The 58,856-nt window shown below is 43.7% G+C and overlaps 2 protein-coding genes and 1 long non-coding RNA gene across 5 annotated transcripts in view; 2 read left to right on the top strand and 1 right to left on the bottom strand.

Moving 5' to 3' along the window:
* Positions 1–12,245: 12,245 nt before the first annotated feature.
* LOC130597283 (uncharacterized) lies at positions 12,246–13,402 on the bottom strand. Its single transcript, XR_008971711.1, has 2 exons — positions 12,957–13,402; positions 12,246–12,853 (listed from the first exon to the last, which is right to left on the bottom strand). It is a non-coding gene; the product is annotated as an uncharacterized LOC130597283 (long non-coding RNA).
* A 1,373-nt stretch (positions 13,403–14,775) lies between these two features.
* Positions 14,776–51,235, top strand: ME2 (malic enzyme 2). 3 transcript variants are annotated; one of them, XM_057405659.1, is made up of 16 exons: positions 14,776–15,003; positions 21,711–21,837; positions 31,275–31,408; positions 32,743–32,892; positions 35,907–35,982; positions 36,707–36,868; positions 37,390–37,493; positions 37,836–37,945; positions 38,051–38,148; positions 39,182–39,295; positions 39,389–39,503; positions 40,666–40,808; positions 45,287–45,389; positions 46,040–46,110; positions 46,898–46,996; positions 49,996–51,235. In XM_057405659.1, the coding sequence occupies exons 2-16, from the start codon at positions 21,730–21,732 to the stop codon at positions 50,068–50,070; spliced, it is 1,662 nt and encodes a 553-aa protein (XP_057261642.1). In that variant the 5' UTR covers positions 14,776–15,003; positions 21,711–21,729; the 3' UTR covers positions 50,071–51,235. The 3 variants fall into 3 exon arrangements, with proteins under 3 accessions (XP_057261642.1, XP_057261641.1, XP_057261643.1); XM_057405658.1 differs by lacking the exon at positions 49,996–51,235 and adding an exon at positions 47,346–48,183; XM_057405660.1 differs by lacking the exons at positions 45,287–45,389; positions 46,040–46,110; positions 49,996–51,235 and adding an exon at positions 47,346–48,183.
* A 4,861-nt stretch (positions 51,236–56,096) lies between these two features.
* ELAC1 (elaC ribonuclease Z 1) overlaps positions 56,097–58,856 on the top strand; it is a 4,560-nt gene continuing 1,800 nt past the window's right edge. Inside the window, exons 1-2 of the mRNA XM_057405666.1 lie at positions 56,097–56,298; positions 57,639–58,106. Of these exons, the coding sequence (XP_057261649.1) occupies positions 56,142–56,298; positions 57,639–58,106 (625 nt within the window). The 5' untranslated portion in view covers positions 56,097–56,141. The remainder of the gene's footprint in view (positions 56,299–57,638; positions 58,107–58,856) is intronic.

Genomic DNA, 58,856 nt, shown 5'->3' with positions numbered 1-58,856 from the left:
CTTCTGTTTTCATCCACACTTCTGAGCACCTTAATAATTAATCAGCTAACAAGAGTTTGTATATGGAAGAAAAGTTCTATACTTATATTAAATCAAATTCAGCAGTTTTTTAAACAGAAAATCTGTAAATAGTGTCATAAAAGCCAGTCTCTGCTTTCCTTGCCATCATGTCACTGTGCTCTCCAGCACAGCAGCACTACTTTCATTTGTAAAAGAGAAACTCCTATATGTAGTAACTCTAAGGTCCATATTTAACTATTGTTCCTATGCGAATTAATTCGCTTCTAACAAGCAGTCTACTAAATGTTCTGAGATCTGAAGAAAACTCCTGTGAGACTCAGATCATAATTAACAGCAGCATTTACTATATTAACCCTGCTTTCTGTTCTTGGTGGGATCAGGGACAAGTTTAGCTGTAGGAAAGCTTGTGCTAAGCATTGACAAGCCCACGAACATTTTCTTATTGAGCATATCTCTCTTTAGCTAATGCAAATGCAGTTATCACAGCTGATCAGCAGCACAGGTGTGACGGCTGCTGGCTGCATGGATGGGACGGGGTGGAAGTGCTAGGGCAGGGGTGGAAAGCAAATTGGGCTCTGGTTTTTGCTTCTAGTGTTTGGATGTCCCCCACTGTGGTTTAGAAAGGGGAATCAGAAGACAAACAGATGTTGGTTTCCAGGGTGTTGCAGATAATTGATATACCTCAGCTTAAGCTCAGCAGTTTTACTGGTGGTGGGAGAAATTCAGATGCTGAAGAGCAGCCACCCCTGCAGTGGAGTGGATTCAGATCCAGCTCCAGTAGTCCACGACTGACTGCCCATGGTCAGTCCTGCTCAGTTTCACCATGTACACAACAGCATCCAGGAAAGGCTGGGAATGGGATTAACGGAGCTCGAGTGAGTGTACGCCATGAGAGGAGGTGTCCCATTGCTTTGTGCCACCCAACAGGAAAGGAGCAGATAACACCCAGCTTCTGATGGGAGATGCACAAACACTGCAGCCGGGGCATCAACTGAAAATTAGGTGTTTGGGAGCTGATGGAGTTTAGAAATGAAGGGTAAGATTAGCAAGGCCAGAGCTGCCTTCTAAAACTCTTCTGACAGATTCAGTGACTGTTTGCTACCATTGTGTTAAATATGGATACATGCTGACATGTAAAAATGTCCTCTGAAACCAGAAGCCATTTTCCATGGGTTGTTACACTTAGGCTGAACATCTTCACCAGAGGCCTGTGGGACTGTTTGTTACAGCCATGGAATTATCAGTTTTGCTTTTGCATATTGTCTTCTAAAAGTAGCGAGAGCTCTTAAATCCACAGTCAGTGTAATACTAACTTCACAAGAAGCATATAGATTGTACTGCTGCTCAATTTTTCATCTTGGTTTGTGAACTGTAATTTAATGTTGTTCCAAAACCTCAGCATCACGTGCTGCGATAAAGGGGATAATGAGAAGCGTGGCTTTAATTTGTTACCTGAGTGTGCTCAGCCAATCACAAGCCAGATTTGTTTCTCATCAACAATAAAACGTAAGGCCTGAGACTTCCTTGCTTCGTAGCATGTAATTATTTTGCTTATTACGAGATTTGAAATTTTTTTCCTGTACTCAACATCTAGGATCTTCTGCAATGCCCCATCCCTGGCAGTGTTCAAGGCCAGGCTGGATGGGGCTTGGTGCAACCTGCTCTAGCGGAAAGTGTCCCTGCCCATGGCAGGGGGGTTGAACTGGATGAGCTTTAAGGTCCCTTCCAACACAAATCATGGAAGAAGACCTTTAAGAATGATCACAGACACCTCCATTTATGCATGCATCAGATGAATATTTGCATTCTGGGGTTGTTTGTGTTGGGCTACTTTTCACTGGGCTTTGCTTTGATTGGTGCAGGCCAGCTGAGTGCTCACAGTCACAGGAAGGGAATTTAGACTTTGTCACCAACCCGATGACTTCTGCAAACTGTTTCTTCTTGCAGTTTGAAGAATCACTTCAGTGCAAGGTTAACCATCAGGTGTTTCAATAAATTTGCATGTTACTTATTTGCAAATGAGAAAAAAGGAGCACTACTGTCATTAACAGTTGGGCCTACCGAGGCCAAGTGGCACTGGGATGGGTGACCACCCAGGATTTAGAGATGTGGTGAGGTGAGAATGCTGAGCAGAGGCAGAAGGGATGGAAGGTGCTCATTGGGATCACCAGGGCTCAGGAGTGAGCAAGGTGATCCTGTTCAGTGGCATGAAGACACACCACAGTTGCCAGCACAAGGGACTTCAGATGTCAGATTCCAGAAGCAGAGGGACTGCAAATGTCTCTAAGCTGAGGAGGACCTCAAGTTTAGAGGTGTGTTTAAGCCAGCAATCAGGTATATCCACTACAGACACCCACCTGCCACAAGCTGGGGACCAGGAGGCCATCAGGGAGAGGAGGGTGCAGCTGCTCTTAAAAACACCTTTAAATGTCAACATGATGCCTGCCTGTCAACAGTTCAGCTGCTCCCTGGTGATTGTTTCTCCCCAGTTACAAATACATGACTATTTTTACTGTGATTTATTTTTAATTGTGTTGGGCTCAGCAGCTGTTACCCTATCACAGAGCTGCATAAACCAGATCTTCAGAGCTTTACCAGTAAAGTCATGAAAAATCAACTTCAGATTACATCTACATATGGTTCTAGGGACATCCTGGGAAGTGTTTCATAAGCAAATCACACTTGAATTCCAGCGTAAAACCACACCATAGTGTCACAAGCAGAGCTATAGGAGACTGGACTTCTAATGACCATTTCTGTTCCTTTTAATCCAACAAACATGTATTTGAGCAGTTTCCTGCCACTATCTCACATTTGGGAGGTCTTGAGGTGACAACACTGTATAGTGTGGCATGCAGGTCTGAAACGTACTTTTTCATCTATTGATTGTAAGAGGAAATGAAGAGGACAAATGTACCATATGGTGTTTGATCCTGAATAGTTGCCTTTGACATTTTCAAAGGCAGGGTTTGATCGTGAAGTAGTAAAATATTCAGATGAATGTAGTCCTTTCAAAGTTCATCACCACTTTCCTAGACCATGCTCACCATGGTGTTTTGCACTGCCATCTGGCCGCTGCTGGAGCTGGTTTGTAACAATCACATTGCTAAATTCAAAGAGCAGGATTTTATATATGCATATAAAAAAGGAGAATCTGTCTTACAAAGATTTAACGAATGAAGACCCTAGGCCAACTGTAGGAGAGGATTTGTTTCGAGACCATCTTAAGAACCTGAATATGCACAAGTCCACAGGACCTGATGAAATCCATCTGCAGGTCCTGAAGGAGCTCACAGATAAAGTTGCTAAGCCATTGTCCATCATATCTGAAAAATCATGGCAGTTGGGTGAAGTTCGGGACAACTGGAAAAAGGGAAATATAACCCCCATATTCAAGAAGGGGAAAATGGATGACAAAGGGAATTACAGACCAGTCTGTCTCACCTCTGTGCCTGGCAAATTACAGTAAAGAACTTCTTCCTTATATCGAATCTAAACTTCCCCTGTTTAAGTTTGAACCCATTAGCCCTTCTCCTGTCACTACAGTCCCTAATGAAGAGTTCATCCCCAGCATCCCTACAGGCCCCTTTCAGATACTGGAAGGCTGCTATGAGGTCTCCACACAGCCTTCACATCTCCAGGCTGAACAGCCCCAACTTTCCCAGCCTGTCTTCATACAGGAGGTGCTCCAGTCCCTGATCATCCTTGTGACCTCCTCTGGACTTGTTCCAACAGTTCCATGTCCTTTTTATGTTGAGGACACCAGAACTGCACACAATGCTCCAGGTGAGGTTTCAGGAGAGCAGAGTAGAGGGGCAGGATCACTTCCTTCAACCTGCTGGTCACGCTCCTTTTGATGCAGCCCAGGGTACTGTTGGCTTTCGGGGCTGCAAGCGTACACGGAAGCCGGATCATGTTAAGTTCCTCCAGGTATTGGAGGCCTGTTTGCATGTGGACACAGAACCTGTTTGCATCTGAGGTGCCAGGCAAAGGTCCCCTTCAGGAGGATTTCCCCAGGCCGGGGCTGTCGCTCTGGAGAGCAGCTCCTTCCCAGACACTGGGAAGAACTGCATTTCCTAGTTACAAATCTGTTTTGACCTCAGAGTTGTGCAGCTCTTGGAGATGTGTGCTGCCTTAGGCGAGGACGCACTGCCCTCTGCAGAGAAGCTCATCAAAGTGCGGTTCCCGGGCTTTATAACTCACTGCCTGGATTCAATCCTCACATCAACCCCACGCTGAAGACGCCACCTAGAGCAAGAGCCCTGACGTGACCTTACATACAGAATCATACAACGGTTTGGTCTGGAAAGGACCTGAAGATCAGCCAGTTCCAACCCCCTGCCATGGGCAGGACACCTCACACTAGACCATGTCGCCCAAGGCTCTGTCCAACCTGCCCTTGAACACTGCCAGGGATGGAGCATTCAGCACTTCTCTGGGCAACCTGTGCCAGTGCATCAACACCCTCATATTAAAGAATTTCTTCCTTATATCTAGCCTGAACTTCCCCTGTCTCAGTTTGAACCCATCACCCCTGAAGAGTCCCTCTCCAGTACCCTCCTAGCCCCCTTCAGACACTGGAAGCTGCTATGAGGTATCCGCAAAGCTTCTCTTCTCCAGGCTGAACAGCCCCAGTGTTCTGTCTTCATACAGGAGGTGCTCCAGCCCCTGATCATCCTCGTGGCCTCCTCTGGACTTGCTCCAACAGCTCCATGTTCTTCTTATGTTGGGGACACCAGAACTGTACACAGTGGGATTTCATGAGAGCAGAGTAGAATCATAGAATCATAGAATAGTTAGGATTGGAAAGGACCTTAAGATATCCAGTTCCAACCCTGCTGCCATGGGCAGGGACACCACACACTAAACGAGGCCACCCAAGGCTCTGTCCAGCCTGCCCCTGAACACCACCAGGGATGGAGCATTCACAACTTCCTTATGCAACCTATTCCAGTGCCTCACCACCCTTACAGTAAAGAATTTCTTCCTTATATCCAATCTAAACTTCCCCTGTTTCAGTTTGAACCCGTTACCCCTTGTCCTATCACTACAGTCCCTAATGAAGAGTCCCTCCCCAGCATCCTTATAGGCCCTCTTCAGATACTGGAAGGCTGCTCTGAGGTCTCCATGCAGCTTCTCTTCTCCAGGCTGAACAGCCCCAACTTTCTCAGACTATTTTCATACAGGGGGTGCTCCAGTCACCAATCATGATCATGGCCCTCCTTTGGAGTTGTTCCAACAGTTCCATGTCCTTTTTATGTTGTAAAGGGGCAGGATCACCTCCTTTGACCTGCTGATCACATTCCTTTTCATGCAGCCCAGGATACAGCTGGCTTTCCAGGCTGCTGACTTCCACTTTCAGTGCCCATGATGTGCAGAAGAGCTGCAGGTCAAGGGTGGACCAGCAGTTGGTGATTTGACATCAAGCTTTTCCCCCTATGGGGAGAAATTACGGGATCACACATACTTGGTGTATGTGTGAGCAGTGAGGAGCGGCTGTACGTCTGGGCTTGCAGCGTGGTGAGTGCTCCCTGCGCCTGTGAATGAAGCCAGGAGGTGTTTTGTCTTGCTGAATCGCATCGGGTAGATTTTCTCCAGCAAAATATTTGAGCACATCGTCATCAAGCAGGTCAGCAGAGACATTAAGTCAACAGGGATTACTCTTGTATTCTGCTGCGTACACACATGTGGTTAAGCACTTTGTTCTCGTGGGTTGGCCTTTAAGTAATAAGAGATTAGAACAGAAGATGAAATCATTCTGTTTCTGGTGACCCAAGTCCACCCTGTGTACGCACTGCAGCCAACTGGATTGTATCAATGTGCCTAATAAATATAAATTCTTCAGTTTTGTCAATATATTCACCGCACCCTCTGACAAAGGAGGCAGAAGAGAGGAATGTCTTCCCATGTGTGACTGCACTGATAGGTGTACCTAACAAATTAGGTGGCTTTTAAACCCAAGAGGTTTATGATTTTTAGCAATATTTTTAAAAAATGCTGTTGGAGACAGCTTTTTCTCTCCTAGAGAGAAGCATATGATCTACTGGGGAAGCTCAAAGAAAGAAGTCATAGGATCATAGAATCATAGAGTAGTTAGGGTTGGAAAGGACCTTAAGATCATCTAGTTCCAATCCCCTGCCAAGTCCACATCTTTCTGAAGAGTAACCTGGTGTTGTCACCAGATTTCCCATTAACTCTGCATCCTCTAGATGTTTATGACAGGGATAATGTACAGCCCACATTCACAAGAGCTTCTCTACAGTTAAAAGAGTACAATGTCTTGCTGTTCACGCTTTTGTACGCACTGGAAAGTAAAGAATCCAAACAGTAATACTTACAGCTGCTGCCTGGGTGAGGATTCTCTGACGGCTGCAATTTGCAGGCTGCAGGAGCCGTGTGGAACAGCAGAGACTGAGTAATGAACTGACTCTCCTGGGCCCAGTCATGCATCAAATACACACTGACTTCAGTCCTGCTTCCAGGCCTGGCCCCTGGGGATGCCCGGACCATGCCATGAGGGCTGTTATCTGGAGGCTTTTGCATCTGACAGCACCTAACAGCTTCTGCTGGCAGGCTCCTGATTAGGGACTGACAGCATCTCTCATCTTCAGCCAACTCCTGGCGTGGTGGAGGAGCTGCTTTGGGGTGCATTAAGTGTGAGCAGGGGTGCAAAGGGACCCCAAACCCTCCTCAGGATAAAAGGGATCCCTCGAGCCTGCAGGTCAGGCAGCCTTGGCTGAGGTCCTGCAAAGAAAATGGAGCAAATCATCCTGGAAGGCATTTGTGAGTTCGTGAAGTGAATAAAGGTGGTTGGGAACAACTGACATAGATTGACAGAAGGTAAATGTTCCTAACAGCTTTCTGTGATGGCTTTCTTCTTTCAGCACACTGCCTTTAAAATCTCTGGCCTGCAGGATCAGAGTAGAGGTAAGATATGTAGCTTCTGCAGCTCTGTGGTATGCCAGCTTTTATCTTCAACTGCAGTGGCTTCATTCAGACTCAGTCCACCCAATCCTTGAATTGAGGAAAATAAGCCTGAACTAGAAAAGAACACCAAATTTTATCGCTAAATAGGTTTCAATTTTTAAAAGAGTCAAGTTCCCTTGCTTTCATAAAAGAGAAATATTTTGTTCCTGGAAGTTGTCAAGAATGAGAAACTTCCATTCACAGCAGTGCTGGTGAAATCTTGATGGAGTTATACTCTCCATAATTTAAACTACAGAAGATCCTCAGAATAAGAGCCAAAGCTTGCTTTATAACAGAGGTTTTATAGCTGGCTCATAACTCCCCATCTGGATATCTCATAACTAAGATGTCTGACACTGTTCCAAATAGAGATGATTGCATATTCTGGCAAGTGATATGATGCACCGTTGATGTAAAGGATTTATGGTTTTAATTGTGTGTATGAGATGTAGAAACTCATGTAATTGCTTCTCCTTGATCTGGTTTTTAATATAGAATGGTTTGGCTTGAAAGGAACATTAAAGCTCATCCAGTTCCAACCCCTGCCATGTACAGGAACACCTTCCGCTAGAGCAGCTTGCTCCAAGCCCCTGTGTCCGACCTGGCCTTGAACACTGCCAGGGATGGGGCAGCCACAGCTTCTCTGGGCACCCTGTGCCAGTGCCTCAGCACCCTCACAGGGAAGAGCTTCTGCCTAAGAGCTCATCTCAGTCTCCCCTCGGGCAGGTTAAAGCCATTCCCCTTGGCCTGTCCCTACAGGCCCTTGTCCCAAGCCCCTCTCCAGCTTTCCTGCAGCCCCTTTAGGCACTGGAGCTGCTCTCAGGTCTCCCCTTCAGGAGCCTTCTCTTGTCCAGGCTGCCCCAGCCCAGCTCTCTCAGCCTGGCTCCAGAGCAGAGCTGCTCCAGCCCTCGCAGCATCTCCATGGCCTCCTCTGGCCTCGCTCCAACAGCTCCACGTCCCTCTTGTGCTGCTGCCCCAGAGCTGGATCAGGACTGCAGGGGGGGGGGGGGGTCCTCCCCATAGTGCAGCAGAGGGGCAGGATCCCCTCCCTGAGCTGCTGCTCACGCTCTGGGTGTGCAGCCCAGCACACAGAGGGGTTCTGGGCTCAAGCGCTCACTGAAGCTGGGTCATGGCGAGCCTCTCCTCACCCAACACCCCAAGTCCTTCTCCTCAGGCTGCTTCATCCAGTCTCCCCAAGTCTGTGTTTGTGCTGGGGATTGACCTGAACCAGGGGCAGGACCTTGCACTTGACTTGGTTTAACTCCATGAGGTTCACATGGTCCCACCTCTCTGGCCTGTCTGGGTCCCTCTGGATCCCATCCATTGACTCTCCAGTGTGTCAACCACACCACACAGCTTGGTGTCATTGGTGAACTTGCTGTGGGTGCTCTATCCCACTGTCCATGTCACTTACAAAGATGTTGAACAGGACTGGTAAGAGTACTGACCTCTGATGGATACCACTCGCTACCAGTTTCCTTTCGGACACTGAGCTGCTGACCACAACTCTTTTGAGTGTGACCACCCAGCTAATTCCTCATACAGAGAGTTGTCCATCTGTCAAGTCCATGCCTCTCCAGCTTAGAGACAAGGATGTCATGCAGGACAGTGTCAAATGCCTTGCACAAGTCTGGGTAGATGATTCTATGATTCAGTGTTTTTAATATCAGCCTTCTCCTGCAGGAGGAGGTAAATTTTATGGTTCAGCTAGCAATATGTAGCCAGTGAGGGTATGTGTCAGATGACTTTAAATGCATAGGAGTCCAAGCAGGACACAGATGTGACGTTTTGGGTCGGCAGCTGTAACACCGATTTAGCAAAGTCACAGCAGAATGGGTGGCTTTCTCTTCAGCAACGTTCAGAAGGCAAATGGAAGCTCTGGAAGCAAAAGCTGTTTCTCTTCAGTGCCAGGATGATGCTCTGCTTACCAGCTCATAGTCACTTTTTTGGTAGGAAACAAAGTTGATTTGCGCTGGTTAGGACAATATCCTTTGCTACCCTATGTAGAAGTCAAGGTGGAGATGGTGATATCATGTAACAACAGAGAAAATTGACTTTTTGGCCTCTCAAGCCACTGCAATTTGGAGACCTAGTGAAGGCTAATGGATCGTTTTTGGCAGGTTTCTCTATTATTTTTGTCTTGTCACTGCCATACTGGGGGAAAAAGTACACTGTTCTCATTAAAGAGAGTTTCAAGCCTGAAACACTAGTGTAGTTGCCTGGGAGCCCAGGCTGAGAGCATGGTGTCCATCATTTTAAAGCGGAAGCAAGGATCATCGAGTGTGTGTATGCTGATGGGCACTTGGCCTTTAACTTTCAAACCTCACCAATGGCTCTGATCAGTCCCTGCAAGGTACAAGCCTCATTCTGCCACACGTATACACAGCATATCAGATAAGAGAGAGACAGAAAAGTGCTGTATGCTGATTTCAAGATGGTAAACCCAGATGCAGTGTCACCAAACACTTACTGATGGGGTTAGACTTTCTTCCAAGGTGTCTGAGTGATGCCTCTTGCCAACTTAATTGAAGTCTGTGAGGACTTTAGGACATCTAAACTCACAATAAGTTTAGTGTTCAGGTTTTTGTGCTTTTTATACCCTTTTTTGTCAAACAAAGCCGTAAGCACCTCAACTTGCTATATACTGAGTGATCAGAAGAGGGCAGTCCTTCCCCTCAGTACTTGTTCTCCTTTAGGCTTGGATTAAGAGTCTCAAACCCACAAACTTGACGTTGCAGATACGGGCTGATATAGTTACACTGGTGGAAATGGACTGGTACAGAATATCTGTGAGGACTACTCTAGTTCTCATCTGCCTCCTGAATAGTCGCACAAAAGGAGACAGGACAATAAACCATTCCAGCCTCATGATGAAAATTAACTGGCTACTTCTGTGGTTAAAAGAGGAACATTAAAGACACAAGGTTTCTCTCCTGAGACTAAATTGCCAGCCGCAGTTTGGGCCCCGTGTCTTTCTGTCCTTCCATCAACACAGCTAAAGAGCTAAGCCTCTTGAGAAGTTCCAGGGTTTAAAGGGTGGCTACAAAGACTCCCTTTTTACAAGGAGTCCCATGGAAAACACAAGGGGTCACGGGCAGAAGTCACTCCTGGGGAGATTCCAACTGGACATAAGAGGAAAATTTTTACACTAAGAACAATCAGATTATTTTTATGGGGAGAATAATCTCCCCAGGGAAGTGGTGGGTTCCCCAGTGTTGGACACTGTTAAGACTGGGCTGGACAGGGTGCTGGGACATCTAGTCTAGGTCATGCTTTGCCTAGAAAGGTTGGACCAGATGATCCTTGAGGTCCCTTCCAACCTGGATTCTGTGATTCTACAAACTATAAGAAACAGGATGTTAAGGAAGATGGTTCAGAAGGTCAGAGGTAGGATGCTGTAGATAATCTCTGGAATAAGGCTCCTAGTTACGAGGATGGTGTAGGAAAGGTCACTTTGTGTCTGTACCAGAGCTGAGAGCTGTGAGCACAGCACATGCAAACCTATCTGGGTTTAACACAACTAATATAACTAGCAGCAGTGGAGAAGAGGAAGAAATTTACCAATTCTCAGCAGAAAAGAAAACTTATTAGGGGAGTAAGGCACCAAAAAGCCTACGGCTTTCAATTGTGAAGGCTGCTTCTTGTGATACCTGCACTCTCTGCCCTCAGTGTTAAAACAGCCTTTCCTTTACAATGCACTTACTTCTGGCCCTGCCACAGTTGGCAGACTAGCTCCAGTACAGTTAAATCTGTGCAAACTGAAACTGTATCTTCTACTCACCCTGTGGCTGTATTAATGGAGCAAAAATGAGGAGGGAGGAAATGGTCATTGGTCAGTAGAAGTAAAGTAGTGTGACACAGTGTGGAAGATAGACTGAGGAAACTGAAAAATGAAGGAAGCAGAGGAAGAGCCAGAAAAGCAAGATAAAGTACCACCTGGTTGTGTCACCATGTCCCTGGCTGTTCAAGGGGCTCAGCAGAGTAGAAGCAACTGACGAGCTGAGGTGAAATGGTTCGCCAGCCTAAAAATATCAAAAGCAGGGAAAGTAAAACTTAAATTAAAAAGCAGCAAATGCCAGACTATTGTTAACCTACAAGAGTTACTAAGGTATTAATCAGAACTAGTTTGGGAAGGGACTTGTATCCACGTAGGCCAAAGCTCCCTAACTGGGAAGACTTACAGACACATATGGACATATGCTTAAAGAACATCACCCCCAATAGGCACAGATTTAACAGTGCTACAAAATGTCCCCAGGAGCTGGAGCTCTGTCACCTACACTGTTCAATTGTTAGGACAACCCCAGCCATAGCTCTGGATCAGGCCAGCTAGCATTTTCCTAAACAACTGCTGGAGACAGTGTGGGAACTAGCATGCTATGCCCAAAGTGCAGTCTGCACATAAACATTGATTTAGACTGTAAAACACTTTTATAGCATGGATGTGGGATGTTCCCATGCGAGCTGGTCTCAGAGCCAGAGAATATTCTGGACATATTTGATCGTAAAAATGCTACATGAGTGATTTTAAGCAGAACAACTTTAAAAGATAGAACAAAATTACTAGGCAGAAGTAGAATCAAATAATGGAAACAGCATAAAGATAGTTAGCAGTGTTGTTGCTCTAAAGATATAAGAGAGACAAGGTGTGTGGGGAGAACAGTATCTTCTAGTGGGATCAGTTTAATAAAAGATACTATTTTTCTTCACAAGCCTTGCCTTGAGGTAACAATCATCTTTACTGCCTAGTTCCGGCTATAGTCTCACAATGTAAATGAGAAGTCAGTGGAGTCATCTCTCCATATGAGGACTAGTTTAACCATGAAGTTAACAACTGGCACTTTTTAACAGAAATATAGTGGAAAGTGAAGTGTCCAGTTTTTATCTTCCTGAGAGATGGCTTGTCTGCTAGTCTGCACTGTAAAAAAGTCCAAGATTGGAGGTAGATAAAAAGCAACATGACTGCTTAAATATTTGTTTGTTCAGTAGCTATATATATTTAACTACATTATAAATGTATTTATAGACATGAGAGTGTAGGTGTTGAGGCAGTGCTGTAGAGGAAAAGAGCCTTGGATCTCGAGAACAGAGAAGTCTGGGGTTTGATTTTTTTGGGGGGGGTTAGTTTACATTAAGAATCAGTGATATAAAAATACGAAAATACTGAGTCCAGCTCTGGTGACTTTGCTTTAAATAAGATATTTTAAAAATAGGGAACGTTACAGAAAACAGAGACAAAATCATCTCAAGGATAGGAATCAAAAGTCTTCTGTTTAATTTGTCAGACTGGGTTACAATCAATACGGTTTATCACAAGGAAAATGAAACAGGAAGTATCTGACTGTCATTTAGCACAGGGAGACAGAACAGCAGCAAATGATCAAAAGTCCAGGAAAGCTCAGAGCAAATAGAGTATGGTTTTAGGCGAGTGGAAGTGATTTAAGAAAACCACCTTGACATACAACCTTGAAACTGATGTTTGAGAGATGCATTTTACTTTGGCACTGAACAAAAACCCCAGTAAAATGCAGTGGCCTGTGGGAAATCTACTGTTATAATCAAAGAGGCTCCTGTTGTATTAAAAGTTCCTGAATGAATTTGTGACCCATATAAGTGAGCTGTGACACTGCTCAAGGCTGCTCCCATGCAGCCCAGATCAACAGCAGAGCCATCACAGTTGGCTTTATGGAGCTGAGGAATGCTAAAGGCTCCCAGTTGTTCTCTTGGCGACAGTAAAGCAACAACATCATGAGCGCCAAAAGAAACTCCTCTGTGCTGAGCACCAAATATGGTGATAAAAGTCCCCAGGAGGAAGAAGAAATGACAACTTCTCTGCTTTTGTACCACAGGCAGTTGCTGGAAGTAACTAGAAACATAACATGCACTCAGTGGTTATGGAGTAGCATGAGATGAACAATGGACAAAATGTAAGGAACCCCCTTCCTTAGGACAAGCCAAGTCTGCATTACCTGATAGTAGGCTGAGCATTTCTATGACACATGGCTCCATGGCACAAGACCAGGGTTATGTTAAGATATGAAGGATGGACCATACTTCCTCTTCACAACAACCTGTAGCTTGGAAAAGGCTTGATGGCTTGGAGTCTGGCTTCAAGAATGAGTGTGATGGACATCAGAGAGCTGGTGGGAGAAAACACCAGTGCAGAAGTAGTGGGTGTGCTGTCTAGAAACCAAAGTTCTCCCTCTCATTAAAGGCTGCTGCTGTGAGTTCCAGACCTTGCAGCCCTTCCTAATCCCATTCCCTGGGGTGGAGGTTTTTCTCTTCTGGGATTATTACAACACAGCTTTCAACAGATTCTTTCACAAAGAAGTGTTCTGCAATAAACTGCAACAAGTCATTAACTGTTGCAGTTAATGATATAGATATATTGGGTAAGATCCTTGATCTGTCTGAAATGACACGGGTTTACATGTCTTTAACCATTGCAGTTAATGATATAGATATATAGGGCAAAACCTTTGATCTGTCTGAAATGACATGTGTTTACAGCAACACCAATTCATCCTATTTGGAGATGAGCTCTGGCATTTTTAAATGCCTTTGATTTGGGCTATTTTTAACCATGCATGGTTAAAAAAAGTCATGACCTTGTGTGTTATTTTATCCATCTCCTTTGTTTATAGGTGCAGCACCACATTATTCAGAGATGTTTCAAAGCCGTCAGCCATGCTGACAGGGAGAAAGCAGAACAATGAGCTCTTCATGACAGGCCTCAAAATCACAATTAGTCAAGGAGGTTTTGATTAAGTGGATTTATATAGGTATTGTTAGTTCCCATAGCAACACTGCTTCTTTTAACTGCACAGTCCTCGTTCCTACATTTCACAATTTAAATCATGTTAAGGGACAGCAGAGAATTAAGACCCTCAATATTTGCAATACTGGAAAACATAGAATCAATGAATCCCAGACTGGTTTGTGATGGAAGGGAGCTTAAAGCTCATACAGTCCCAACCCCTGCCACGGGCAGGGACACCTTGCCCTAGAGCAGCTTGCTCCAAGCCCCTGTGTCCAACCTGGCCTTGAACACTGCCAGGGATGGGGCAGCCACACCTGCTCTGGGCACCCTGTGCCAGCGCCTCAGCACCCTCACAGCGAAGAGCTTCTGCCTAAGAGCTCATCTCCGTCTCCCCTCTGGCAGGTTAAAGCCATTCCCCTTGGCCTGTCCCTACATCCCTTGTCCCAAGCCCCTCTCCAGCTTTCCTCCAGCCCCTTCAGGCACTGGAGCTGCTCTCAGGTCTCCCCTTCAGGAGCCTTCTCTTCTCCAGGCTGCCCCAGCCCAGCTCTCTCAGCCTGGCTCCAGAGCAGAGCTGCTCCAGCCCTCGCAGCATCTCCATGGCCTCCTCTGGCCTCGCTCCAACAGCTCCACGTCCCTCTTGTGCTGCTGCCCCGGAGCTGGATCAGGACTGCAGGGGGGGTCTCCCCATAGCGCAGCAGAGGAGCAGGATCCCCTCCCTGAGCTGCTGCTCACGCTCTGGGGGTGCAGCCCAGCACACGGGGGGGTCTGGACTCACTGCACACGGGTCATGGGGAGCTCCCTGCCCGCCCCGCAGCCGCGGTCCCGCCGTACCAGGGTCCCGTCCGCCATGAGACCCACGACCCTCACCGTCCCCTCAGGGCACGGCCCTCACACAGCCCCGCCCCTCCACGCTGATTCGCTGTCGCTCCCGCCTCATTAACATATCAGAGGCGGTGCCCGTTCGCGGTTTCCCTTGTGTCAGGGCGGCAGCGGCAGTTGATTGGCTGAGCCCGGCCACGGGCGGGCGAGCCGGCTTCCCTCTCATTGGCTACACGATGCTGTCGGTCACGGGTGACGCCCCGCCCTCCGGGGTGTCCCTCGCCGGCGCCTCCTCGCCCGCCTCATTCAGTGGTGGGCTCCACGGTGGACGGAGCTCTGGCGGTGGGAGTTGCTGTGGCACAATAGACACAGGTCCTCGGCCAGCATCGCTCGGCAGGCAGCAGCCGCAGCAGCAGGAGGAGGTAGATCCCGTTCTGGTAACAATCTTACGATTGCAATGGCGTACGAAAGGCCTCTCTTTACAACCCGTGTCTCGGGGGTGTTTTCTACAGAGCCTCGACCCTCGCTGCCTGTCCTCCTCCCTCTGAAACCTCTCCTCTGGCCCTGTACCCTGCGTGCTGCCAGGGTGAGGAGAGGCCGTCCGCTTCGCGCCCCGCCGAGCAGCAGCCGGAGGTGTGCGGTGGGCAGGGCCGGGGCGGCACCGGGGCCGGCAGGGCCCGGGCGTGTGGCCAGCCCCGTCCCACCCTGAGGGGACACGAAGCCCGTCGGGACGCAGGGAGCTCCGCGCCCCTCCGTTCGGTCCCCTGCGGTCGCTCTAAGTCGCACCAGACCCCCTCTGTGTTCGCTGTGAGGCCCCGAGGCTCGGCCTGCTGTGGGGACCCCCCCACCCCGGGGCCCGCTCCGCCCGCCGCGGCCCGCTGCCCTGGTCCCGGCCGGCTCCGGCGGCAGCTGGAAACCGAAAGAAGCCAAAGCGGGTGTTTTGCTGCGGGGGAAACAGGAGGTTGCGTGGCCTCGGCCGTGCAGCGGAGTGTGTTTGCCAGCTGTCAGAGCGGTGACAAACGCAGCTGCCGCCCTTCAAGAACAGCCCCCATCGCTGGAGGCTGCTCCTCGGATCAGGGTTGGGGGATGCTCCGCAGACCCCTTCATCCAGGGTGAAGCTGCTTTTCCAGCTATTTAGTGTTGGCCAATGGTTCCCATGCCGGCAGCGAAGTTTTACGGCACGTCCCTAAATACTAGAGAATAAATGTTGGGCAGTAGCGGAGCTGCTGTTGGAAGAGGAAATGCTTGTCAGGCTGCTGGTATTTTTAGAGCAGACCTCGGGGTTTGCCTCTTGGGTCACAAGAAGCAGCAGTGGCTGTTTGAAGTGCCACCGCCACAGGTCCCATGTCTTGGCCTCAGCCACAGCAGCTTCTCACGGTGCTGGTGTCTCAGCACCTTGGTGTGTTATGTCATGGCACATATCTCCCAACTGATTGAAGAAACCCTAAAATTTCGTTGACAAACAGCTGATTAAAACGGATGATCTTACAGCCAAGAAAGCTGTTGATTTGGTACCTTCGTGGTTTTAATTCCAAAATGTTAATAGTGAACCGCAGAGAGAAATTTTCTGTGTAAGAGTATATGCACATGGCTAATTTTGCTAGGCAGAGTAAGCAACCCATGTGTGTGTGCAGCCAGCAAGTGTTGAACGTGATGCTGGCCCTATAAGGTCTGTAGAAATTTGGTCCGAGCAAGTCTTTTTAAGCAACATTGTGTGTTACGGTCCCAGGACACAACTTCTGATCGTCCTGTGTGGCAACGTTTTGAGTCAGCAGTGTGAGTGCAGGCAAGATCTGAAGCTTTTCCTTCTGCAGGCTGTGGAAGAAGCTGTCAAAACGCGTGGTAGTGTGTGCTGTGCGTGAGTGAGTACTAACTGAATCTTCATCTTCACTACTGGTGGCAGCACCTTTATTGCAACAGAAGGGCTTCGCGGTTACCTGGGCTGGTAACTCTTTGTGTATGGGTCATTTTCAGATTCTTCTGTGATTTAAACAGGACTTTTTTTCTTTACAGTCCTTAATTATAGTGCACACCAAGGTTTGTAAGTGGTTGGCAGGTTCATACTTAACCTGATGGGCACTGAATTAGCCAGCAGCTCAGTTTCTCTGTGCTTATTGCTGAGCTGTTCTGCAAGGAAGTATTCCCTGTTGTAATTGTGCAGCAGTTTTTCAGAACATTCTTGTTTCTTTCTCAACTTGTCTCCAGAAAAACACATATTTTTGATCTGAGTTGAGCTCTAATAGAGAGATATATTGGTTCTCCAGAATAAAGCAACAACGCCTTTCTGTTTATTTCTGCAGTCTTTCAGAGGATTCTGCAGGATAAAGCCTTTGCCCTACAGGGATGCACCTGCGTTTACAACAGGTAGCCACCCCAGTTAGACAAATGGGATAAAATCAAGAATGTGAAGTCATCTGCTTGTCAGAGAAGGCTGAAAATACTGCTGCTGCAGTTTCCACAGCACATGATAATGGACTTTCTGTGCTTAAGTAAAATGTTTAGGTCAGATCCATTAATGTATAAAAAAACAATAGCTCTCTGATGTTGTATGGTAAGAGCTTTTATGAACCAAGACTCCAATAAAAAGCAACTCAGCCCTAGATAAAGTAATTCAGAGAGCACAGGCTGTTTTTGCAAAGGTGTTCTGAAATGATTCTCGTTTGAATTCACCTAAGTGTGCTTCATTTGCTGAATATTTCAAGCCTCAAGTTGTGAACTTATTTGCTCTATTTACATGCTTCACATCTAACTTTTCTCCTTATTGAAATGATTACCTCAGAATAAGAAGGAAGAAAAGTTTCAATATGTTAAAGATCTACTTCCAAAAGGACCCACTTATTGCTGCCAAACCTTTCATTAGTAACATCTTTCCATATGATTATTCATTTTAATCTGCAGATCTCACGGTATATTAGAAATGTTTGCTGGAAGGAACACAAAACATTATTACCACCATTTTCTGCTAACTTTCCCCTGTGGTGTCTGACAAGCTCAGGGAAACAGAGGTGCAGAGTTCCTGTGAGGAACTGCATGGCCCAGCCTCATCTCTCTGCTCCTTCCTCCTCACATGTACATGCTTCTGCTGTGAAACAGTGTCACCTTCCCCTTGATCCACAAAGAAGGGTGCAGGAAAAGCTGCTTTAAGTAAAAGTCTCATTGGGAAGCACGTTTATTGTTGATGCTTGTGTAATGTAATAATTTTAGACTGCTTTATCATTACTGAAGTGATGAAGCCAGGTAGTGTGTGCCTGGTTTGTGTCATGCTTGGGTAGGCAAGTCTTTTCTGTTTGTTAAAAAGAGTAACAGTGAGAGAACACTGCAGTCGTGCATCCACAGCAGACCCACTGCATAGACTGCTGCGGGTGTGTAAGAGAAAATGTTTGTTGGCCCTAGAGCAGTGGTGCTTAAAAACAAAAACTGACTTGAGGCCAGAAAGATTGGAAACACTTTGGGGTCTGTAGGGTCTTGAACTAACAATTCCAACAAGTATTACCAAGAACAAGTTTCTGTTAACACACAAGTCTTGGTAACTTTTGTACATGGAGGAAAGGTCAGAACTGTTCATTTATGCAAGATTTCAGGAATACTTGAAACCTATTTATGTTTAGCCATCCTTCAGACTGAAGGATGACTGCAGACTCATTAGGCACAAGTTGTTGTCTACTCATCTGCATTAAGGTATAATCCACGTAACAGGCAGCCTGCGCAGTAACTGAAGCAAACCTTGCTTTAATTGATGCTGAGCTTCCTGACTCTCTGAGCAACATAATTGCACCTTTTAAAAGTATTACGAACCTTTCCCTTAAAAGTAGCTTTTGCAATTTTACAAATCCATAATTGCAGCAGCAAAACATTTGCTCCTAGATAAGGACACTTGTGCAGTATTGGTAATTAGTTTGACCTGGCCAGATGCCTCCTGATAAGGCACAGCAGAGAGCTGTCATCTGTTATACTTAAGAATTTAATTCTCTTAAATTGTAGCACAGCATGTACATAGTAATAAGTCAGAAATTACCAATTGAATTGGATTAGGTTTAGTGGTACACTATGGTCTCATCTAGTCCATACCACTGAGAGAAGAAAACAAGTCCTTGTTCTGCTTATGCTGACACATGATTTAGCTGGCTTTTATTCCCCTTTCAATTCCTCTGCTTTCTTTGCAGACATTGCACAACCTCTGTCCTCTGTGGATGGTTTTCACGTCATTGCAACCCCCTCACTTTCTTTCAGTTGACATCCTTCCCCTTTTCAATCAGGCTCTGCTATCAGAATCAATATTCCTTTTTCGTATGGATAAAGTAGCATCATCTCAAGCCTTGCCACTCTTCTACAAAACCATCATAAACAGTTTAAAAACAAAGAAGCATGACCCAACTTTTTCATCTTCTTGAAACCAGGTATTAGTTTGGGGACTGTTCTTCCAGACCTGTCCTTGCAGCTTGCTGCCTGCCAAAAGTGCTTCCCAGAAACAGGGCTGGCAATATAAGCCACTGGACATGAGGCTTTGTGTCCCTTCTTTCTTTCCCATGAGGTCAGGAGAGAAGTGGTGCTGCCCAGGGCAGCTTGTTTGTTGTCAGTCAGACCATGCTGCATTTAAAGGATTTTTATTGTCTGATGGCATCTTTCGTGTGAGAAGCTCTGTCCCAAGCTTCTAGTGTGAGCTGGTTTTTATGGCTACCTCAGTGCTCCATCTGGCTTAAACTGTCTGTGAGCAGAGCCAGCCTGGGAGCTCTGTTTTAAGGAGCGGTAAACCATTGGCAGCATGTATGGATGTAGACTTGATTTTTAATCTTAAGGGTTACTGTACATGTGTTTTTGAGGAGGAATTAGGGCTTGTGAAGAAGGAGGACGTGGGCATAGGGGTGGCTTGTTCTTGCCAGGCTGGTGGCCAGCAGAGCTGGGAGGAGGTGGTGAGTCATGGAGGGCCGTGGCCACACTGGCAAAGCACAGAGCTCTTGGCACCTCTACAGAGGAATGTGGACCAGGGATGGGGGAAGATGCTTGTGTTGTGGTTTCAGAGTAAGTCATGTTAAGGTGAGTTTTGGAGGCAGGTTCTTGCTTAAACATGTTTAAAAGTCTGCAGCAAAAGGAGTTAGAGGAGAAGGGCAAGATGGGAGGTGAAACAAATAAACAATTAAAAGAGCAAGAGAAGGAGAGCTCAGGAGTGAGTAACCAGTCAGGTTTTATGCTGGATATAAATTAACTGGGATTTTATCTCTTGGATCTAAACTGAGTTGAAAATGAATCCTGATTCTCCCACTTGCTTTATGTATCTAAGATACCTCCACCAAGGGAATAATTTTAGGTACACCTCAGAGGAGAGGAGTAAGTCTTCTCTCTCACAGAAGAGAAGCAAGTAACATCTCTAAGATTTGAATCACACGCCTGAAAAGTCTTTTTTTCTCTCTCTTGTTGATTAGAGAGCTAATTGATCAAGTTGGGAGACATCTGGGCCACAATCTTGCTTGTTTCTTAAATGCTTATTAGTTGCAATGAAGTGATTTAGATTTAATTAGAGTAAGATAAGGTGGGGTGTTTGGCTTACTTTTCAATTTCTTGTTTAAGATGTTTGCTCATGATAGACTGAAGTCACCCAAACACCACATGGATGGGATGTGGGCTGAGGTTTGCTGTGACTCTCACCAGAGATCGTTTTTAGCCTCGTGTGTGAGGAGATGGGTGCGCAAGTGTATAATGACAGCAATGAGCAATTGGGATTAAAACGAGTTAGGACTGAATTTGCCATTCCTAAAGGCTGGTTGTTTTGCAGGATGAAATCAATTTTGCTGATCTGTTGCTGGTTTCTAGGTGCCCTGAGTTCTGGCACATAAACTGTGTTTAGCCCACCACTAGCTGGTTTAGGGAGGAATCAATGTTAAAAGCAACATGTGTTTGTAGTGCTGGAAGGCTCCCATTCTTCCTCTCTCCAAGTAAATTTATGTTCTTTTCTATGAAACAGCTGAACATGTGGGTTTTGAGTGGAACTTTTTTCCAACAGCAAGGCATAAACAAGCAAACAGGATGAGAGAAAGGGATCCTTCTGAATGTCAGTGCTGCTTTACCATGGGTAGGAGAGAAACTCGGGAGTAACTACTGATGAAAAATATTATGTTTTCATGTTCTTTTACTGCTTGGAAAGATTTTGAAGAAAATCCTCAGACTGTAACTTGTAAGATCAGCCTGTTGTCTTAAAAGCTGATTATGTGTAAATTTAATTATAGAGAGGTCTTCTGAAGTATTCAGGCTATATTTAAGATAATGAAGTTTTGTTCCTTAATCTAATTTTGGCTTCCATCTGGAAGAAATTAAAAATCCAAATCACGCATCATTTCAGTCCTTAAAAATGTCTCATAACCTGATTTACTGTCCTAGCCTGTGCCTTGGACATAAACAAGTAGCTGGGTCAGGGGATGGTGGAGCATGGGATGCAGGGGTCCCATGCCATGCTGATCTGGATTTCTGCCTTGCTGTCTATAAGCCTGATGCTTAAGGGATATTTATTTTATTAGACAAACGTATCCTTTATTGAAAAGGATATAGTCCTTCTTAAAATAGCTTTTTGTTTTAGGTTTGGAATTTGAAAAAAATCTAAGCACGGAGTCCAGAGTTCTGTGAATTTCTGACCATTTTAATTCTACATTTAATCTAGTTTTCATATGCTAACAGACATAGTTTCTTTCTTTTCTGCTATCCAGGCGACAAGACTTCATGGTTGGAGAAACTCAGTTTAAGTTTTCCTGCTCTACTAGCCCAAGTCATTCTGTCCTCCCTGGTATTTGTACTGGTGCCAGTTTCATGGGTCACCACAGAAGGTTAATATTTGCTAATGGCAATTTGCTCTGGGTTTATGGTGCTATAAGACAATACTTACTGAATGCTGCCTGATTGCAGCCCACAGCATAATGCTAGCTCAATCAGTGTCCCTGTGTATTCTCTCCACTCACTCATGTGCTCTCGTTGCTGTAAAGACTCCCTTTCTTTCTTTTCCTTGCTGCTGGAAGGCCATTTTGTGTTATTATCACAATGTTAAGAGCAAAGACTTTTATCTAGCATGTTCCTATTCCTTTTACAACAGATGGCCTACAAATATGAACATTAGTTCTGCTGCCTCTGCATCTGAATGGTTTTCTTTCCCTTTTTCCAGGTGCAGTATAAGAGGAAAGATGTTTTCCCGACTGAGAGCTGCTACCACTCCCTGTGTGATGGCACGTCGCAGCGTGCACACGAAAGAGAAGGGCAAGCCACTGATGTTAAACCCAAGAACAAACAAGGTTGGTACTGTATGGTTATCAAATACCTTATCTTCATTCGGTAATTGTCCAGTGGAGCTTGGTCCAGGGTTAAACCACCTCCTGCAGGTGTACTGGGACGCAGCCAAAAAAGGGTACAGAAGAAAGAGGAGTCAGCGATCATTTCAGGTTTACTACCTGGATGCCTACAGTACAAGGACTTCCAATAACACCTTCTGCTTCTGTCAGCCTGTGCCTCCCCTTGTTTGCTATGGTTTACGCAATCAGTACTGCTCCTTCCTTGTGCCAAATGAAGAGTTGCTGATTCTTGCTGATTACTGGCTTAGGTTTTGGGACTGGTTGAATTCAAGTAAAGCTTTAGCAGTTAAAAAGTCTTATTTCATAGTCTGCAAAAGTTAATTCTGAATTCAGTCTTGCTTGTGATAGAAAGTGTTACCCTCTTTGTCCTAGTCCTGGCTTTTTCCTGCAACACTGTGATTGGGACTGAGCCATATGAATAAGAAACATCCCTATGCAGAGAGTTGGACTGAAAGCATCTAAAAATAAACCTTGAATAGAGCTGGGAGGTAGAGACGTTAATTCCCTGCATGGGGAGGAGCTTCTCCTAAGAAAGTAACATTTTTTTTTTTCACCCTTCACAAAAAAATTCATATTTCCACAAACCCATTCCTAATCTCTTTGTTTTATTTCCTGTAGTAGCAGTAGCCTTCAGGAATCTTCAGGAATGTGCAAACTAAAACTAGTAAGAAATGAGATGAGAGCTTTTGGTAGCTCATCCAAGATGTTGAAAATAGCCAACAAAGGTGACAAAGCTAGCCTCCCCTGGCAAGGTATTCCCTGAGCAATGGAGCTATGGAAGCTGTACTTCCATAGTTCTGTCTTGTGTTAGTAATGTCTGCCTTTTTGCTCCTTCTCCATTCTCTGATTTTTATTCCCCTCCGCTTTCCTTTAACACTTTATATTTCCTCTTCACTGTTAACTTTCTTGCCTTCCTTTTCTGCCCATGGCCCTGACTCCTCCTATCCCCTTGTGTTCTTAGCTCCATCCCATGCCCTGTTTGCCTGCATGCAAAGAAGATGCGCTGCTATAAGCTGGCCAGCTGGCAAGCCAACCACATAACCCCAAGCCTTTCTGTCAGCAGAAGGGCTAGGCTGGCTCTTTCCCCTGCATGGCAAATGTTTTTTGTCCCTCTCATGTCCCTGCCTCTCTTTTTGTCAGAATTAGATGTTGGCCAGTGGGCTCAAAATACCCATGGAGGATATTAAGCTAGAAACTGAAGGCTGTATCTCCTTGTGTTCTGCCTTTAACAACAGGGAGAATTGCTCCAGTGTGCCTTTTGGCAAGCATGATTCCGTGTCCTCAAGAGAAAAGAAGAGGACAAGATGTAGACCGGCAGTCATGTTTCTTTCTGTTTCTTGTGTGACATGCTTAGATACTGCATGAATGCCGGTTATAGAGAGCGTGAGCTGTAGAGGTTAGAGACTGGCTGACTGCAAAAGTGAAATTGGGATTGCTGTGTCAGGGAAGGAGAAAAGAGCAGATTGGTGTGATTTGTCAAGATCAGATTATCTCAAGTCTTTTCTGAACTATAAACACTTTGACATGCCAGTGGAAATCGTTTCATGCCCTGTAAGCTTTTCCAAGGCTGATTATGCAACAGTATTCAGAAACAAGAACAATAGGTTATTTCTTACTGTTTTTATGGTGGTGATATTACTTTAATTTTTATTACTTTTTTTTTGAGCCTGGAATTCTCTGGTGGACTGAGGACATTGCAGTATTTATGGTTTGGGTTTTTTTGAGGAGGAACAGGGAAGATCAGAGAGCTGCTGACTAACAGCAGTTTAGTTTTCTTGACTTCTGAATATCTCCAAGAAATGTTACTTGTGAGAGGTGAAAAACTTGTCATATTTGTTTGGCTCTGTTGTGTCAGTCTGACTTTAAGGCTGACACCTGTTTGAATGGATCTGTTAGCTAGTTAAGTGATCCTGCTTGAGACAAGATGCAGTATCTATATAGAGACCTGTTTTGGAAATTCAGCATAGAAATAAATGATTGACTAAATATGCAAAGTACTTTACCCCTTGTGCTTTTCTTGTCCCCAGTGCCTCATGTGCATATATGTGTATCATACATATACAGGCACAGATAAAGGGCTTTATCTCTTGCTGGCAGCTTTTTGAGATTATCATTTTTAGCTGTTGATGTTTAGCTTTTACAGTCCCCATCAGCTGTGCAGAACATTTTGTCTTCTGTTATTATGTGGGCCCTAAAATAAGAACTGCAAGATGGCAGCATCAGTAACAGAAAACCACCCTTCCCCTTGTGCAAATTGATCTGCTCTTGGGCTGTGCTATAGGAGTGTCTTTTTTTTCTCTCATCATTTGTGTTTTTAATTCTTCTCTTTTCCATCCTTACCTGTCTTTTGCTTGTGCATACTACAGCTGCATGAGCTGGTTTGGTGTTTTATGGTTCCATGATGCTTGATTTCAGCTCTGTGGCAGGGATTCAAGTTACAGTTAATTGGCTTCAGGACCTTTTATTCTGCTGAAGATCCCCTGCTGTGACAAGCCTGTTGGATGCTTAGAACACTGTTAGGACAATCTCGTTTGTTTAGTACTGGCAATTAAATTAGTACTTATATTGTGGTAATGCTTCAGATTCTCATTCAAGGGTCAGGATTTATTCTTCCAGCACAAAACATGATGCATGACTACATCATCCCTGACCTTGGCAATGTCCATTCTGCCATATAGAGTGCCATCATTATGTCTTTGTCTTCACTAGAAATACATAAGCTGTAATACCATCTGTATGTTTGCTTTCTGTGTGCTTGCAGCAAATTCGTGGCACTTAATAATTTGTGACACTTTCTGTGTTGGTGACTTTTCTACCTCGTGGCATCAGTTCTTATTCTCTAAGTGTGTGACTGTTTTGTACGGTTGATTCCATTACCCTTTTCTGTCACTCTGTTTCTCAATACTGTGTGGTTATGTCATTCTTTAATATCTTTCTCCTGTACTGACAATGCCTCTCAAGCAGCCAACATCTTTAGGACGTTGCATTAAACACGCATGTATGCATACATATTTTATGTATGCATGCATATGCTTGGGCACGTATGCATGGGATTACATGGTAAGTCTTTTTAAAAAGAAACCATATAAGGAAGAAATTCTTTACTGTGAGGGTGGTGAGGCACTGGAATGGGTTGCCCAAGGAAGTTGTGAATGCTCCATCCCTGGCAGTGTTCAAGGCCAGGTTGGACAGAGCCTTGGGTGGCATGGTTTAGTGTGAAGTGCTCCTGCCCATGGCAGGGGGTTGGAACTGGGTGATCTTAAGGTCCTTCCCAACCAAAACCATTCTATGATTCTATATCACAAGTGGCAGTTTAACCCCAGACCGATTCATGAGGAACTGTCCCAGTGTCTGTCTTCCATATGGGTGCTCATCTTCTCATATGTTGTGTTTAGCTAGACTACTAATCACAGTTTCATCTGTGTTCATCCCCCACATTTTCAGCCCAATTTATTTTCCTGTATGCCTTAATGAATACTTCCAGAAACTCTTGACAGATTCCTTTTGTATAAAGAATCAGTTTCCTTAAGAAAATGTATGTAACCTCACTGACTTTAGGTAAATATTCAAACTGTGTTTCCAATTTGGAATAAAAAACAAAATAAAGAAACCCAACCCAAAGTTAAAGCTACTTGGACAAAACAAATAAGATAGGACAAGAGAATGTGCAGAAATATAATATGAACTTGAAGATCTAAAAGCAGATTGTCCTTTCCACTGCCCTTTCTCACCATGCTGTTTTTTGACACATTTGATTTCTTTTATTTTAATACTTTTCAGACTGTGTCGGTTGGGTCGAGCAGCCAGGGTGTGGAATACACAATGCCCATCTGCCTTCCTGGAGAAAGCAAGATAGGCAGGATGTGGAGAAGTACTTCAGATGATAATTGTCATGTCGCTAGGAAATGCAGTGCTTGAAATAATACCGTTTCTGATCGGTTGCAAAGAAATATTCTAGAAGGCAGGAAATGGATAGAAACTGCTTTTATCAGCTTCCTTGAGATCTGCATGCTTTTAGAGGGAATTAAATGTGGAAAGATGGACCTGTTTAACCAGCTTTTATCATCTGTCTGAAAAGGTGCTATAGGTGCCAAAGGTGGTAGGTTGTATTGCACCTCGTTTTACTTAGATCAGCTGTTCTGCTCAGGACTTGTGAGCTGGTGGATGGAGGAAGGAAGGAAACTGTTTTTGCTTTTATTTTTTTTTGGCTTTGGGTTTTTTTAGTTGTAGGATTAATGCCATTAAAGGGGAACAAAAGCAATGTCATCTGCTCAGTTAGAAAAACAGCAGCTTAATGAAATGTCTCTGAGGTGCTCAGGGATGCTATGTGATGAACCATTTCAGTCATCATGCACATGATTTGCAAGGTACAGCTTTACCATAACTGTCGGTGCTTGGAAGCAAACCCTGGGGAGGCTGTATGACTTTCTTCCCAGTGTGAAGGCTGTTTCTGATTTTTCCCCATTTTCTGCAGGGGGAATGCTTTTAGTTGAAGCCACGTCAGTAGTAAATGAGAGCTACTGCAGGCAGCAGCCAAAGTGGCTTACATTTGGTTCCACACATACAGAGGCAGTACAAGAAGTGGTGGCATCTTTGCCTGCAGTGAGACGATGGGTTTTAAAGGCTGCATAACCTGGGGAATGTCTGGGTCATTTCATGGATCAGAAGGGAGTTAGATTGCTGTGTTCTATCAGCTGCTCCCTCCAGTATGTGTGTTACAAGTTTCTGGAAGAATAAAGGTACAAAATTGAGTTTAAAAGATGAAGAAGGAGAAATCAAAGGAGATTTGCATGCTGTCACTGTTCTCATAAACACAGAGAAACTTTGAATCTGTGGTTGAGATAGCAAATACACCTTTGATTTATATGCATGAACTTCATTAATTTGCAGTGGAGACATGTTGTGCAGTCGTGAACTTTGATTTATAAAAAGGAAGCAGAGTTAAGAGAAGCAGCCCACAATCCAGTGTAAAACCTGCTTTATTTTAAAAATGTTTATGATGCTACTTCAAAGACCATGATATACTGCTGAATATAACAATGATTAGAAGTTACATGAAAACCATTTGATTATATCTCCCCTGTGAAGTAGGCTAATTCATTTCCCAAACAGAGTGTTTGGATATATTCTGATTTACATTTTTATGAGGGGTTTGGAATGAGGTTTTTGTTATAAACGGTACTGGTTTGCAAGATGCTTGGGGACATTTATGGTATCAGTTAAAAGTATCCCCTCCTTTATATATATATGTATGTGTGTGTGTATATACGGCTGCAAGACTTTGCAGGTGAGGAAAAAATTATCGCCACTAGTACTTCCCTGCCTAGAAATCTCTCAGTATTACTTACTCAGTGGTGCTATAAAAATCGTGCTTGCAGGATTCAGGTCTCCTGTTCACCTTCATGCAAAGCAACTAGAATTTTTATATGCTGGTATTTATAGCACCACTCACTTTGTGTAGTACAGCCCAGCTGTTATGGCCAAAGTGAGGTCCTACTGCCAGACACACAAAAATGGATTAAAAGCACAGTAGTGGTGATCCTGTGTGAGCTTGTCTTCACTAAATAACTGTCAACACTTCATTTTTTTTTTTTCCTCATGGCAGTACATCAGTTTTCTTGCAATTAATTTGTCCACGTGCATTAATTTATTCATTTGTGGTCTTTGAAGTGTGCTGGGTTTTCTCTGAGATGCGTTCCTTGCTTTGTCTGTCCTGCCTTGGAAAGGACACCTGATTTTTCTGAGCTATAAAGAGGATTAAGGGGCCTAATCAAAGTGAAAGTCAGTGCATAACGCTCAGAGAATGGACACTGTGGGTCAAAGGAAACAAAAAAGTGATCCCTGTGACTTAAACCCACGTCATTACAGCATTTCAGCATTTAATCCCACTGGAAACCAGTGAGGATTTGGCTCTTAAATAGGTGCTGGGATCCTTTGAGAACATCAGTCCCACTGCTGTGAATTGCTGAGTGCCTCCAGATTCACTGGGAACTGATTGCTGGTGCTGTCAAACTGTACTGACCTTCGCAAAATGAAGAAATGTGTAATTCTGCAGCTCCTGGGCATGCTAGTTTAAGGAAGATCCTGCAAGGTGCTGTATAGGGAATAAGCCACAATCCCAAATCCAAAACAAGAGGTGGCTGGTGTTTACAGATGAAGACAGTGAATGGGAATAGAGCAAGTGTTGGAAGGGCTGTGGGTTTTTATAGTGCTGCTCTGGACAAAACTTGCACTGTTTTATTTGGAAAGAAGATTAGATTTCTGTGTGGAGGCTGATGGCATTTAGATTCCTGAGTTAGGCCTGGGCAGAAATTACAAGCATCTTTTAATGTGGTACGATCTAATTGTCCTGTAAATAAAGCTGGAAATACTTAGTACCACTTAAAAATTCACTGTGTTTAATGTTATTTTAACACCAGATAACACTGATAATCCAGGTTGCCTGTAGGCTGGGAACAATGTGAATAAACCACATAAAGATGGGTTCTGCTTAGTGCTGACCTCAGGGCTCATTTGATATTAAGGACCTAGACAGTTTAAGGTCAGTGTGCAGGGAAATTAAGGAAAAGCCATATCCCAGAGTCATGCTAATACGGGGAATTAGAAATTAGGTAGGCTTTATTTCTAAGGGACTTGAGAGTTGCTGATGGGGAGGACGTAGGTTTTGCTAGTGACATATTTCAGCTAGTTTAGAGTAAAATGTCAGTGTGGCCAGTACAGTAGCACTGAAGGGATTCTGGCCTTCGACATGCTAGTGCCATTAGTGGCTTTACTGGCCAGTGTTTATCTATTTTCTGAAAAGAGACTTAACTTGTTTTCTTTTTCCCCTTCTTAATATTGTAAGGCTTTTGGAATCGTTTTTGGTTTTGTAGTGGCTAAAGTAACAGTACTACAGATGTTTACCAGCTGTTCTCAGCTTTGTATTCTACATGACTTGCACTGCAAGTGCAAGTGTTCAGACGCTGGTTTTTTTGTCATCCTGAACTTCTCAAGGTGACAAATTAGGGGGTAGTTAAGGAAAAGGGGAGGATAGCTGGGACACTTTGGCATGGTTCGCTTCCATGCAACTTTGGAAGATGCATTTTTGTTCCCAGATAATGTTTCAGTATTTAATGTTTCCATATGCAGAAGAGAAACCAAGTAAATCCTTTGCAAAATAGGATATAAAATACAGCATTCAGTGTGCTCTTGTGTTTTTTTTCCTCATGCCAGTGCTGCTTGCATTGTTGTGTTCTCGGTGGAAATTCTGGATTATTCGATTCAGTTTCCAGAAAAAGAGTATCAGGTGGCTAAAGTGACTGTTATACCCAGCAAAAGACCAGCAGCAAGGGTAAAAAGTTCAGGAGCAAGCTTCATCTGAAATTTATTTACAGACAATGCTGGAAGAATGCTTGAGAATAACAATTACATGAGGACAGAAACCAGTGGTTTGCAGATGACTTGCAGAGAGTAGAAAAAGGATAAACTGAGTCCAGTATTTAATGTCAAATCTATTGTATGGAATAATTATTCAGTTGTGTATGTATATGTATTTTATATATACATTATATAAATTATTTTATCAGAAATACAAAGCATTGATCTACTTTAGGATTAAATATTTTTTACTAAGAAAGTATTTGTGATTGTTTTTTTGCAAAACACTTTGTTCTATTTTTTTTTCTTGCTAACTCTTCAACTATTATATTACTTTTGAACATAGTATAGAATTAGTACAGGAAAGCAGGTGGAGTGCTTGAATCACTTAATTCACGCTTGAATCAAAAACAATGGATATTAAATGTTATTTAAATAAAGAGAAAAATATGTAAAACCATTAAATATTTAATAATGTTTTTTCCTAAGGAGTAGTTATATTGGCTATAATCCATTCCAGTGTGCTGAATTACACCAAGTGTAGATGCTAATTTAGGGATTTTTTGTTAATGGGCACTTTCTACAAACACCTGTGAAAGTCTATTCAAACATAAACAGAGGTGCAAGTATATATATTTTCTAATCTGAATTTCTCTTTTATTCTAAAGTGAGAAAATACTGAATTCTTTCTGTGATTTTTTTTCTCCGATTTCAGGAAAAATTTGAGGTGTAATTGCAAGGCATAAAACAAACTTTAGAGAGCTTTTAGAAACCTTCCTTTTCAACTTGGCAGTGAGCATCTGCTTCCAATGTGGGGAAATGTGAGAGAATGTGCTGTTGGTTTTTAATCTGTCTGCTGTAGTAAACAAAGGAAGTGTGGTTTGGGAGCAGAAGTGCTGTGTCTTGTTCCCATCTCTCTGAAAACAGTGCAGCTACCAGACCCCTCCCTTTCAGATTCTGCTTTTGCTCGCAGATGGGTGCACAGCCGTGGCACAGCAAAAGGCTTTCGTGCTTTTTCAGCTCCCCAGTTCGCAAATATTTATTTAGTCATTTGCTGCACTGACCCAGTTGGATGAACTGAAATGAGGAAAGTTTACAGTTTGGAAGTGGCAAATTTAGAGCAGGGTCAGTTGTTGTGCAAAACGGAGTCAGCATTTTGAGACAGGTTGGCTGTGAATCCGGACTGGGATTAGTTAATGCCTTCCAAAGTTACACCCAGGAGTTAACTGCCCGTGAAGTGCCTACCAGTCTCTACTGGCAGGTAGCTCACAGGATTCTATTTTGTGTACTGAGTGAAAAGCCAGTTTTATTGAATGTTATTGTTAAATCATTTTAATTAGTCTTTAAATAACAATAAATTAAAGTCTTCATCCACCTTGAAACAGTGAAGAATGGAAATGGTGTGTTATTTGAGCAGTTTAACTCTTCTGAAATTTAATCTGTTAACAGATGAGGCTTTTTGGTAGTAGAAAACTACATCTGGAAACCAATAAATTAGTTCTAGCCCTAAGTAAAGAAGTCAGGTTTAATTGTGATCTCAATAGAAGCATTGGGGCAATTCAGTAACTCTGGGGTCTGGCTGGATTACTGAAGCAAATGGAGCAATGCATTTGAACCTCTGTGGACTAAATGTCACTGTAGTTGCAGGGACCAGGCTGGGTCTGACACATGTTCTTGATCAACCTTATGTTCCAATGAAAAGATTAAAGAAGCAGCTGTTATTTCATTTGTAAACCTTGGTCTGTCTGCAGTAGGATCTTTTAGTTGTTCTCCAGTTTCACAGAGGAAAATGCAGTCTGGCAAAGGGCATGAGGCCTCAGAGATGTGCAAAAGCTGTGGGCAGAAGGGATACACACATAGGATGAGGAGAACCCAAGCAAATACATCCAACCCATGCCTGCTGTGGCTCCTGCCATGACAAAAGAATGCAGTGGATAGTCAGAAATGGCAGATTATAAGTAGAAATGCTACTAGAAATGCTACTAGAAGAACCACTAATTACTTCTCACCTCCCTTGTTTTCAGGGTATGGCCTTCACATTACACGAACGACAAATGCTTGGGCTGCAAGGTCTTCTACCTCCTAAAATAGAGACACAAGACATTCAAGCCTTACGCTTCCATAAGAATTTGGCAAAAATGACTGATCCCTTGGAAAAGTAAGCACTCTCTGGCCTTGTTTTGTCATTAAATTGATGGAAATTGCTGTAAAATATTGCATGGGGATAACTAAACAAGGTTTCAGCGCCTCTTCTGGGTCTTTCAGTTGGTGGGGGTTATTTTCACTTTTGCACAGAAAACTGCTTTCATTGATCATGCATTCATCATGCGGCTAAATGAGGTTGAGAACTTCTTTCTTGTATTCCATAGTCATAAGATAATGAAGAATAATATGTGCACAAATTAGCCAGTAACAAAGCTGCAAACCTTGCTGTAATACGTACTGTGTTTCTGTAACATCTAAGGTTTGGGTGGCAGGTTGTTAGAGCACAGAACTGTTGAGGGGGAGAGGAGGGCACAGCTAGTACATGCTAGAAAAATATGTGAGAAAGAAGGTAAACCAAGGGTTCGATAATTAGGAATGAAAACCAGTGTTTATCTAGTTACTGCTAGAAAAGAGTTACAGGGTCAGAATTTTGAAACTCAAAATGTATAGTTTTTTTATATCATTTTTCTATTTAGCACACTAGTTTGGTGAAGAAATGTGGCTGTTTTTTTTTTTAATAACACAGTTTTAGCATCCTGTTACTGTTTTTATATATGTTTGTGTATACCTGCATGTAAAAATAAGCAGTCTCCTAACAGTGTGAGGGGAACTGGCATGGTTCGAGGCTTACTGAACCACAACAAAACTGTTTCTCATGAAAACCAAAGATGATTGTCAAATACGTCCATGTCGCTTGCTGTTCTGAAACATATTATGTCATCTGTATTGGCAAAGTGGCTGTAGCCTAAGATGAATCACTGGTTCATTATCTTTATGTAGCTGGGTCAGCAAGACCGAATGTGAATCAGTATGTGGTAGGTGAATTTGCAAAAATGTAGGTTTAGTTGGCACACCTGGGTAAGTCCTTCAGAATGAACTTTTGTTAGGAGTTAATCTGTATTACAACTGTGTTAATATCAAGATTAACAAGACCTTACTGTCAGGACCTTACTTTTTTGGATGAGAAATTCTGTCACTGGTATTTTTTAACAGTTACGAGATTCCCAGCTGCATCCTGTAATGAATCCATGGGTTGTCTTTTATCACAGTGCATGTTTACATGTATGGTATGTCATATCCAGTGGTCTTATTTCAGCTTTTCAGTTCTGCTGCTCTCTCTTTTCTAGCTTGTGTTTAGTACTCAAAGTCTTGAGTGGAAGCAGTGATTTTATGCAGAAAGAACACAGAGCAAACCTGTTTTTTGCTTTGACATTTTTCACATTGTTTTAAGTAAGCTTAAGTGTGAAACAATAAGTGACTTTTATTTTCCTATTTGCTTAATTTCAGGTATATCTATATAATGGGAATCCAAGAGAGAAATGAAAAATTATTCTATAGGGTATTACAAGATGATATCGAGCGGTTAATGCCAATTGTATACACTCCAACAGTGGGCCTCGCCTGCTCCCAGTATGGCCACATCTTCAGGAGACCAAAGTAAGAACAACATATATATACTGCTGCTACTTTCAGTGCCAGTTTTTCTTAGTAGTTGCCTGAGGTGTGAAAATGTTTTATTTCATTTTCATTGGAATTCAGGTATGCAGGACTTGTGCCAATTCAGGCAGTAAATGTTTGCTATAGTGTCTCAAGACCTGGGTTATACCAGAAAAAGTACATTTGAAAATGGAACTGGTAATGTGTCACATAAATATGACAACTGCAGGGCTTCAACTCCCTTCCAGCTTTTTCTAGATGCCTGCCATGGATGCAGTCATGCACTTCGCTCATTAAGAGAGAAACAACAATATACTTTATTGATATGACAAAGTTCAATGGTAAATGCAAACAGTGGTTTAACAAGATTCAATGCAGAAAAGATTATTTACTGTATAGAGGACGTGGTCAGAGAGAACTGTCAGGGAGGTCCTTCTGTTGAGTCATAAGATTCAGACAGGACCCCCTTACTTTCTAAACTCCTCAGAGAGGAGTCTAGGTACAGCTGGTCATCAGTTTATGTCCACAGGATTGTATGTGTGCAATCAATCCTTTATATCCCTTATTTAAAAAATAAGTTTTTTATGTTTAGCATGCTGTTAATCACTTACTGAGGATCTGTTGTGGTAAGGAATCTCTCAGCCTCGGGGAGTAACATTGAGAGGTATTCCTGTTCAAGGGAAAATCCTGGAGTACAGCCTGCTGCTGTGCAGGAGAGCTCCACAGGCCCCGGCTGCTCACTGCTTATAGAGTGAGACGACTGACTGGTAGTCATAGCTGTGTACTAGCAAGAGGTCTGGATCCGTGTTCCTGACACTACTTGACCACCAAAGACCAGAGTAAGCTGGATGCCGCAGCCATCACAACCCCTGCTGGTGGCTATGGTTTAAGCAGGAGGGAGCATGCTGCCAACAGCGTGGGCTGTATTTGCTTGCCATGACTGTATGATGTGTATGCACTGGAGAAGGGTCGTTGCAACAGTTGGTGATATCTGGTGGCACTACTACAGAAGCAACTGTGACAATACCAAGCTTTTGGCATTTCAAAAATGGTAGCTTGCCAATTAATTGGATTAAATGGGGGAGCACGTGGCAATGCCATACAGCTCCTAATTCCAAGGAGAGTGCTGTGGCTTTCTTCAGCTCTCAAAATCTCATCTGAGTCTGAGGAGCTGTACCAGAACGGAGCATTTGAAGGGAAATGCAGACTTAAAGGGATTTCTGGAGGTCATCCACTCTCACCCTCTGTTCAGAAAGGGTAACTTCAAGTAGATTAATTGGAGATATTCCCCTGTGCACCCCTGCACGGGGGCAGAAATACAAGAGCACGCACACCCATACAGCAGTTTTGCTGGAGGAATCTCAGGCTAATTGCAGCTCAAAGCTGTCACTAAAATCTTCAGAGGGCTGGACAGGCCAAGGGGAATGGCTTTAACCTGCCCGAGGGGAGACTGAGATGAGCTCTGAGGCAGAAGCTCTTCCCTGTGAGGGTGCTGAGGCGCTGGCACAGGGTGCCCAGAGAAGCTGTGGCTGCCCCATCCCTGGCAGTGCTCAAGGCCAGGTTGGACACAGGGGCTTGGAGCAAGCTGCTCTAGTGGAAGGGGTCCCTGCCTGTTGGAGGGGCTGGAATTGGATGAGCTTTAAGCTCCCTTCCAACCCAAACCAGGCTGGAATTCTGTGTTTCTACTGGTGGCAAAGTGTCTCAGTGCTGGAGACCTCTCATGATGTTCTTGCAGAGCAGCACAGATTTCTTGGGTGCAGGAGCAGAGGCCAGCAAGCAGTTGGAAGGATGCTGCCAAAGCAGAAAGTGAGACTTGGCTTGTGGTAGCTCAATAGGCTGTTGAATGCAGATAGTCCCCGTATTAAAGCTGTGCTGCTAGGAGTCAGCTTTCAGTTACTCTGGCACAGTACATACGCTTGGCTGGCATCAGGTTGGGTTCAGCAGTGACTTCAAAACAACTATTCAGGCTATTCAGCTCTGTGTTAAGGCAATCAGTTCAGACTGCAGTCGTATCAGCTCATTTCCATGGCACTCTCACTGCAATTCCAGGTATATTTCTGGAGTCCTCTAGAAAGCTTGCCGGCTTTAGTGCTGGATTTAGGGCTAATCCTTCACTGCCATGAGGACTCGGCTATGTAGTGCAGCTGCTGTGGTAAAAACAGTAAGAAACTCATGGGTTTGCTCCTGATCTGGGGCAGGGGATATGAAAGATGCGCCTTTAGTTCTTACTTTCTTCCTTTCCTCTTCCACACCTCTCTGTGTATTATAGACCAGTTTAAAACTTGTGCCAATCAAGAAGTTGTCTGTATTAAGAAGGAGCAGCATGGTCTGGAATTCAGGATCTCCCCCCCTTCTTTCTGAGAACAAGCACTTTCCCAGTGTTGGTGATTTATCTTGTTACCACCTCTGCTCAGCCTTTCATGCCCCTTTTCCGCCTAAAAACAGAGGGCTTGCTCGAGCAGAAATACAGACACTTCCCTTCACCTGTTCTCCTTTCTGCTGCTTTTTCTCGGCTCTTATGTTACCCCCGATGAAGAGTCAGCAGGGGGAAGCACTGTTCTTCTGGTCTTGCAGAAGACTATGCTCAGTCCCTGTCTTTGTTGTCCCTTTCTTTTCCCTCCCCTAACCTTTTGTAATATCATGGATGGAGATTCACTAAGGAAAAGCCAGGCTTAGGACCATGTTCCCTTCTCATATCCTTAGAGGGGAGTGTAGATTCTGTCCTGTCTGATGCTAACACCAGAGGTATTTTGCCCTCGAGGAGTATTAAAGGTGATTATCTGTAGTAGTGTAAAATCCAGGTAGCATCAGGAAAACTGTTTTCTCTGTGCTCTTATTTTAGAGTGTCAAAGTACAGACTTCCATGTTAGAAATTGTCCTTTGAGTGATATATGTCTGACTGTGCTTTTGATTTTAAGCAATCTCTTCTGTTTGACATTGAGCTTTATAAAGCAAGGTGAAATTTCTGACTGTTACCGATAAATTATTTCTGGGTTTGTTTTTTTTTGTTTCAGAGGATTATTTATTTCTATCTCAGACAGAGGCCATATAAGGTCAATTGTGAACAACTGGCCAGAGAATGACGTTAAGGTACTGACACTGTTTAATATTTTTCCTGGTTTTTATTTAATCTTAGTTAAGTTTCTTAAGATTTGTCACCTTTTGATGGAATTGTAAACACTGAACAATACATCCTTGGCTGTTTGACAATGATGGCAAAATGCACCTAATGAAGATGAAGTGTACCTTGAAGAACAGTGTTTTATCCTAAATATGAGGTTTGTGGTTTGAGTAAATGGTGATGATGAGAACTAGACTTGCCAAATGTTTTATTTCACTTCTTTATTCCACCTTTTGGGGAGGGGTTGGGGAATGCACCTCTAGGTCTTTTTTACTGTGTTACATAGCAGTAGAAGAAGTGCTGTTGTCCTCAGATTAGGACAGAGAAGTGGTAGTTTAGAGGCCCACATTTTGCCATTAAGTCCTCTATGGCCCAGTTGAGTCAAGAACCATGAGGAGATGAAGTGAACAATAGTTACAGAAATCTTTTGATGTCTGGATTATTTACAAATGGAAATAATAAAGCCAAGTTACAAGCTGCAATTCCATACAGCAGCTTGGATTCTTCCCACTCAGTGGGTTTTGGCAAAGAAAAAGCATAGCAGATTCTAACATTAAGCTTTATTGCTTCAAGTAAAATATTCCTTGTAATCTATTTCTTGATTGTGCAAACATACGTGAATTTTTGCTGGTATTGCTCTAAACTTTATGAATTTCAGTGATCATGTGTAATTTCACCTCCTTTTGTTTTCAGGCTGTTGTTGTAACTGACGGAGAAAGAATATTAGGTCTCGGAGATCTAGGTGTGTATGGGATGGGAATTCCAGTAGGAAAACTGTGTTTGTATACAGCCTGTGCAGGAATACATCCGGATAAATGCTTGCCTGTGTGCATCGACGTTGGAACTGATAATACAGTGAGTTTCACTGCACTTTGCCTGCCCTAAGTTATCCCTATGAAAAGTATTCAAGAGTATTTAGTCCTGTAAGAGAAGATATTTATTTGAATACTTTTGTTAAAGATAAAACCAAATATTTTATGTAAGGATAAATGATTTGGAATTCATTATGCTGTAAATATAAGTGACTGAAAAATACCAGTTGATTTGTCAGTGAAATATTGCATTTGGAAGTAATCTGAATGCTGCAACACTGTAAAACAGATGATCGGGTTGACCTGACTTTAAGAAGCTGGAAATGTGAATCAGATTTATTAAAGCAGTTTATTGTTCACAGTATTGATTTGTTCCATTTTAAAAGCAGCCATCACCAATCTCAAGTGCCAGCTGAAGTTACTGAGCATTGATATAGACTGGAGGCAGTTACAGTGGCTATATAAATGCAATATCTTTGGTGTGAAATGTGTTACTGTGAACTCTCATAAGTGGATATTGAGGAAGTGATTCATCCTGCTACTGTCTGATTTATTCTTTTTCAGACACTCTTAAAAGACCCATTTTATATGGGACTATACCAAAAAAGGGATCGCTCTCAGGTCTATGACGACCTAATTGATGAATTTATGGAAGCCATTACAGACAGGTATGACACTGAATATTCTTGCATGTAATATATCCAAAAGTGCTGGCAGAAGAAAACCCTAAGACGCAGTCCTTGTAACAGTCATTTAGGGAATAAGAATAGGACTAGAAGTCAAGAGGCATGGCTGTATGTCTGCCCCTGCAGTGATTTATCTCAGTGACCTGGAACATGTTGCTTGTAGTTATCTCTTAAGTACACAGAACAGAGATGGAGCTGTTTCAAACAGTGAAAGGCCTGAGGACAATCTCTTTCCAAAGATAAAAGATTATGTGCAGGATTTGTTTTAAAAGGATTGTACTTCTTGATGTGTCTGGTGATAGGAATATTTGCTGCGTTCTGTAGGTATGGCCAGAACACACTTATCCAGTTTGAAGACTTTGGAAACCACAATGCTTTTCGTTTTTTAAGAAAGTACAGAGAGAAATATTGTACCTTCAATGACGATATTCAAGGTACACCCTTTATGTTCCTTAATGTATATGTGGAAATTTTGCCTAAAGCCATAATCTGCCACAGAAATCTGTTCAGCTCACCTTAAATTTGTACTGCTTTCACAGGGACAGCTTCAGTGGCTTTGGCAGGACTGCTGGCAGCACAGAAAGCCATGGGTAAACCACTTGCAGAGCAGAAAGTGCTGTTCCTTGGAGCAGGAGAGGTGAGTTCTCTTAAGGGCTCTAGAGCAACAAGAGATTTAACTGTCTATTTTCTGGTTCTGTAGGACTCGTGGAGATTCACATTCTCGAATTCCGTTGCAGGACTTTTTATGTGAGGTCAGATGAAATACGTTAACAGAAGGGACTGCCTGCTGAAAGTTGACTATTTGAAAGGTGTTTAACATTTACAAGACTCAAGTTTTTCACTTTCTTACATGGGCTTGAAAAAAGCATCAATGACTTGTGTGTAGTTGAAGGGGAAAGTACGATAAAATTATAGTTAGTAAGAGAGAGGGAAAGAGCATCTTGTTAATTTTTGTAGCATTGGAGAGATGTACGTGGTGGTTTTCTTAGCAAGTTAAATCAGTAGCTGTTTGCAGCAAGTTTACTGGGGCAGCCATGTCAGGACCAGCACCATGCTTCTTGGTACATCAGTGAAATTGCTTCTGTGGTGCTGGCAAAATAACTTAATTGGCTGAAAATTTCTCCAACCAACCCGAGAAGGTCGTGATTGCAGTAACTGGCCAGTATTGTGTTGTTGCCCTGCTCTGCACTTCCCTATTTCTCCTGCCAGACTTAGCAGCATGTGCAGTAAGCCAAGAGAAGGGATGCGGAGGGAAGCACTGCCAGCACCTACTTTGTGCCCTCTGTCAGCAAGGCCTTTATCACAGGCAGCAGGAGCAAAGATGGGACTGGAAAGCAGCTGGGCACAAAACACTGTGCTATGGTTTCTTGACAGGAGGGCTCGCAGCACTAAATTATTGTTACTGTCTGGTTGGGCTGCTTTAATAGTGGCTGCTGAACTGGTACAGACATGGGGGCACAACACCCAGAAATGCTGCCTCTCTCTTGTGCTTGAAAACATGACACTGTTGATGCCAGTAGTCTGCCCCCATCTAGGGAAACATCACTTGTGTTTCAGAACTGGATTATTAAATGAGTTTTGTGGAGATCTTGCACTGGGTGGTGGTTGTGATTTGTGATGAGAAACCTTTTTTGTGAATTGTTAAAAATCCAAGTCCTTTTATCCTTCAGGCTGCACTGGGAATTGCAAACCTCATTGTTATGGCTATGATGGAAAGTGGTGTTTCTGCTGAGGAAGCCTATAGGAGAATATGGATGTTTGACAAATATGGTTTACTGGTTCAGGTAAGGGTGCACCATGCCTTGAAATACCACAGTACAGATGGACAGATGCTTTCTGTGTCTTCCTCACAAAAATAATCAACCTTTTATCTACAGGGCCGAGAACAAAAGGTTGATGCTAATCAAGAACCATTTACGCATCAGGTTCCAGAGCAGATACCAAAGACATTTGTGGAGGCAGTGAATGTACTTCGGCCTTCAGCTATAATTGGTAAGTAAGGTTATTTTTGATCCTGTGTCTCCATCATTCGGTTATTTGCTGCATTTGATTCACTGATGTGGCTCCAAGGAGGTTGGTGACAGTGATCTGCATTTCTGCTGGCGTAAGATGAAAATATGAGGTCAATTTTCCGCTTGAAAATACAGTGAGCTGCAGGTTAGCTCACAGTTAGTTCAGTGTTCAGTGAGCTCACAGTGCATCCTTTATTCAGCTGTGGTGCTTCTTCTGCATCTTGTGTCCGTGTTAACTGCTTCTTCTCATCCTTGTCCAGCTCGTATTAGACTTCCTTAGAAGACTGAGCATGTTCTCAGGGACTGCATGGCCATAATGAACTGAAATTGCAATGAAAGGGACTAAGAGTCAGGAAGGCAAAAATACAACCTTTTGTTCCCCAGACACATCCCCTACATCAGCAATAAGGGGACAACAGTCACAAACACCACATTTTCTGCTTTGCAGGAGTTTCCTAACTTGAGTAATTATATTTTTTCTGACCTTCCCTCCCTCTGGCCAGAATCTGCCAGCAGTATGTCTTGAAGGAGCTTGTTTCATGCTGCAGGTCACCTATACCTGTTATATTACTGACACATGTAGGTATTGATTTATAACTATGGCTGTCTGCAGAGGTCAGGTGGGATTACAGGTATTTCCTAATGCAACTCTGCAATTTCCTTTGCACGTGATTTATTTGGAAAATTGCAGTTCTTTAGCTGAGTAGCTTCCCTGAAGTCTATAGCCAGTGTACATGTACACTGTTTTTATGTGTTTGCACCTGTGTGTTTGGGTGTGGTGAGAAATACCAGCATGAAGGGAATGTGCATTGCACAGTTAACACCCAGCTAGGATGAGTCATCTGTGAAGAATATGTAGTTCCCACAGGGCAAAGTGTTCTTTGCTCATATTAATACAAAAAAATTATGTAAAATAGGCTTTTGGAACACATTAATTAGATGTTCCTGTGAAAATGAGAATTTTTAAGCAGCCAGAAACAGAGCAGTGCCTGGTTTCCTTCTCCTGCTGCTAGAAAAGCCTGTGATGCTTTGCTCTGAGTGGGAGACTTCAGGGTTGATAAGAACTTAATCTACAGTCACTGTCACCTGCCCTGAGGCAGACAAGTATTGATTCTATTTTTATGTGTTTCCATTTATTCCAGGAGTTGCAGGAGCTGGGCGGCTCTTCTCTCAGGATGTGATCAAAGCAATGGCCTCTATCAATGAGCGACCCATAATATTTGCACTAAGTAACCCCACAGTGAAATCTGAATGCACAGCAGAGGAAGCATATACGTTAACAGAGGTATGTGACGTTCAGAAATGTTGACCTATTGGCAACATTAGTGATGAAACTGTTTACCGACTGTGAGAATAAGAGAACTCAATTTATTTTTTTATTATTTGGAGTTACTGACATAATAATTCAGATCTTTCCTGTCTTCTGGCAAAAAGTAAATGGAAGTGATGTGAAAAAAAAGTCTTGATTTTTAAATAATGAAATTTTGCTTAAAAGCTCAAAATAGCCCAAATCTTTGTTATTACTTTTTAAAAGAATGACCAGTAGGTGCTGTTTTATAGCTTTACTCAATTAACTGTTTCCCACCATGCTTTTTAATTATTTTGGCTTTTAAAGGTGAGGCTTGGAGAAACCTGGTCTAGTGGAGGGCATCCCTGCCTATGGCATGGGGATGGGACTGGATGAGTTTTAGGGTTCCTTCCAACCCACACCAGTCTGTGATTGTATGATCTTAATACCGTAATAGAGACTAGGGAAGACCTGTAAAATGTGATGGCTGAATAAAATCCTTAAAGTAGGTAATGTCCTTGCATCAGTTCAGGAATTCTGCTTTGTACTTGGTCATTACCTAGTATCTGCAAGTCAGAACTTGTATCATTACCGTCATGACCCATGAAGACTGCTTCCTGTGCAGGAGTCAGTGGTAGCCCTATGTCCTTGTGAACCCCTCTCACAAAGTCTTTGTCTGATACAGTGGCACTACCAAACACTGAAATGCGTGAACCAAGAACAGATACATCTCATTCCACACCATTACCTCCAAGCCATAACGCTCCAGGGTGTTTGTAGGGGTTGGAGGTTAGGGGTTTTGGGTGTTTTTCAGTAACACTGTCACCAGCACCTCCAGATCTCTGCCTTTTATCCTTCTGCACTACCTTTTATATGAAACAGATTGTCTCTGAAGAGTGTTTGAGGGCAGAGGTGGGGGCAAGGGAGCATCAGGCAGATAGAGCACTTTCTCTGACATTGTGAACTGGGTGGTAATGCCTTTCCCCTGCATGGTAGCTCCAGCTCACTGTGATCTCTCCTTGTCCACAGGGCCTGCCTGCAGGCTTCATGAAAAGACTGCTTTTTAACTTTTTTTTTTTTCTTAATACAGTCCCAAACCAAGTGACTCATACATGAAAATGGATGGGTGGAGATCTTTCCTTGTTTCTTGATGCAGAACTATGAACTCCTTTCTTCCACTTTTAGTGTGGTTCATTTTACAGCATTACAACCTCGGGGATGTTAGCTTAACTCTGGGAAGGGTATAATTCCATTATGTCCAGTTGGCACCCAGGTTTTCTTTATTACTGGGCCTGTCATCTTGGAGGGAGCTCTTATTAACAGAGATTTGCAGGTCCAGAGTGAGTCCTTGCCAGGAATAACAGCCTCTGGGCAAAAGCTTTTAATAATAAATGAAAATGGTTTTAAATGAAGATGTTTTAATATGTTTCAGATACTTTGTGTTAGTCAGAATAGTGACTTGGGCAGTATTTCAGTATGCAAAATTAAATTCCAGTATCTTGGATAAAAAGTAAACAAGTGTTCCTTACACAGCAAAGCCTTTAGTTGTCATAAATAAATGTGAAACGCACTGGCATCTCCGATGGCTGAAGGAGGCCAGCAGCACTATAGAACCGTAGAATCATAGAATAGTTAGGGTTGGAAAGGACCTTAAGATCATCTAGTTCCAGCCCCCCTGCCATGGGCAGGGACACCTTACGCTAAATCATATCACCCAAGGCCTCGTCCAACCTGGTCTCGAACACTGCCAGGGATGGAGCATTCACAGCTTCCCTGGGCAACCCATTCCAGTGCCTCACCACCCTAACAGGAAAGAATTTCCTCCTTAGATCCAATCTAAACTTCCCCTGTTTCAGTTTTAACCCATTACCACTTGTCCTATCACTACAGTCCCTAATGAAGAGTCCCTCCCCAGCATCCCTATAGCCCCCCTTCAGATACTGGAAGGCTGCTATGAGGTCTCCACGCAGCTTCTCTTCTCCAGGCTGAACAGCCCCAACTTTCTCAGCCTGTCTTCATATGGGAGGTGCTCCAGTCCCCTGATCATCCTCGTGGCCTCCTCTGGACTTGTTCCAACAGTTCCATGTCCTTTTTATGTTGAGGACACCAGAACTGCACACAAAGCTCCAGGTGAGGTCTCACAAGAGCAGAGCAGAGGGGCAGGATCACCTCCTTCGACCTGCTGGTCACGCTCCTTCTGATGCAGCCCAGGATACGGTTGCTTTCTGGGCTGTGAGCACATACTGAAGCCGGCTCATGTTCATTTTCTCATTGACCAACACCCCCAAGTCCTTCTCCTTGGGCTGCTCTGAATCTCTTCTCTGCCCAACCTGTAGCTGTGCCTAGGATTGCTCTGACCCAGGTGTAGGACCTTGCACTTGGCATGGTTAAAATCCATGAGGTTGGCATCAGCCCACCTCACAAGCGTGTCAAGCTCCCTCTGGATGGCATTCCTTCCCTCCAGGGTATCAACCAAACCACACAGCTTGGTGTCATCGGCAAAGTTGCTGGGGGCACACTCAATCCCACTGTCCATGTCAGTGACAAAGATGTTGAACAAGACCGGTCCCAACCCCGATCCCTGAGGGGCCCCACTCGTTACTGGTCTCCAGCTGGACATGGAGCCATTGACCACAACTCTTTGTGTGCGGCCATCCAGCCAGTTCTTTAACCACCGAGTGGTCCATCCATCAAATTGATGTCTCTCCAATTTAGAGACGAGGACGTCGTGTGGGACAGTGTCGAATGCTATAAGAGGGAGAATCAGCCTAATTTTTACTTGCATTTTTTTATGGAGTATCAACAGAGCAATAGGTGTTTTACGGGAAGAGGCTCACTTGTTCCCCATGGCTGTGTGTCGAGTCCCAGAAGTCAGACTTCGGGGCAGTTGTTACAAGATGCAGAAGTAAGGTTAGACTGTGCTGGTAGGATGCAGGTGTAGTAACTTCACTGAAGTAGCTGTGTGAGCATAGTGCTATTTGAAGAGTTTGTGCCAAATGGTGCGATGAAGTTTGGTTTTATCTTGTATTGAATCTGTATGTCCTTTTATTCATTATTTTCCATAAGTTATTGTTCATAGACATAGGTTATTTAGATGATTAAATAGTCCTGGTCACTAAATGAATGAGTCTAATTTTGTTCCATAAATTTTGTAATGTTTCTGGCTCTTTCTCCACATCTAATGTTTATTTTCATAATGCTTTTTAGTTCTCTGAAATGTACTCAGTTTACCCCTCGTTTGCCCTTAGAGTGTAATGTTTTAACTAACAAAGGTTGTCAAGCAGTTAGGAATCAGAGCTGTCAGCCCCGTGCGTCTTCTGGCCTCTGGAATAGCCTAATCCTGGTGTGAAATCTTAGGTAGGAGCTCAGTAAGGAAGGTATCATCACTATTCCTTATTCTTTTTCCACTAGGTGGCACCTGTAACAGACCAACAGTGCTTTAGCGCCCTTTGCTACTGTGTATTGTGTGGGCTTTTGTTGTGTTTTAATATTCATTGTCCTTTGGTCCTGTCTCAAATGCATCCATACGTTTTGTTCCCTACACAAAAAGGCTATTGTCATGGGTATGCCCTAACATTCAAATGTAGCTCCTGAGACTTTAGCCTCTTTGGTGGTTTGTTTTCAAATGTAGTGGTCCTGGGGAGCCTTAAGCATTTTAAAGTAATGCTATTAAATCTGTTGCTCAAAAGAAAGTAGATATTTTTTGCTTACAGGGAGTTATTGCCTGAGGAAAGGGTCATTTATCTGGAGGGTGTATTTCACACTCCAAGCTCTGGATTTGCTTTAATGTTTCATGCTGATTAAAATCCTTTTCAAAGGAAGGGTAAGCAAACTGCATTATTCACCCCTCTCAGAGCTCTCAGCAAGTATGATACAGCACTCCCCCTTTCACTCTCCCACCCATCACTAAACAAGTGCCCTTTTGTTACTGTACTTTTAGTCAATCTCCTTTTGGAAGTGGCCATTTTCAGCTGTCTTTATGCAGTCCCTGTGTTGGCGGATCTTCGTTATGGTTATAACAATGATTAACACACAAATACTTTATTTTGTCTGTGAGCAGTTCCTCTAAACATTGCTGTCTTAAAGAACCATGAATGATAAAACAAATAGATTGCTCCAACTCCTCAGAAAGCAGCACAATTCAATGTGCGTGCTTGCCTCTCACTTTCCAGATGTTTGCTGCAATGTTTCTGCAGAACCATGCAGATGCTTAATGATTCTTGTATCTCTTCCAGGCCCTACGGGAAAGAGTGGATTAGATGACTGTCATCTAGACACAGAGTCAGCAAGGGATTTAAGTGTGTCCTTGAATCCAGTTGCATTCAGAAGGGCCATTTGCCATTTTGCTGCATGGTCAAATACCTTCTTGTCTCAGACCTAAATCTGGGAGCTGCAGTGTCCCTGCATTTCTTAAAGACTCCATACTCCTGGTTCTTTAAAAGTTGCCTGACTGTGATCATACCTCTGTTTAACAGGGCCGTTGCTTGTTTGCCAGTGGCAGTCCCTTCGAGCTGGTGACTCTGAAAGATGGAAGAAGCTTCAAACCAGGCCAAGGAAACAATGCTTATATTTTTCCAGGTAATAAATAAAATTGTTAAAAATCTACTTTAAAATTGTTTAATCTTTAACTCTAGGTTATTAGCACCTCTTCCTGGGTTCCCTTGATACACTAGACACAGTTAGTGAAGCAGCATGAGGCATTACCAGCATTTAAATGCTTTAATTGCTTTAAAGCTGAGAATTTAATCAGCAGAATCAATGAAAGAAAATCAGTTAAGGACGGATGTTAGGCATGTTTAGCTACACATGCAAACATGCACACAGTGAGCTCACCCAACTGATTGTTTCTAAGAAAACAGAAGGATGTTATTAAAGGCTTTGAAAGCTCCTGCATTATGGGTTCTTCTGCTTATTTGTGGGGGAGGCCGGAGGACAAAATAGGTGTTAATATGCTCCCCTTGAAGTTAACCTCTGCACAAGTGAGAGTACAAAAGAAGCACTGGGGATATTTCTCTCCCTATCCTTCCTGAGCTGCTAATCTGTAGCTCTTTGCTAAAAGCCACCTATTAGGGTAAATGACTAGCATGCATGCTGAGAGTTTTGTCAATGTGTGTAGAAAGCTATGGGAAGATTAGTAAACCCCCCAACATTCTAGATGACTGTCAGCTCTCAGCAGCAGGCTGCTGTTTTAAAGTGATGTGTCCTAATTGGCAATAATTTCATTGTAGGTGTGGCTCTTGCTGTGATCCTCAGCAGCGTTCGACATATTAGCGATAAGGTTTTCCTAGAAGCTGCTAAGGTAAGTGTGGGAACAGAGTAGGCTGGGGCTTCTGACGTGATGGTAGATGGCAAGATGGCAATTTCTTCAGTCTTGCTGAAACTCTCAGGTTTCCTGTTTGGTTTCTGTTTGGTTTATCCCTCCCCAGTGGGAAGAAACGGATTTTGATCAGACAAAATTGTGAAAAGTGTCAGCTTCCACTGCAATTTTGATTTTTTATTTTTTTTTTTTCATCCAGAAACTAAACACTCAAATAGGAAATCTGTCCATGTGTATGTTGCCTCCCCACCTTGTATGTCTGGCAGCAGGCCTGAGTTGATCTTTGAGAATTTTTGAGATTTTTGACTGTGTTTTTCTAGTGCTTTGGGAGCACTTTAGTACTAAGAACACTGGAACTTGTTCTCTCTGGTGTTTTAGCATGTCATTGATCCCATTTGGGAAGCAGTAGCTAGAATCCCAGGCTGGTTTGTGTTGGAAGGGACCTTAAAGCTCGTCCAGCTCCAACCCCTGCCACAGGCAGGGACACCTTCCACTAGAGCAGCTTGCTCCAAGCCCCTGTGTCCAACCTGGCCTTGAGCACTGCCAGGGATGGGGCAGCCACAGCTTCTCTGGGCACCCTGTGCCAGCGCCTCAGCACCCTCACAGGGAAGAGCTTCTGCCTAAGAGCTCATCTCAGTCTCCCCTCGGGCAGGTTAAAGCCATTCCCCTTGGCCTGTCCCTACAGGCCCTTGTCCAAAGCCCCTCTCCAGGTGTCCTGTAGCCCCTTTAGGCGCTGGAGCTGCTCTAAGGACTTGTTTTTCTAACCCAGGCATTGTCGGAACAGTTGACTGATGAAGAACTTGCACAGGGAAGACTCTATCCTCCACTGTCTAATATCAGGGAAGTTTCTATTTATATTGCTGTCAAGGTGAGTATGAAGCATAAAAGTGGACGGTGCTAAAAGTGTTTTATGTGTCCATTAGGCTGCTGAATTGCACACTATGACCCTCGAACACTAGGTGCTGGGGCGCAAAATACCCAGTTCTTTATGCCTTTAATAAGAGATGCTTTAAAATGTCTAAATTTGTTGGATGCTTCAGTATGGCAGTGATGGTGAGCCAAAGTTATGCTCCTTTGATTTCTGAAATTAAGTTTTCAGATCCCTTTGGTGTTTGTCTTTATTCAGTTTGTGAGTTCTAAGCATATTGCAGTGGAAGCGCTGGATGCTATGCGAATGTAATAAAAGGCACAAACCACATGGTGATTTAACTTTCCAGGTTATGGAATTTTTGTACGCAAACAACATGGCTTTCCATTACCCTGAACCTGCAGACAAGAACAGTTACATTCGATCAAAGGTTTGGTCCTACGAATACGAATCCTTCATGCCAGATGTGTATGACTGGCCTGAATCTAAGGTTCACTGATGCATCAGAAGATCACACTCCTTAGGCAGTATCTTCTTCTCTGCAGGGATCCCCTTTTCGGTCTGATTTAAATCATGATCTTTGAGTCCTGTAATTTATTTTCACTCATTTTGTTGTCTTCTTTTTTTTCTTACCCCCCTTCTACCCTGTTTTTCACTTGACATAGATTTCTCCCCACTCTCCCAAGTACCTGATAAACTGTATGGATGATGACATCTGTCACAGGAATGAGAGAGCTCTCCAGAATTAATTTAATGACACTGCATTTCTAGCTTAAAGCCAGCACCACAGTAAAAATTCCATTAATGATGTTTTAGAAACATGTGTTTGATGATGAACTATAGGTCTCTCATCACTGCCGATTTCCAGAATGATTTATTTCTGCTTTAAATAATCAGTCTTATAATTGTCCTCGTGTTGTCACACTGCATTATCTGTGACATCACCAGAGAGCATTTGTCAAACAAAAAAATAGCTTGAAATTAACAGTCTAATTTTTTCAGGGCCAGGTTGGACAGAGCCTTGGGCAACATGGTCTAGGGTGATGGCAGGGGGTTGGAACTTAGTGATCTTAAAGTTCTTTCCAACCCAAACCTGTCTGTGATTCTATAATGGCGTTTCTGGTTTGTCTGATGTTTAAAGTTTGCCATATCCAGTCTTGTGTGTGGCGTTGGCTCCTCTGTTTCTTTGAGTGTGCTCTGAGGAGCATCACGTTTGCAGATGGGGACTCTGCAGCAATGTTTGTGTTTCATGTTTTCATCATTGTGTGAAATGTATGAATCAGGAAAAATGTGAAACAGTTAAAATTATCCTTGGAAAGCCCGAAAATAATACTAATTGCTTAACATATTTTGAAAACAAAGCCATACTGTTGCATAGTAGATTTTATCATGTAAAGGACAGGATCTGAGATAACTAACCAGAATATTTAAGAGATTTTACAAGGAGATTTCCTGCAGCAGACTCCAAGGTGATGCACCGAAGGTTTTTTGTTTCACTTGTTAGTTTTCCAAGGTTCTGTTTCGTCTAAGTTTAATCGTTCTTTCCCTTGCATACCCATTTCTCACAAAGACTTGTGTGTGATGTTTTCATGACATTGCAGACTCAAAAACTCCTAAGTGGACTCAGTTGCCAAGTTGAACAAATGTCCCACAGGCAGCTGAAGAAGCTGGAACAGAAAATGTTACAGGCAGCTATTGACACACACATATACACAAGTCTGAATGTTTCCTGTGGTCTCAATCTAGTATATTTGGTCCAGTTTGAATACTGGACTCGAAAGATCTCATGCTTCGAAGCTCCAAGTTGGTCACTTCATGTTCCTCACTCCATTTACACGTTTAATTTGTGTGAACACAAAACGCAAGTTGAATTTTTCCTTGCAGTAAGTAGTACTGCACGTTTACTACAGATACCACAACGTGTGTTCCTGTGTGGTTTGTTTATACCAGGTCGAAGTGCCCTTCGTCACTTCATATTAGCAGGCACAGGCACACACTGGTAGTTATGGTCTGTGATTTCTCCTAATCTAATCTCTGTAACTAGAACAGTGGTATATTAAGAACAAAAATGAAGTTAATGTGCTGTTCCATTGTTTGCTGCATCAAGGCATTAAAAAAAAGGCAAGCCAAAACGGAATAATTAGACATAACAAGGTGATAGTGGCAAACTTGAAGCCAGATTCCAATGTAGTAGAAATGAAATAAAGCTTGCTCAGGATTTACTCATGGCAAGCACATCTCTCATACCTTCATTTATATTGGAAAATGCAGTCTCCACAGAGTAGACCTGAAACAGAACAGGGAAAATAATCTCTGTTACCCCCTTAGACATGGGCTCTGTCACTTACTGCTTAGTCTTTGAATTTAAAATTATGTCCATGTATTGAATAAAAAGAATAAACTTTGGGAAGGCTTTACCTAAGTGAGGAAAGAAGACTGATTACATAAACAGAAAATAGTGATGTGGAGAAACGACTGTGTATTCAAACTGTGGTAAAGTGCTGTCTGGTGGGGCTTGAAATGCTGCATTGCCTAATTGGGCGACGTATGTGGTTTGCAACTTGTATATTTAAGCATATATACAAAAAAGACCAACACACACATAGGATGTTTTTACAGAGGATGCTTTTTGCCCCATCTATTTTTGCTGTGCCTGGTTTTTATTGTATTTAAATCTGTGATCTTACTGAAAAATTATTTATTTAGTGTACAGATTATTTTGGCTCCTGAAAATTCAGCTCTAGCTGAAGCCTGTTTATAGTGCTGGTGGAGTTCTGCATCATTAGATTCAATTACATTAGGAATGCATACTTCCCCACATCTCCCCCCATCTGCCCACACTGATCAGTCAAGACGAGTAACAAAAATGTCCCATGCACTGATCTTGTGTCCTGGCTGGGAACGATCACAGAGTAAGGGCAGTCAGTCCGTAAATATAACTCTTTGTCTTACAAAATAAAGATCTGCATCCATCTCTTCAGTCTGATCATTTTTTTCAGGCAAGAAGTGCAGTCACAGCCCATGACCAGTGGGCACTGGTAGTACCTATGAAAACCTGCTGCTTGCAAAAATAGCAATACCTATGTCCAGCAGGAGTTTTTGCTTTGGGCGAGAGTGAATTCGGTTCCCAGGGGGAGCTCCTGCACTTGAAACTGGCAGTGGCTGCTACCAAGCTGAGGGAAGATGCCTGTTTTGAGCAGTGCAGTCCTTTCCCTTCCTGGCACAGGCTCCCTGCTGTCTTCAAGCAGATGCCAAGAGGGATTGTTCAGAACTAGCTGTCAGTGGGATCTTCCCAAGTACAAATGTTCCTGCATAAATTTTCTGGAAATACCACTGCACAGGTGAGGAAAAAACAGTCTTCAGCTGGCTCTGAGGCTCCAGTTACCATCTAGCCCTGCCCTGATCTGCACGTTTTGGAGCTCTAGAGTAGACTGTCCCTCTTTAACCTGTCCGAGTTACTGCAGCTAACTGGTACCAGTTAGACCTCATCTGTGCATCCGCACTTGTGGACATAGTTTAATCAGGTTCTTGCAACAAAGACATGGTGGAATTTTACCTATAATGTACTTCTGTTTTCCCTTAGCAACAAGTAACACATCAGCTTGCAAATCTTTACGTGCATTTCGCTCTCCCCGTCATCTTTTACAGGTTATTTTTTCTTTATATAAAATACATAGATACCTTTTTTTTTCAGTTTTGAGTATTCTTCAGATCCAGTTAATCTTTCAATTAATTACAACTGCTGTTCTTACCGTTTAGTAAGGAATCACAGTACCATTTTCATATATTACTTAACCTGATTTTTTCTGTTTTATGGCTTACTCAAAAGCATTTACTGATCTTTATCTATACAGAAAACTCTTAACACAATATGCAAAGGGAAAATCTTGTTACCAGGATGCATTTTCTAATGTTACATACCATAAGTTAAAAAATATTGCCTAAAGGATGACTAGTGTGCTAGCTCCTCACACAGGGACTTTCCCCTCCAAGTGGTACAGAAGTCTGTATTTCCCATCTCGTCTGTGAGGATACTGCTCTGGATGTGCAGAACACTTTGAGAGGATCAGAAACTCCCACCGAGGTCAGTAGCTTGGTCTTTTCCAGGACTTGCTTCCTTAAAATCAACAGGAGCAGGACTGAGCCTCATGGCAGCAATGTATAGAAGCATCTGTAGAAGGAGAAGAAAGGTAGCTAAGGGAGTGCAGCCTATATTAATAAAATATCCATGTTCTTGTTCAGAGATAGGATTTGTGTGTTCCCAAAGCCTATGACCACAACTGACATATAGAAGAAGACTGTTAAAATGCAGTGTCTGATAGATTTTAAACCCCAGATGTGACTGTTGCATAAATTCTCAGTTATGTTTGTGAATAGTGATGTTTCATGATGTTGTGTTTGTTTTCCAAGCTTAAAACAAAGCCACACTGTACCTGCAGATTGGTGTTTAACAGGTTTCCTGTGGTATGTGCGTGTCTTCTCTGTACTGTTGTTTCCAGCACGCTATTTTGTGGGAGAAGGTAAAGTAACTCTTTGTCACACTCCTCTGGTAGTAACTGCAAAGATAAGTGATACTCCTTTTAGTTTTTCACTAGCAACCCTATTTGGTGACTACTCCTGTAGGAGAACGGGGATTACTGATGTACAACTACAACTGTGAATCTTAGTTCAGCTGACTCTGGGCCTAACTAAATCCAAGTTGTCATCTTCCATTTGCTCCGGGTCGTCTTGACTTCAAAGGTGCAGGTTTGAGCACCTCTGTCATTCAAATAAAGGTATCTGTGGGCCTCTCAGATCGGACTGCAAGTTTGGATTCCTATTCTGCCTCATCCATAAATGCTATTCCCGAATTTAAGAAAACCACTGTTGTTTTTGAACTCTTTTTAAGGGCATGCATACTGCTATTGTGTTTTGTAACAGCCATATGTAACAGGCGGGGACTGGTGTTACATTGAATACTGGAGCAAGGAGAAAATCTAGAGCAGAGCTCGAATTGTACCCAAATGGCTGATGAATTTGGGAAACATAATTCAGTTACCACTGTTGAAGGAACATCTAATTCTGTATGGATCTACACTGACCTATTTACCTGCTTCCAAAAAAACTCATTACCATGGTATCGGGAAGCCTGCAGATGTTCTGGGTGAACAGCAAGGAAAATCCAGCTTCAGACCTCTGCTGCCTACCGTTGCTACCCAAACCGCAGCACTCCATGATGATGCAGCTTGCTAGTGCCTGCTCCAGGGGAAAATGTTCACGGGGATTAATCTGGAACCTGCTGGCACAGTGGACCATGGCTCATGTAAAAAGCTGCCTTGCATCAGATGTTGTGCGTGCAGTGCAGAAAACTGTGGTGTGCATTTGTATTCCCTGCACACAATGTTGGCACTGGATTGCACTTAACTCTCCAACTGTCTTTGACTCACCCATCCTTTAAGTAGCTCCTTCCTAATGGAAATAAAAATACTATTAGGAATACACAGACATAGTAAGATGGCCAGTTTGTCAATAAATGTCAAAATAATCCACATTTATTTTCACTTTGAGCATATCTACCTTACAAAAATAAATGTAAGTCTACTGGAGTGCTTATGAGAACTGTCCAGGCTTGGCTTTACCTGGGAGGGTCATTGCTCAGCTGAAACTAAAATTGTATTTAAATGTAAACAGGTTGGGGATTTTTCTTCCTTTATAATGTTGTAACTCTATTGAAATGTGTGTTCTGGTCTTCTATTTTCTTAGTAAAATGCATTCCCTTTGCTTATATTTGATATTATTTATTCTGTGAAAATAACACTTGATCTATATGGAATTGGTACACGATTACTGATGGTTTGGTTTATACTACCCCCCCCCCCCCCCCCCCCCCCCCCCCCCCGTCATTTTCAAATGATCATAGAATCCCAGACTGGTTTGGGTTGGAAGGGATCTTAAACCTCATCCAGTTCCAACCATGGGCACCTTCCACTAGACCAGGTTATTCCAAGCCACATCCAGCCTGGCCTGATCAGCCAACAAAACAGGTAGTTAGGCTGAAGTTAAAGCAATTCCAGTTTTTATTTCAAAATGACTTTTTTGAACATTTGGGTGTTTTACTGCACTGTCAAAGAAACCCCTTGTAAAGGGGCTTAAAGAACTGTTTCAGTTGGAAAAGACTGGTAATATCATTGAGTCCAGCCATTCACCAATCACTGCCAAGTCCACTACTGAAACCTAGCAAGCATACTGTTGTTACCATCCAGGTCATTTGGAAAAGCCATCGGTGAAAGTGCACAGACGTTGGAGCAATCTCATCACAGTATCCGCACCACATCCTAAACCTTTGGTACCCATCTTCAAAATGGGTTTGTCTTCCTTGTGCTTCACCTTCTTTCCTTTACACAGGGGTAACCTCAAGTGTCCTACAGAACCCAACGTACCCACACTGCACAAAACATCACCTCCAGTCGCATTCTCTTTTGGACACTGGTGCCGAGGCGCTGGCACAGGGTGCCCAGAGAAGCTGTGGCTGCCCTGATATTGATAAGCAGATAGACTCCACAACTCATTAGAGTTGTAAAGTAGGTATGCTTTATTCAGCGCTGAGGCACATGGGGACTGCTCCTCCAAAAGCATGCGCGCCCCCTCTTTGCTACTCAGTTCGTTTATATTACATATAATGGTTACCTGAACATGAGATTGCTTCACACCTAATACATATGCAAAACCTGTTCCCGTCTAGTATTATAATTAGTTTTCTGGCATTCGTCCCATTGGTGCGCCTGTGCAGTGCCTCCTGGTGGTGGTCGTTAGGGGGTTGTGAGGATGAAGGCCTGTAGTTCCTCTTCATCACCGCAAGTAACCTCTTGCTTTCAGGCAGACTCAGTAGGGTTTCGGCTCCGATCCAAACCTCAGGTTTGGTACAAGCCGGTTTTATGTATCTTAAAGCAGAAACATGTCAGGTTTGCAAATTGTGTTACTCTGGCTATCTTTTGTTCCTTTTCTTTCTAAAGATACTATTTGAACAAGAATGTCTTAAATATTAAGCTATGAATCTTACCTACTACAATTCTGCCTAGCAGCTGTAACTCCTACAATTCTGCTTCAACATTCTAGCAACTTTGACTCCTAGGGTTCTGCTTCACCAAGCACAGCGACTGCTTAAGCAAGCAGGCACAATGTTAACCCTTTATTTGCCAGTACCAGCCCCATCCCTGGCAGTGTTCAAAGCCAGGTTGGACACAGGGGCTTGGAGCAAGCTGCTCTATGGAAGGTGTCCCTGCCTGTGGCAGGGGCTGGAGCTGGATGAGCTTTAAGGTCCCTTCCAACACAAACCAGTCCGGGATTCAGTGAATCACGGGATGTATCAAGTATGCTTCTAGGTAGCTGTTGAACAGAATGGTTTAGAGACATTCATGCCAGGTGTGCACTGACTGGGTAGGATCACGCATATTAGTACCGCTTTCATCCACAGTTCAATTCAGAACCGGCTATCTTCGATTACTGTTAAAGGTTACCTGACACAACAACCCCGGCCCTGCGGGGCTGCACCCCTATTCCCACAGGCCGCGGCCAGAGCCGGGACCTGCCGCAGCGCCCCGCCCGCCCCGCCCTGGCCGCAGAGCCGCCTGGGAGAGCGCGGAGGGGCTGGGCCGCGCGCCGGAGCTGGGTAGGCCCTGCTGAAGGCGGCGGTGTTGGGACCCCTCGTACCCAGCCGGCTGCCCCGGGCCGTTCCCGCGGGGTGAGGCCCGGAACGGCGCTGGGGTTCCAGGGGAGCGGAGCTCGGGAGGCTGCTGACGAGATGTGTCTGCTTTTGCACCGGGGAGAGGGAGAGAAACGTTCATCTGTGGGGTTGGGGGTGACGGGAATCATCCGTTATCTTGTGCTGCGCTATGGGGAGACCCCCCTGCAGTCCTGATCCTGCTCTGGCGCAGCAGCACAAGAGGGACGTGGAGCTGTTGGAGCGAGGCCAGAGGAGGCCATGGAGATGCTGCGAGGGCTGGAGCAGCTCTGCTCTGGAGCCAGGCTGAGAGAGCTGGGCTGGGGCAGCCTGGGGAAGAGAAGGCTCCTGAAGGGGAGACCTGAGAGCAGCTCCAGTGCCTGAAGGGACTGCAGGAAAGCTGGAGAGGGGCTTAGGACAAGGGCTTGTAGGGACAGGCCAAGGGGAATGGCTTGAACCTGCCCGAGGGGAGACTGAGCTGAGCTCTTAGGCAGAAGCTCTTTGCTGTGAGGGTGCTGAGGCGCTGGCACAGGGTGCCCAGAGAAGCTGTGGCTGCCCCATCCCTGGCAGTGTTCAAGGCCAGGTTGGACACAGGGGCTTGGAGCAAGCTGCTCTAGGGGAAGGGGTCCCTGCCCTTGGCAGGAGTTGGAGCTGGATGAGCTTTAAGCTCCCTTCCAACACAAACCAGTCTGGGGTTGTATGATTCTAACACAGCTTTCAAAAGGTTGTGCTGCTCATACAGACCAGCCGGGCTCCTTACACGGACACTACAGTGGATACATCCAGCACTGCATAGCTGATTGTGTGGATCCTTCAGCCGCAGTAGGTGTCCTGTGGGCTGTTACACAGCCTCATGGCTATGTAAGCCTTGGTCATTTGGTTTGTTTTTCCTCCTAACACTGAGACATCAAACAAGCTTTCAAAGGTGCCGTTGCAAAGGCAAAGTAAATCAGGTCACTCCTGCCTCGTGGTCTATGCAGTTGTCTTGAGGGGAACAGATCTCTCACCTCTGCATTGTTGGGCTGCCCACTTCTGACATCCAGTAACAACATTCAAGTGTCAGCAGTGGCTATGCTGTCAGTCATTCCAAAATGGCTTTTAGAGGAAAGCACATGAGGGTAGACACAAAGTTTAAAGAAGAAGAATGAAGTAGTAGTGTGTTTAAAGATTTGAACATTTCCGACTGGATATGGCTGTGTCTTTGGGTAACAAAGTCCTTATGTTTGGGCTGTTTGCAGCCTTCCACTGACATAAAGAGGAGTTTCTGCTTGTAAATATTGTGTTGTCTGAAAGTCATACCCTGTTCCAGGGAAGGGGAATTTGTTCCTCACACTAAAGGAGGGAGGATGCCTTCATTTAAAGCCAAAATGTTCGTTTCTTTCCCAGCATAAATACAAATGTTCAGCAGCTCAGGATCTCTGTTCCAGATATACAGACGCACTGAGGATGTCTATGGATATAACCTTCCTCGGCACTGGCTCAGCATATCCCTCTCCAACCAGAGGAGCGTCGGCACTGGTGCTTCGCAGGGAAGGAGAGTGCTGGCTGTTTGACTGCGGGGAGGGAACTCAAACACAGATCATGAAGAGCCATCTCAGAGCAGGTTTGTGCTGTGCAAGCTGTTGCGATGAGGGAAGGGGGCAGTTTCAGGAGCTCTACACAAAACACTCTATTCTTGTAGCATTTGAATACGCACTCAACATGCGTGAGCCGCTGCTTATGGACGGCAGCTGGTGAACATACTGTGCAGTAAATCCCTGATTGCCCTTCGGTAAAGAATTCTGTTTGAGAACCAAACTCTCCGTAATTAATGTATCAGGCTTTGTACTTTGAAATATGGGCCACAGACCAGCTTTAAACCAGCACAGTTTGTATCTGTCTGAAGGCAGCTCTAGACAATACCTGCTGTGAGTATTCCTCTCAGTAATTATTGTGCTTTTGATTTCAGGAAAAGTTCTGTGAATTCATGGTAACTTTTCCATTTTGGCAAATTAAGTAGAAACCAGCCTTGAGCCTTCAGTCGCTGTGATTCTCATCCTGAAGTGGCAAGAGCAGACTTCTGACTCCTGAGTTGTAAAGATGGAATTGCCAATTATGAATAGAAAACCAGCCTTCTGCTCCTTTGAAATCTGAATCTATCAGGGGATTTAGTGGCCAAATGGATAGATTAATTTTTTGCTAGAGTTACTGATATTTACTTAATTGTTCCTCAATCAAAACAAAGATTCTGTTCTTCCTACTGCTGAGTCCTAACAGATGGTGGAGAAAATGCCTCACTGTGTTGATGTGGAACCTCAGCTGAGGCAGCCTGGTTAAAGTACATGTGTCTGTCATGACAGAAGATTCTGGGCTTTTGTAATGGGTCAAGAGGAGGGCTTAGACACAAAAACAAAGCTAAATCTTTTAAGTGCAGGTTTTCATCTTTCCAAAGAAACGAGTCAGGATCTGTGGGGTTCTTGCCTTTTAAAAACATTAAAATCAAACCTGGATGCTTTTTGGTTTTATGTTCATTTCATGTGCTAAATTCAAAAGTAGGAACGATGCAGATTCCACATTACATTTCTCATTAGCCTACAGATTCCATGTAATGTATGGAGGAAGCATGACCATTTTCCAGCACTTCTTCACTTTTAATATAGCAGATGTCACCACTCAGCTTTCTTCCATGTTTGTAGAATGTTTTGCTTAGAAGGAACTAAAACTTCTGCCCTGGCAGTCTTTTGCAAATCAAGCCAAAATAAACCTGGTGTGGAAACATCACTGCTGTGGAAAAGAAAAACTGGTTTGGAATTTATTTCTTAAACACTAGTTTTATATTAATTTCCCTTCTCCCTTACATTTCCTACTTCTTGCCCCAAAGTGATTATTTCTGAGTTGCTGTGCTCATTTATTTTCTTGGGTTTTTCTTTTTTCTGGGTTTTCTTTCCCTGTTCTGATCAACAGGCAGAATTACCAAGATCTTCATCACTCATCTTCACGGCGACCACTTTTTTGGACTTCCTGGCCTGCTGTGTACAATTAGCCTCCAAAGCAGCCCTGATGCAGACAAACCACCTCTGGATATTTATGGGCCATTAGGGCTGCGAGACTTCATCTGGAGAAGTATGGAGCTCTCCCACTCCCAACTTCTCTTTTCCTACACTGTTCATGAACTGGTGCCTACACGGGACCAGTGCCCTGCAGAAGAATTCAGAGAGTTCTCTTACATGGGCAGTGATGTGATACCTCCTGAGGGAGCACAAGGGAGAATACTCCATCTGGATCCAGCAGAAGACTCTTACTTGCTGCTTGAGGATGAGCAGCTAGTTCTGAAAGCATTTCGCCTATTTCACCGCATTCCTTCCTTTGGCTTTGTGGTGGAAGAGAAGCCCCGGACCGGTAAACTCAATGTACAGAAACTGAAAGACCTTGGTAATTACTTTGACTTGTTTTCCGTCTTTTTTAAGTGTTTTAAATGCCTGAATGTATGTGTTTAAGCTGAGTAGCGGCTCTGATTTTCAGCAAATGGAACAAAATTGCGTTCACAGGCAGTTGAAATCTTTGTGAGCAGCCTTTCTAGGGGTCCAGCAAATTAGAGCTGCTGTATGTCTCCATAACCACTTTAATTCAATTTTCCATTTTCTATGAAAGGCATTTAAATGCTTCATGTTGGTGTGTAACAGTAGTGCCATTTAATCTTGTCATACTGAGAAGGGCAAACAAGTTCAGATGTTTGAGTTTAAAAGCACAATGTGGCTTTCAGGGAAATGTATGGCTGGTGTATCTGCATGTCTTTATTGACTTTAGTACGGATAATATAGCTTTCCTTTGAACACACTTCCTGTTAATGTTGCAAGCTCTGTATTTGCATGAGGCATATGAAGTGTCAATTGCAATTTATAATTCTACTTAGAATCATAGAATAGTTAAGGTTGGAAAGGAGCTTAAGATCATCAAGTTCCAACCCCCCTGCCATGGGCAGGGACACCTCACACTAAACCAGGCCAGCCAAGGCTTCATCCAACCTGGCCTTGAGCACTGCCAGGGGTGGAGCATTCACAGCTTCCCTGGGCAACCCATTCCAGAGCCTCACCACCCTAACAGGAAAGAACTTCCTCCTTAGATCCAATCTAAACTTCCCCTGTTTAGGTTTGAACCCATTACCCCTTGTCCTATCACTAC

The sequence above is a fragment of the Pezoporus wallicus genome, unplaced genomic scaffold, assembly GCF_028554395.1.
Source record: "Pezoporus wallicus isolate ANWC-B61680 ecotype Strahan unplaced genomic scaffold, APGP_CSIRO_Pwel_v1 scaffold_13428, whole genome shotgun sequence".
Lineage (NCBI taxonomy): Eukaryota > Metazoa > Chordata > Aves > Psittaciformes > Psittacidae > Pezoporus > Pezoporus wallicus.
This window is presented reverse-complemented; position numbering and strand designations above follow the sequence as displayed.

Excerpts from the sequence above, each read along its gene's own strand:
- ME2 (XM_057405658.1), top strand. The coding sequence starts at position 21,730 with ATGTTTTCCCGACTGAGAGCTGCTACCACTCCCTGTGTGATGGCACGT. Across the intron at positions 35,983-36,706 it reads GGCCAGAGAATGACGTTAAG|GCTGTTGTTGTAACTGACGG; the intron begins GTACTGACACTG and ends TTTTGTTTTCAG. Across the intron at positions 37,494-37,835 it reads ATGGAAGCCATTACAGACAG|GTATGGCCAGAACACACTTA; the intron begins GTATGACACTGA and ends TGCGTTCTGTAG.